The sequence below is a fragment of the Battus philenor genome, unplaced genomic scaffold (genome assembly GCF_028537555.1).
Source record: "Battus philenor isolate CCGP_79_NKW_IND1 unplaced genomic scaffold, ilBatPhil1.0.hap1 SCAF_26, whole genome shotgun sequence".
Lineage (NCBI taxonomy): Eukaryota > Metazoa > Arthropoda > Insecta > Lepidoptera > Papilionidae > Battus > Battus philenor.
Window position 1 is genome coordinate 4242884 of NW_027181689.1, and position 54579 is coordinate 4297462.

General features: G+C 32.9%; 1 protein-coding gene across 1 annotated transcript; it reads left to right on the top strand.

The window, feature by feature from the left end:
* Window positions 1–15803: 15803 nt before the first annotated feature.
* Ank (Ankyrin) lies at window positions 15804–49158 on the top strand. Its single transcript, XM_068768515.1, has 24 exons — window positions 15804–15902; window positions 23037–23216; window positions 24967–25083; window positions 26248–26403; window positions 27389–27554; window positions 30773–30933; window positions 32913–33082; window positions 33930–34036; window positions 34755–34915; window positions 35605–35808; window positions 36776–36874; window positions 37289–37426; window positions 38515–38661; window positions 39239–39382; window positions 39517–39638; window positions 40118–40211; window positions 40984–41155; window positions 42002–42154; window positions 43096–43216; window positions 45466–45585; window positions 46196–46300; window positions 47217–47377; window positions 48224–48349; window positions 48968–49158. The coding sequence occupies exons 3-24, from the start codon at window positions 25006–25008 to the stop codon at window positions 49156–49158; spliced, it is 3096 nt and encodes a 1031-aa protein (XP_068624616.1). The 5' UTR covers window positions 15804–15902; window positions 23037–23216; window positions 24967–25005.
* The last annotated feature ends 5421 nt before the right edge of the window (window positions 49159–54579 follow it).

Sequence of the window (54579 nt, forward strand, 5' to 3'; positions counted from 1 at the left end):
ATACTTAACTTATCTCTTCACTGCTTAAATGGTAAATTGATAGAGAATACCTTCGGCGTTAAGTTCGCCGTTATACATGAATTGTATAGGAAAATAAATAAATAAAAAAAGTCAATCAAAATTTGGTCGTTAAGATAACTCGTTCGTTCTTCTGTGTACAAAGAAATTGTAGAGGGGTAAGTTTTTAGGTCGTTGCACTTGCTAGGTGGTGTTTTGTCGAATTGCCTTTGTCACGATAAGGGTAGCGAAGTGTGACGAGAGGTTTTCAACGAACGGTGAAGTGGTCAATACTACGCTTAGGCTTAATATCATTACAAATATTCATATAACATAATATTTCTGAGTAATGCTGTTTAAGTTTTGGAATGTAGAAGATTTTTGGGTTTGATGTATCAGATTGCTACTGTCATTTAGTTTAGATCTCTTAACACGTTCACTGCGGGCCCAATTTTGAAGAACTTTCAGCTGGTGCGGCTGAGGTCGAATCAGCCTCAAGCTGAACTTCCTAGTAGTGCGGTTGAGGCCTTTTCTGCCTCATGTTCATCAATATTTTTTTACAATATTGAGTCATTGCTTCGCAGACATAAAGAAAGATTGAAAGAAGAAATTGTCATACCTTATACGGTTGAGTGTAAACAGCCGCCGCACCAGAAAGAAAACACGAGTTTTACGCGCCGCACCAGTGCAAAGTCTACCACGAGGCTGAATCGACCTCAAGCCGCAGTGAACGTGTTAACAGTAGCTGACGAATCAGTTTAGCCCCAGTAAAGATGTTAGATAGCGAAGACAAATGCTTCATGAAGTGACTAGGCCAATGACCCTCGGAAAAGGATTATAGCTGCAACTCTGTCATCATAATTTCTGTAGTAAGAAGTCAACTGGTTCTCAAAAACCATCTCGTATCTTTTGACAACCTTAACAAGATCGTCTCTCCACCTTGTCATATGACATGCGTTAAGAATTTCTGTTCGTAGATATTCTGGAAGACCAAACATATTTAAGACAATTTACTATTATCGCAGTATAATATTGAAACGATTATGATATCCTTTTATATCTAATATCCCCGCAGTGCCTTTGGAGAAAGATCTAAGACCAATGTGTGTTAACAGTGATGACACAGCAATAAAACGTGGTCTCTCATTTCGAGACTCATAGGCAGCTCATCGTCATTCGATTGAGTAGATGAGGCCTAAGGATCTCATCATCCTTGATACAATTCTTCGTATCGGAATACATAAATATACATAAATAAATATACAAACGCCCATATTTAAATGATATATAAAAATGTTATTTGTTTCTATAATAAAAGCAATGTTTTAGTATATTACGCTGCTTATTTATTAATGAACCCAAAATATTAAAGCCGTCCTAGCGACAAAAAGGTTCTGATAATAAATCACATGTCTATTTATAGTCGATGAAAGCCTTGACTTTTGAGGAATCGATTCGAATTTAAGGGCTTTAATGCCGTGACGTATTGACCAGCCAAAAATATCTTCAGTAAAGTTTCTATTTAGCAACGATAAATATAAAGACTATTTTCAAAAAGATATGATATAAAATGAAATTAACAATATCAATGACGCCAGAATCCATAAATAATGTATTGCGTAAAAAGTGTTTTCAAAAATCATATTACCGTATATTAAAACTAATTATCGTTTACTATCTATCACTGCAGACTGTGTAGTACCAGAAGTTATTGGCCTGTCGCATTCCTATAGAGAAAATAAATCAATGAAACATATTTCAGATTGATCACTTTATATAGAATGATTAGCAATAGGTTCAAAAGCTTTTAAGCTTTTTACTGACAAACGCACATACCCTCCATTAAAGATTTTATATTTTATTTAGTTTTGTACTTAATAGGTAGATATAACATATAAAAGCTACAACACAGTAAAAGTACAATATTTATAATATTTGTACAAAAAAGTTTCATTGCAAAACCTATGTGTAATTGGCATCAGCGTTTACCACTGGAGATACACCTCCTCCATGGATTTAAAATGGGATCGACAGTAAGCGATGACGACCTTAACAAGATCCTCTATCCATCTCAACGTCCGACGCTGCGCTAGTTAGTCCGAGACTTCTACTTCAGAACTTTAGAGAGCCATCGGCATGCCTACTGCCCCTTGAAATAGTCATTTTCAATTCAGCCTATAGGCGGTCACTGTAAGGTATAGGCCTCTCCCAAAGATATCTATGTGGGATAATACCATAATCGCTAAGCTTTGCAGGTGAGTCAACGATAGCAGTGTGGACGCTGCTGAACTGGAAATTTGTTCGTGAACAGTGCCAATCCTTTATAATTAGTGCATAGTGCGAATTATAAAAATTTTATCCCGAGAATCGAACTCGTGACTTAGGCTCACACGAAATTGCCTAATTTTTAACTAGTCTTTCGAAGGATCAAAATATTTATAATGTTGTTTTTATTGCACCGTTAAAATATTGTACTCTGTAATAATTTTTCATACGACTACAAAGTAGACGGATTTTGCTAAAGGACGTAACAACACTTTACATTCGTATTTTCGTGAAGAAAAAACAAATTTTTAATTATAAAAAAGTGTTCACTCTTTTCAAAGAATATTTGTCTAAAAAGCGTGTTTTATTCAAACAAAAGGAACATAAACATTCGCTCGGAGCATCGAGTTTCAGAGAGGCGAAGTTTTGTGAGTTTCGCTCGGTTTTGTTGTTCCTTTTTAATTTGTGCTTTTTCCATTTGCTTTTTATATAGCAGTCAGTTGCGACTAATCTTGTGAACAGTTCTGGTTCCTAACTTTTAAATTAACGTACACTTTCCTTTTTGAGTTCCAATCGATTTCATTCGTTGGCTGGTAATTTCTGAATTTATTCCACTCCTAGGAGAGTTTAAAGTTTTTAAATATTTGATCCATAGAGTTCATTTATCGTCCATTTCGTAGCATGTTTTTTCTTTTCCAATGTGTCTTTTTCCTTTTAATTGGATTATTTAATAATAAATAAAACATAGAAGCTTGTACCGACCATGCTTGATTACGAGCGAAGTGCTCTACTACTCTGTCTAGAGCAGGGGTGAGCAACCTTTTTAATTATCGGGCCAATGTAAGTTCAAAATTATTTTTTTTTTAGTCTAGTTACTAATTTCCAGCTGGCATTTATAACTTCATTAAAATTCAGAAAATTGTATTATAATATATTATATTATATTATATTATATTATATTATATTATATTATATTATATTATATTATATTATATTATATTATATTATATTATATTATATTATATTATATTATATTATATTATATTATATTATATTATATTATATTATATTATATTATATTATATTATATTATATTATACTATAATACATGTACTCCAGTCTTTATCAATAAAACACTTAAAGGCCATCTGCATCTATCGACCTGTTTTTTTACGGAAAGTAATACAGATTTATGGATTTCTAATAGATCATCGCTGTTTCTAGAGATGATCATAAAAGCTATAAAAGTTTTGCAGACGTTAATATAAGCGATTCGATAATAATGCAATGATTCTTAGTGGTTGACTCTTTAACAATTATGTGAATTGGAACCTGTCCATATTTTTACGACCTTAAATATTAATATGTTTTCATATATCACATATAAAGATATATATTTATTTTGGACATGTTTCGTAACACATGTGTAAACTTACGTCGTTTACATATGTATCCTGCTAAGAGATATTCCAAAGAAGCATAAAAAATATATTTTATACAGAGTTATTGGTTACAGATTAAATAGCTATAAAGAGATGAATGTATAGTTCATTTACTGTAATTAACGAATGGTGCACACTATTTGAAATCGATGCTTTTGCAAATAATAAATAACGAATGTATAGTCAGAATATGCGTTATAATAACTTGGTTTAATAAATATTAAGATGAAATATTGTTTACAGTCTGTCCCTGCAGACTTTGTACCAACAGAAGTTATTAATCTGTAGCATTTCAATAAAAAATCAATTTATATAACCTATTTTAGAGTGAACACATTATACACAATAATTGGAAACGGTTGTAAAAGATTTTTGCCAACAAATGAATTTTACATTCCCCTTTTAAAGATTTTACACTTATAACCAATCAGTCTGTCTTATATAAAATTCTTCAATTTTCTTTAGAATTTCTCTTGGCAGCGTACATGTGTAAACGGCAGCAGTTGCCTACATAATGAAACCATTGAGAACATCATTATCAAACGATAATAGCCTCAATAACTTAAACAATAGAACGCCTTTTAGCTTGCAAGCGCCCGGGGGATCGTATGAAAAGGCTTGTGTTGCACAAAGGGCAGTAGACGGAAGGCGTGTTGTTTGCCGTTCGTTTCTCCTTGTCAATGTTCTTATGTTCTGCGTACCACAAGATTGTTTACATTTGCTTGCATTTTTTTAGTAAGCGATGCGCAGAGAGTTGAGGCGAAAAAACTAATCATTATGATTATTTTAGACGTCCACGTCTGGACATAGAACCTCCCTCATAGATTTCCAATATGACCTTTTGTGAGCGGCCTGCATTTAAGTCGTCGTGAAATTTTCGTTATCCGATTTTAGTTGAGGTCTCGATCAGCAACAAATTCACGATAGCTATTGGTTAGCTTTTGGAATTAATAATTATTTTATCAAATACACTATACCGCGTCATGGGAAAGTATCGAGTCCGAGGAAGAACGCGCATGAGCGCTGCCGCTACGGGCGTAGGTTACTGACGAAAAAGAACGGCCAATATTACTCCCGTCTTGTAGCACGGTAATCTAAGGAGGCAAACTCTATTGTATAATTTGTATTGACTGTTAAAGCCTTATTTATACGTTGAGAAAAAAAATTATAAAAAAAAAGATTTTCGATATGTACGCAATGACATTAATATCATTTTTATAGTATTAAAAAACTATTGTTTAGTTTCATTATGTATGTTTTGTTTCATTATAATAAATATTTTTAGTGTTGCGATGTTAAAAACAGGTTTTTTTGCTATACTTAGAGACTATAGTTTTATAGAAAATTTGCTATATTACCATTGTTTCTATTATTCTGTCAGCTATATCGGTAAAACTTAAACGGCCCCTCTAGAATCTTTCTTCTAAATATATATGTGATTTAATAAGTTGACGTTAACTTAAAAATTACGTTTTATCAATATGAATTTAACACAAAAATCTTTATTATCACAAATTTTCGCTGCGTAAAATATATTATAGTGTAAAAATAGTAATACAATTTAATTAAAGGTTAGTCAAACAATTATATGAACTATTTGCTTTGGTCGGTTTTTCCGCATGTACAAATATTTAAATCGATAGCCGCCAATCATTGAACACCGGCCATGCGCATTGCCACCCCAAATGACGTCACAAGGATGACGTTGTCAATCGATGCGACAATTGGGGTGACTTATCAATGCCAATATCATTTGCACCCTCGTGATATCGGTCGTTTAAAAGTTTTAGGGTACATTTTCTATGACAAAATGTTATAACATAATTTTGTACTTATACGAACTATTACAGAATATGTTAATATACGATGTTACTTAATTAAATATGGTTTAAAAAACATAATAGCAAAGTAAAAATAATTAATATATAAATTTGTTAAGAAATCTTTACTCATCTTTTGCATTCAAATTGTATCAATATTTATGTGTATTTATACACGGTGATTAGCTATAGGTATTATTAAAGAGGTGAATATATAAGATAATTTAATGGCAGTTAATATTTAGGACGCCCAACACAAAAATCATTAGTTTCAGAAATTATAAATGACGTCACAAAAATATAGCGGGAAAAAAAAGTTTTCGAAATTCAAATTGCATCTTATTCAAATTATTTATTTTCTGCAGACTGTATACTTTATACTGATATAAATTATAGTCCTTTTGCATATCAAGAAAAAATAATGTAACATGCTTCACAGTGATCACTTTATACAGGTCGATTGGAAATAGCTGCCAATGATTTTACGCTCTTTGCTGACAAATAACATTGACTCTACGCATTGACTCTGAAAAGGTTTTACAACAATCACACTTTATATGTTTTTACTATGACTTATATGTACTTTTCTTATTTGTTTGATGTTTCCTTATATGATGACAGATGGGTTTTTTTTTAAAACTGTCTTAGTAACTGATCTCAGTTTATATATCTTTCTTTTTGTTCATTTATATGTACTTGTATGGGTGTGTAAAAAAAGATACAGTAGATTTTTTTTAAATTATTCATTTCGTTATATTGATCAGTACTATTCTTCATTTAGAACTTTGTTTTAAGAAGTCTTCCGATTTTATTAAATAAGTAACGGATGAGAATAATTAATTATTAACGTTGAAATGTACGTTTAAAATGTACATGTAAATGTTCATTTTCATAATAGTCTTCGCCGACTCAACTATGTGACATTTGTAACGAATGTTGCTTTGCTACGACGCTACGAAAATGTCTTTCACCGGAAAAACATCACGTAGCCGTATATCTGTGTGTATCTTGTATCTGTGTGGTGAAGCTTGCCGGGTTCGCCCTAGAATGAAAGATTAGTAAATTTGGATAGCTGCCAGAAAAGGGTTCTCCCCCAAATCCTATATGGGATTATTTACACGATAAACCTAAAGTTGGTCGTTGGTTGGTTTTTTTTTATTGAACAATGGATAAATATATATAGGCACTTCCGGGAACTATAAGGTAACACATTTACAAATTTGTCAAAATAGCGACCAATCAAAAGGCATTTAAGAAGGTCCGGAGGGTTAGTAAAGGACTGCTTTTCTGAAGAAAGGTTTTCTAAAACTAAAATTTGAAATATGTATCATCAATAATATTTAAAATTATTGCGATCACTTTAACTAGGTATAATGTAAATGTGCAACTATTATATTACCTTTTTTATTATTAAAACAGCCCGCAAACGGTTTGTGAGGGCTATGTCTTGCAGTGGGCTTGAATCATCTGATAAAATAATGATGATCATAGCCCTTGATTTCTTATAACTTCGAAGGACAATTATCCGCGTAATTTTTATATTTACTGCAATGTGTAACTTAGTATCTGATGACAACATTTGGTTTTGTCACATAATAATATAAAAAATAGTATTTTAATGTAATATTCATTTAAATTGAATTGTATTACAGTAGTTCTGTTATTTATACAAATCTCCACCGAATTCACTGCGACCCTTACATAAATATTCACCCAACTAAGTTTACGAGTATAATGTACGAGGGGTGCACTCACTCTATACGAGGGGTGTGAAGTAATTATTTGCGTGCCCTGCACTGGCTCTTTGTGACTATGCATACTTCATAGCACTGTATCTGGCGCCTAAAAATATTTTTGCTAATAAATCAAATATTTTTTTTTATTAAAACGATAACTTAATTCAAAAATTCGTAATTACATAAGTTGAATTAAAATAAAACTTTTATTTATTGCTCAGTATATGTATTTTTTTTTACTAATTATTTATAATTTAATTATACCTTTACAAATCTGTTGATTTCCCATAGCTGGACGAAGGCTTTTTTCAGAGATATGATAAGTTCGTATGGAAGTGGCCTGCATCCAGTGTCTTACGATTTTAACAAGATTTATTTAAAACATTGTGTGTTTGCCGGTAGTCTCCACTTCTGAACTTTAAGATCTCAGCGGTCATCTGTTCTACATACTTAGTAGCTTTTCATCTGCCACTTCAACCTTTTAATTCGCTGGCCTATATCAGTTACTTCCGTTCATGGTTCTCCTCATTCTTGATTAGATTCTTGATTTCGTAGATAATTAACTCATCACAATTTTTGCTTTTCATAAAAATATTTAATCAAACTCTACGGAACGATTTTAAAAAAATCTTGTAACAAATACATATTGACTAGCACCAACGTAGTAGCGATTTCAAGTACAAAGAATCCATGGTTACGCCGAAAGATTTAGAGATACAATGATACTTGTACAAATATTATATAATTTTTAGGCTTCTAACATTACATTATGGAGTTACCTATAGTTTTGTAAAAGAGAATCCTGCAGAGTAATGCGATTGGTTCTCGTAGATTTATTTACAAAACTACTAATGTAGAAGTATTAACCAACTTTCAATAAATGTTGTGTTTGATAAATGTAATTTGAAAATAGGGTAATAATTCCGACAAAACTTCAGTATATTTAATATTATAATTAAATAACAAAGTCTCATAATAGTACTGATTACTCAGGTAATGAGATGTACCATCTTTTTTTACGAGTACACGTGTATTTTTGCGCACGATTTTTTAACACTATACAAATTCATTTAATTTCATAAAAAATTGTTTAAAAAAATAAATTGTAAAACGCAAATCGTAGGTAGACGACTTGTTCATTTATCGATCACGATGATGTGTAAGTTGTACTTGAAACTCCCTTTCGGCTAATGAGGACACCTCCATTGTTACACCGGAACCCTACAACGAGAGGACTGTTGAAAATCATCGAAAATGTTCTTATGTTTTGAACTTTTGTATGTAGGGGTGAACAATGACATCAAAACTGAATGTCCAATGACGGTATAAGTGCGACGAGTTGAAATTATTATCCCATTGCAACCATGTTACGTATCACTATGCAATATACCTTGAACCACTTTTCTCTGAGATATGATATCAATATAGAAAGGGTTACTGATAGCTGATTCGCAGCGTGAAGCGATGGAGTCAAAATGCAATAAATTTCATAATTAAATTAATATAACATATTTCACTGTGATCACTTTATATAGGATGTTTGAGAGTAAGTGTAAAAGCTTTGATGTAAAAGCCTTGAAAGGTTTCATACCTGTAACCCGTCATCCTGTACGAATAATAGAACAAAAGGTAAATTGTAATATAGATTTAAATTGCTAATATCTTGATAAATAGCTTGTAGAGATTTTATGTTTTGTTACCTTGTTTTTAAATTAATTTTAAATTATTTACCCAGCATTTAGTTAAATAATTATCATTTCAATTAATTTTTGTAATCAATACTTTAATTAAACCGGTTTCAGCTTCTTCTGCTTCTTCGTTCGTTTATTTTTATTGCTGGAGTTCCTTCCTGCAGAGCCTTGGTCAAGGAGTCGACGAGTTTCCTCTCTATATCATGCTTTTCTGAGTGTTATCACAGAGTTGGCCAATCGGGTTGGTGATCGCCCTCTATATTCATGTACATTTTCTATTAAAGCCAGCTTATCGAGACTCTCTGGCTGCCTTCGGGCTTGTCGAGATTAATGTTGTTTTATGATTAACATTGTGAACTACAATCAAACAACATAACCTTTCTTTAGGTATCGGAGAAGTAATCTTCACGATGGTCAAAAGATGGGCAGGGTATCTTCTGGGGTATTATCTACCTGAGACAAGAACAGGGTTATATAGGATTCCTATCTCTCAGTGGTCTTCTTCGGTATGTTTGGAGTGACTGCCAGATCTCATGTGAAACTCGTTGTTGCCCCCTCAGTTCTGTGCTAAGGCATATTTCGGGAGAAAGCTTTGTCTTCCCCGCGATCTTCGCTATACTGCAGGAATACAAGACCACTCGGCATTTCGACCCTTCTCTGGTTCGCATTGAGTGGGCGATGAAGGCCCCGTCTCTTACGATAGGTAGGGAATACCTTAGTCCTGTACTAGTGAACCCGGGCTAGGGGTTGCGAATAATATAACTTAGTCTATATCCTAACAAGTTATATATATAAGTAATTAAAAAATACAAATATACATCTGTGTATGCATATGCATGTATTTTACTCATAAATAAAAAAATGTTAATGTGTATGGGAAAAGAAAAGGTTGCGAAGCACTGCGTTAAAAGATTTAAAACTAGGCTGGCGTCATAGGCTCGTTGTCTAGTATCTAGGCCACGTGTCGATGGCTAAAGTCGAGCGTGACACGTATGCAGGATATAAATACCTAAAGTTCTTTCGTAGCTTGCATTTCATTGGCTTTTGTCGCGCGAATGTCTACTGCAGTACCAACATGCGGATTGCGGTCAAACTACCTGAGGACCTCTTTATTTAATCACGTAATATAATCAAATCGTATTTGCCCGTACTGACTGATTTATAAACTGTTTTATGTTCACTTGAATGTTTGAGTTTAAATGACACACATTTTTTAGATAGTTAAATTCTTTTCTGGCAGCCTTTGTTTGCTAATGAAATAACTTTGCTGTGCATAATTTGCATTAAATTAACTTGAAATTAAGAAGCTTGGAGTAATTAATTCTATCCATAATGTTTCATATTAAAGTAACTTAAGTGTAACTAGCTTATATATACATATATATTAAAAATATAATTATATATGTACACACATATATATATACTTATATATATATATACAAATATAAATATATATATATATACATATATATATAAATATATTTATGTTTGCTAGATGTAAATATCGCCAATAAACAACCAAACTTTTTTTTTATTTCGGAGAGAGAATCTTCGAGTTATTCAAGATACTCCGCTTATGGAGGGGGAAGGATTATGTGGGAATCCTACCTAATAAAACGCCCTCAGGATGTTGATCAATCGCTCCAGACTCGCTTAAGCTAGGTGTTAAACCTACAAAAAGGCCTGTTCGCCAATAAGCAACTAACCTAACTTAATCTTTGTTTTCGGTTCGCAAGCGGATGTTTAAGATAGCTTTGCCCTCTTGACTGAGGTATGTGGAGTTCTTACCCACTAAAACCCCGTTGATGGTATTTCTCTGGGAGCAAATCCTCTGAGTGTTCGAGAACCAAATCTATTTTCTCTAAACTTGTTTGATGTAATTATTTATCGAAATTAATTCAACGATCTTTCGTTTTCGCCCGGTTAACGTAAATGTTCCCAAAGTTAAGACTTCTTTTTATTGTATTGTTCACTTCTAGAATTTCTTATTTTAAGTTCGAGTTCTAATATTAACTTTTCTTTATTTATATGATCGGCTGGCTCAGTAAAGCAAGCAATAAAAAGGTACTATCATTGTAGTCTTTTGTATCGCGTGAATGCCATTTGACTTCTAACACCGTAAAATCATTTTGTTTCTTTATGTGTTTTCTTTTGCGAGCGGGAATAAACCATATTTTATATTGCATATAATAGGTCCAAGTCACAAAGGCAGTTGCGGCGACAGAGTAATTTCCGGCCTCTCGTATGTAGCACACGACATTTCAATACAGTTTACGTTAGTGTATTTTATATTAGCTAGACTAGCGCTCTTTATTAACAAAATTTAGTTCAATTTACATTTGTTTTGATCGAAAGCTAAAAATCTTATATGCCGTAAATAAATATGGCATAGTGTTTATTAAGCCAATGTGTATTGGCGGTGATGTCTTACGTATAATAAGTCATCGCGAAATAAATAGTAATACAATCAATTCGAGTCTCATTAGCAAGCTCATAGTCGCTCAACGAGCAATGGAAAAGGCTATCCTGAAGATTATTCTATGAATAATGATAGTAATTCTTTAATATAAAAGCAAATGACGGATGTCGATATGGAGCAGGGATGAGGAAGTGGTCACACGAAACGTAATCTTAAGTTTTTAAAAACTGGTGATTGTTAGGGCGTTGTTAAGATAGACCAAGATCGTGAACCAAATGATATGCAAAATCGTGAACTAAAAAAAAATCGTAAATAATGGACGTAAATGTAAAACAAAGGCACTGAGTTTAATGTCCGTGGAATCGGCCCATATGACGTAATCCGAACATTCGTTAACACGTAAATTAATAAAATAACTCGTCATCCAACTTCCTAAGGCTGTTTATTACTTAATTTGCTTTTATTAAATTTAATTAACATAATTAAAATTTATGCAGTTTTTAATTCTAAAACTTTTAAACTTTTAGATTTTTTATAACTAAACTCTAGTGATTTGAATAGATTGCATTTAATTTTAGAGACCTATTTCGTTTTATTTGGGAAAAAAAACACTAAAAGCTTCACTATTTAAGTACTAAAATTAGCTCGTTATTAAAATATTCCACATTTATAACTACTTAGAAAAGTTATATTTTTAGAATTTAAATGGCAAAATGAGAGATTCAGTGTATATCCGAGTTTCTACTGATTTTACGTACAAACATATGTCGAAACAACCTACCCTGAGTTTAATAATATGTAAGTGTTATATACAGATTATGGAAAAAAATTACAAGGGTCCAAGTGCCAATAAAAAGACAGGCCAAACTACCGATACTTCAGTAATTTGAATAATTTTTTTTAAATTTCGCTACGAGATCGAATAAGAAATGAGGAGATCCGTAGATGATAGAAAGTAGCAGAGAATAGACCAGTGATAGAGAGATAGGGCACAGAAGCCTTAGCGTCTGCTTGCGGTTAGGCCTTATGGTTCTGAAATAGAAACTACGTGCCAGCACAGCGTGGCACCCAAAATGTGAACTCCAATAACTAACGCAAATATTTGATTATTCTATCTTTGGTTTTATACTTTAGTGGTATAATAAATAAATAGATAAATAAATTACCTTTTAAAATTTACCAAAAAAATATATTATTATATTTAATCAAAGCCAACAATATCAAGATCGTACGTTTTATACATAATTTCTATGAAACTTGAAATTTTAGTAAAGTTTTATGAATACAATGTTTCTCGAATTTGTTTCAACCTTCTAGAATACATCCCCTGTCTTCAGGTTTTACTCTCAGTTCACTATTAGACCTTGTGTTTCAAGCACCTCTTACCAACTGTGTCATGGAAATTCAATAGCTTCTTGAAATATGATGAGATATCTTTACAAAGAGTCTGACGATTTTGTAGGAGGGCCAACAAAAAGTATATTCAATTTATTTATATATTTTTTTAATTTAATATTTACATTATGCTGTATTTCAAAATTTGAGTAGCACAATAATATTGTAGGCAAGCGACAACATAGCTTTTTTTCAGAAAATAAATAAATTAAAATGCGAATCAATTACAGTGAGTTGTATGCGCCAAGAGAAAAATTCCAGAAAAATCCAATTTTACAGTATATTTTCCAATATAAAATTAAGAGAGCTTCTTATTAACATTTTTTTATGTAAATTACTTTCTATTTTATCATTTTTAACGTGTCCTGATCTGTGAAGAAGAACTCACATAAAACTCTGTTTTTTTTGTTTGTCGTCGATCTACTACACACATCTTTTTATCTTCTCATTTCCTGCCGATAGACGTCTACTTCTTATATAGGCCTCCCCACAGATCGCTACAATGACTACTCGCGCTGCCTGTATTCAACGACTTACCGCGACCTGGATTACTTAGTCGGTTCATCCAATGGGGTGCCAACTCACGCCATGTCTTCCAGCTGATAGTCGCAACTTGGTAACCCAATGGCTCCAACGGCGGTCGGTTGTGTGATAGATATGACCAGCCACTACTAATACATACGAATATATATTATATATATCTCTCGATTCGAACTCGTAGCTAAACTCCGAGCATTGTTCTCTGGGTGAACTTGTGCCTTCTTGTAATGTCCACAGTAAGCGACCACGTATCGGATCCGTAAGTCTTCACCGAACCGAACACATATCTATATAACTCTGATATGTGGTAAACAGAGAACAATGCCAAGAAATAGTACGAAACTAGTAGTGCTGTTTTAAATACCATTGTAATTTGTAAAAACTTGGTAGAGTTGTATCGTCTGTTTTAAGTTTACCAGAGAAAATGTAATTATTTACAAGATTTTATTTAAAAAAAGACTGCATGATTTACTTATACAGCTCATTGTACATTTAAAGTGAATAAACCAATTTAAAATAGAACCAATACAACAACATCAGAAAAGTAATTTATGTTATATTACATCGCAATTTCTTACAGACTTTGATATGAATTGGAAAAAAATTGAAATCTAATAAGGTCATGTCGACAAATACAAAAAAAGAATTTTCACAAACTTAATCAACGCTTTCTATACTACCATCGTGAGTAGAATTTCATAAAGTCAGCTCTTACGTAATATCTACTTCGAGAAAGGAACATTTCATCCAAATATCAAGTTACTAAAGATAAGAGCTAAAATATAAAATTCATTTATTCAACATTGGACCTTTTAATACAACTGTTATTGATGATCAAAATTTTTTAAACTTTTTTATTTTTGACTCTACTTTGGAAGGTTTTGTTGTTGTAGAGAAGGTGGAGGAATAAACTCAAAAATTTATACACATACACTTTATTAGATATAGCCTATATAAAATCAAAATAACCATCGAAGTCATTGCCAGGGATTTTAGTTATTTAAATATTCGCTTATTGAACAATAAGTCTATTTTAGGTAGGTAGTCCAATAATGTTTTATACTTATTTTATGGAGACTAGAGAATAGGAATGTAAAAAGTTTATAAAATAATCTGAATTTATACCTTGTCCTTTTGTTTTCTATTGCAATTACTTTCACAAAGGCGTAGGCGACGTAGAGCTAAGCAATTCCAAGGCACACAACCTATTCGGTAGCTACGGCGTAGACGGTATGTAATTTATCGCGCTCGTGCCGCAGACAGTACTTGGGTCATAAAGCCTACGCTCAAGTTGGAACGGGCTTACGTAAGCTCTGTCTACAGCTTAGGCACGCTCGATTTGATCGTTCAAATAAATGTCTGTCGTTACTGACTTGTGGTAATGGGATTTTAAGATTATGGTTATTTAAAATAACGGCTGTTACTAATCTTTTTTATCTTTGCTTGTAAAAAGGACAACGATAAAGATATATTACAATCGTTTATTTAAACTTTTTATACACTGGTCTTAACTTTTTATACTTTAAGGCCGTAAAAAGAAATCGAATGAAGGCCGCTTCTAACAGCTCCTATTGTATTTCCTAAAGTAGTGGTGTATGTCCTGGTGTAGGCATCCTGCGTCTTGAATATTGAATAAAAAAATTATTGACATTTGTACATTTTATCGATCTTTACAAGCATTATACACGTATAAAAACACACAATCAACTATAATTATTACGTTTTCATATAAACAGTATCACGCCATTATTAATTAACCATTTTGGCCTTGTATTTTTACCTCTACCGATGCAGCAGTATATAAAAGGATTCTCTAAAGTGTGGTTACATTTTTATTTATTTTTTTCAATTCTTTATAGATTGATTCTTAACTAATTATTGTTTTTTAAATATACTATTCAAATACTATTAATTATACTATTCTGTTGACTTATTCTCTACTTTCTTATATATAAAAATATATTTAAAAATCGGTTTATGGTATAATGCGAGTACATGAATTTTAAAATTAATATTTCCGAAGAAAAAGCCAGTTACGAACATATTTTTTAAACAAAAATGCATTCAAGAAGTAAACAATGTGATTTATTGAAACAAAAAATTAATTAAGGTTAATATGCGTGTCTTTAATACAGTTGCTATAACTGTGAAGTGTACCAAAGAGTCAGTTCTTTTAGACTTTAAACGCAGATAGTTAAGTTACCAAAACGTCGATTATAATTAAAAAAATTACATAAAATCTAATAAAATGAGACAAAAACTTTAAAATACATGGATCAATTTTATTTCTACGCTTAAAACAAGCAAGAATAAATGAAAAACATTTACAATACGGAATTAAAACATCGTTCTTAGATTTTACGACCAAAGTTAAGGCAACGATGTCATAAGAAAAATTCGTAAAACAGTTAAAGAAAAATGTTATATTAATTGCTAAAGAAGAATTATGTTTAAGTTAAAACAACTTTGTGTTAATATAAGTATTGTTTTTACAGGCGGACGCCAGCACCGCGTTCCTGCGGGCTGCGCGCGCCGGCCAGATCGAGAAGATTATCAGCCTCCTGGAACAAGGAGTCGACATCAACGTTAGCAATGCTGTAAGTTGGTTAAATATTTATTCTTGTCTATATATTTATATATATGTGTGTGTGCGTATGTGCGTGAAATATTAGTGTATATATAGATAACATTAGCTGTCACTATTGCGAGTGGAATTTCATTAAATCGTTTTAACCTCTACTTAATAAAAAGAATATTCTAACCAATCAAGTCTCTGGGTCTTATGGTTTCAGAGATATCATGATGAGTCAGTATATAGGTGATAAAATAGGTATATAGGTAACAGTTTAAAACAGCTTAATAAAAGTATGCCAAACATGAGATTAAAATTCGTTTAATAAAGATATTTGTACACAAAATAATTATAAAGTAATGCTACCCCGAAAAGTCTTGAACATTATAATATTGACGATTTTATTGGAAACGAGGATCCCCCCTGTTCAAGCCCAGAATTAAATATTTAAAAAGAAATTTTAAAACTTGGTAGGTTTTAAAGGCTAAAATTTGTGCTAGACCTGATGAAAATCTGAAGAGCTTGAAACCATGCTTAAAACCACCTTGAGAAAAGCAGTTACTGAAATAGATTTGGATATAATATTTTTATTTAATTCGTACAGTTAAGTAGAGACAGTTATTTTGAAAAAAAATTGACTTTGGAATCTTACGGTTATATTAATTCTAGTAACATAAATGTATTTCAAAAAACCATGTCTTCGTTTTATACGTTATTGTACTTGAGATAGTATTTAAAAACCGAGTATGTATTATACATCTATTTCCACCATCAATCTACTCATGACCACTTGCAATGTTTTTTCTTATTCACCAAAGGCATCTAATTGTTGTCTGGTAGAAATCGCCATTTGCGATAAGGCCGCCCATTGCACTTCATTTTTTACCTTTTTCATCTGATTTCCTTTTAAAATCTTTTGACGTACAAAAAAGTGTAAATTAACGAATAAGTTTTCTTTAAATAAATCGAATTTAGAAACAAAATGGTTGTATAAAATACGAAATATTTTAGACATATTTAAATACCATACCAGAACCTCTTAATATCACTCAATATCAACAATTTTAGTTTGCCAGTAGGCTTATAAAGTACTGTTTAAACAGTATTTAATTCAACCAACTGATTTCAGTTTACCCTGAAGCAAATTCAGTGACAATCTTACATATCGATGCTAAACGTTGTCATATTATGACCATCAATTTTTCCAGTCATAGGACGCGTTTCAGGCAAAAGCCTCTCCCATACTTTTCCAGTGAGACTGGAAATTCCAACGACCTTAACATAGTCGGCCCACCTTGTGGGTGAACATTACACTTACGGGTCCATATTCTCCAGAAACTTAAGGCCCCAGAAGACATCTGTCTTGCTTGACAACTTGCCAGCCCGCTGGGCTATCTCAGTTACTTGTCAACTGAAAAAAATATATAGGCATATTTTTAGTAATACATGTTCTTTTTATTATACATAACAAGAATGTAATTCTATGAATGGAGTTTTAATATATCCTGTTGGCAATTGAACTGTAATAAAGAATGCTACAATTTCCTTCTTCTTACAAAGTAATATCCGTTTTTCTTGATGGAATATTCTCTTTGCTACATAAAAACGTAGAATGGAAATGAGGTTGAACATATTTCTCTGAAGTCGATAAGCCAGTCCATAGCGTTGTAGGAAGAGGAGTCTGGTACAGTGCTTGGGACGACGACTCTTGGTTCAATGATAGGTCATTATGATACATTGACGATCACCTTCAACGACCAGACAGCTCTCGCTGCCTAAACAAACTTGAATTGATACAATTAATACTGCTAGAAACCAGTTCCAGAAATGAGCTTTTCTTTGTTCTTTGCAGAATTCTATATTCTTAGTAGATTATAAAAAGATTTTTATGAATAAATGACATGTATATTTATAAACATTTGTATACACACACACTCACACACACACTCACACGCGTGCGCATACTTACACACATTTATGTGTCAGTATGTGTGTATATATATACAAATGTTATATATATATATACATTATATAATACATAATATTAACAAACATGTATTATCACTACGTTATTTATTATTTCTGTAAACATTGATTTTTGAATAGAGCGCATCACACATTAATTGACGTCAAATGAGCTATATATACGTTCACCCCTTTATACTATTTTACACCTGTAGCCGCAGAAATTTTTGTGCAACGAAATGTAGAACAAACAACCTTTGTAGTATCGTCAAAGTAATTTCAAGTTTTCGAACGAGATTGTTTGAAGAGAATGTTCGAGAAATTTAATACGTATCCAACTTTAGGCCTTTGCGGCAGACCCGTAAGTACTTGGGGTATTGCGTGAAGGTCTACAGGGAGCCATATAAAGCGAAACGTGCAAAGCTCCCCTCTCTCCCCGAGTCCCCGACATAAAGAAAATGTGTTTGTTTAGTAGTCACCGTAGTCGTTGGGTTTAGTACTGTACTTGTTTACTGAAAATGTTCACTTGTCGGTGATGTATATTTATTTTTGTAGGGGTGGAATGTATGAGAATGTGTGAGTTGGGTAGTGATGTGACGGACATGGTTTTATAGTCCGCATTTTATGGGTGATAGATTTCTTTTTAAAACCGTCTATGAAGCAATGAATTTTAAAACATTTTCATGTTTTTTAAAGCTGTCATAGCTGATTCTGACTTCTTATTTATGTGTATATATATATATATATATATATATATATATATATATGAGAAGTTCTTACAGTTTACGTTGAGAGACACGTAAATTATATATAGTTTATAATACGGCGAAAAAAAGAAAATATTGTATTTAGGAATATAAATACTTTGCGAAATCCTTTGTATTATATGGTATATTTACGTGTTTATATAATTAAAACATTACATTAAACGAACGCCAATAAAATTGTTTTGTATTATTAATAAAAAATCTATTACAATATCTGTTTTATTTGACATTTACAATAGGCAAAATTGTTAATGTCAAAAAAAAAACAACCTCAGTCGTCGTCATTAAGAAGCTAACCAGGTTATGTAATAAGGTAATTATAAAAAATTTATGTTATAGTTCAATTTGACTAAATAGTAATGACAGAAATCGAGTACGATTATGTTAATCATAAAACTTGTGGAACATCACTAGGGTGAGCGTGTTTTTTTTCTTCCTCAAGAACAAGGGTTTTTGTGAAGAGTACTTGTGGTGTCGTGTGAAAGTGCACGTTATCTCTCACGGTTTTCCTCCTACATATGAACATCACAAAAAGAAAACCATAAAAGTTTACTTCCTGTGATCTCTACATTGCGTGTTTCTGTGGAAAAAATTTAATAATATATCAATAAAAGCAGCAATAAATCGTAAGTTAATTATTCCGCCAGTTCCATAGGTACTCACAACAAAAATAATTATTGTTTAAAAAAAGAATGATTAAAACTCGCTTTGGTTATATTTTACGTCATATATTTCTTTTTTGTAGTGTACATTTCATACTATGCACAACTATAGCAAAATTACTAATCAAATACATATTTCACGCAATCAATATAAACAAACACTCTCAAAATACCTTATACTCTGTTGCATTTTAATCTTTCTTTTAAATTTACTATCGTAATTCGTTTAATTGATAATAATGTGTCAAAGTACGCGTTCTTTTTTTGGCGTTTTGTATCTATAGATGCTCACATTCAGTTATTTGTGTAAAGCCAGTCATGAAGTTGATGAAGAATAATTAAGTATATTATGAAGGAATTCGAATTTTTAAAAAAGCTTTTTCTTACTACACCACTTAGGTCTTTTATAATTTCTGTAACCATTGATTTTTTGTTAGGGTAGGCCATTACTGAACTTTTTGCACTTGTATCCTCCCTTTGTGAGTATATTGTACTCGAACTAAAATGAACGCGCCAGAATTGCTTAGGAAATACACTTAGTGTAAAAACAAAACAAAAATTTGGGAAAATTTAAAAACATAGCTTAATGTTAATTGACAGCAAAGGGCATACAGGTGACTGTATGCCCTTTGCTGTATGCCCTTTTGAACTTTAAAGTTTTAACACCTGTAATGAATGACTCTGTATAATGCGTATAAAAAGCATAAGCGAGTGTAAATATTATTAATTAATTTATATTCTATTATATACATGTAATAAATCATTCTTGATGCTATTTTTTATGTTACTACTGTCGTGTTTTTAATAATTTTAATAATAATAATAATGATGGAATATGTAGGAAAAACGCTTTAATACAATTTAACCTAAAAAGCAGAGATTGTTTATTTTATTTAATAAAACTAACGTTATCTGTAGCAAATGAGGGACAGCATGTATGTAATAACTTATAAAGCTGTTGTTTTTATGGCTACATTTTACGTGAAAATATACCATTTTGTAAAGCAAGGTAAAAAGAACTATAAACTTTTCGCAGTAAAGCACATTTTAGCTCGGAGTCTATAACGTTTTAGGTTTATACTGTAAATTATTGCTTACCACGCGACAACAGTCACGACATTGTACTGCAGTTATATCTGCATTCGCGTATTAACGTTTTTGTTTCCAAAATCAAAAGAATGATTACATTTATTGTTTTCATGTTTTGGTTTATTTTAAAAAAATATTGTCTGTTTTTTCGAACATTGTTACATAGGGTTATTTCAAAAAAAGAATTTAATGGAAAAAAATACAATGAAGAACCTTGGTTTCTAAATCTGTCCAGTCTACTGTAATATTAATAATAATTTAAAATTAAAAAATAATGTTTCGTAACGACGTGTAGTCCGAAATAATGGTCTCACGAAATATATTATATTATATTAAATATTTAAATTATATATTAAATATTTAAAACTGTCTTTTACTAAAGAATCCTTTTTTGGTACGAGTGGAGGCAAATATAATAAAGTTCCACAAGCTATTTTAGACCTCCCATTTTGTAGTTTTAAATCTGAAGATATAGGTATATTATTAAATGAATGTTATCACAGCATTTTAAATTTATAAGTTGATCGAAATGTGCGCCTGTATATGTTTGAGTCCATTAAATGATCGATTTTATAATTTGTTCGTCAAACATTGTAAAATTTTATTCAAAAACAGCAACCGTTGAGAAACTTAAATACAATCTCAGGCCGGTTCCTCTTAGCAGATCAGCATTTCGAATCATTTTTGACGATTTAAAAATTGATTGTAATCGCCTGCTTCGATAAAAACATTTTTAATTTGGAAGATTTTTGTAATTTCGTACGTTTTAAAACGCCTTAATAGAATTGACGTCAAGCTGTTTCCATGCCATGTTATTTTTTCTATTCTAAGTGTAATAGCAAAAGGAAGTCTTGGTAAAGAGATTTGATTTCACTTGATAAGACCAACAGTTAGATAAACGACCATATAGTATTTTTACATCTAATATATCTACAACCAGTGGTTTTTCGAAGTTACTTGGTTGTCTGCGGGCATTGCGACCAAAATAACTTAAGAATCATTGGTTACGTATTGTGGTGATTTCAGTCTGATCATGAGCTTGTTGAGAGTTGAATAATTGATAGGCGATTTACTGCCCGTGATATGCGATTTTCTTTCCATCACTACATGTTTATGAATACTGTAATAATAAAATAAACATTGATAAAACTATAACTATGATTTCTTTTAATTCCTCCGTAAAACAATTCTCGTATCAACAACGGTGATTGATTAAATAGCTGGTAAGTTAAACGATTCTAAATGTAAAAATATCATCTTTCATATAAATGACGAAGATAGATGTGACGAAACGAAAAGTGTAACTATATGCTATTAGATACGGTTTACCTACAATTGTGGAGTTTTAACACCGGGGTTAACAGTAACACTGTTAAATAATTATTCGATAAGTGAGATAATTTAATATCCCAAAGTTTCATATTAAGTCATCACGTAACATTTTTGGACGAGAATTTAGTGCGTATATTGAAAGATACGGTTAGCGTGACAAAGGTCTTTCAACGCTGTAAGACGGTGGCAGAATTATGTTTTCATAATTGACTTTTAAGTTCATACACGCACTCCTGTCAAAGATATACAGGGTGATTGGTTATAGTTGTAAAACTTTTAAAGGATTGAATGTATAGCTATTTTTTTACGTCCAAAAACAAAATTCAAATGGTGTCAGAAATAATAAATATTGTAAAGAAAATACTGTAAGAAAGAATGCTTTCTAATTTCGGGTTACTACATATTTAAATTGTTTTTTGTTTTATATACTTGGTACTGCCAAGAGTTGTCGGTCTGTGATTTTTGTTTTATCTTTTAGTTGTCAAATAAAGAGGTTACAAAATAAATAATTACAAGTTACCGTTGAAGAAGCAGTACCAAAAATTCGTATCTTAAGTCGAAAGCAACACATATATTAATTAAAAAAAGATAAATAGCAAAAATAGAAAATAAATTTTTATGACATTTAAAATACAAAATTATTAATAAGCGAAGATTCGAGCTGTTGCTTGACAAGCTGACGATATCATCACGATCATTGGATTTTATCATTTATTATATTTATATAAATAGTGTAAGCAGATATTTAAATATATATATTGAGAAATATTTATGTAAAACTATATTAAGTAGTAGCCATTATTTATGTAAGATGTTTTTATGCGTGTGTGATTATACTTTTTTATTTTATTTTTCGTCTTTTATGATATTAATTTGTTTCACCTCGTTTGTTTATTAATTATCTCTGCACCGCCCAAGCGGTTAACTGGTAGAGAATGCCTTCGGCATTGAGTTAGCCATCATACATAAAATTTATAATTTTTAAAAAATTAAGTACTATAAATATAATCTTTTGGCACAAAGCAAAAAAAAAAACACATTTTGGACCCTCACTGCTGCCGGAACTTGCAGGTTTGAAGCGACAGGGGGCTGAGGGTGCCTAACCAAAGAACTATCTTAAAATAGCAGAGCTCGAGCGATCCCGGGGGTGCCTTGGCTCGGCCGCTTTATTACATTGCTTCGAGCAGTGGACCTCTTCTTGTACTGTCACTCGTCGATATAAGTAGTAGTAAAACAAACATTACTACATTTATGTCCCGATAGTTTTCATAATGAACTTACTTCATAATTCGAGATTAACATTTTCGTTTAAAAATAGTACTAAAGAATGAATTTTGTTCACAGAACGGCCTCAATGCAATTCACCTAGCTTCCAAAGACGGCCACGTAGAAGTAGTTCGTGAGTTGTTGCAACGCGGCGCCGCAATCGACGCTGCAACCAAGAAGGGCAACACTGCACTGCACATCGCTTCTCTTGCAGGACAGGAGGCGGTTGTAAAGCTGTTAGTGCAGAATGGAGCTCAGGTAGAAGCTTAGACCAGAAAAAATCTTTTTTATAAGATACCCTGTATACTATAAATATTTGTCTAGAATTTTTAGGATTTCATATATCTAAATTCGTGTATTACCTGTTTTCGATTATTGTTTCTTTTAATTACACAATTATAAATCAATTCCCTGTAAGGCGTAAGCCCTAAGCAGGGAAGTTATTTTAACTTTTACGCCAGATTTTATCCTGAATGCGTTTAAGAAGTGTGTAAATATTACAGTTAAAAACTTGTGGAACTCGGACAGCTCATATCATGCAATATAAAATTTGCTTTTTAATTTAAAATTCGGGAGCTCTGTATTCAAAAATGCTTCAAAATAAACTGTACCATAAGATTTTTATATTAAATATAATATAGTAATATAGCGTACAAAATGTTGATTTCGATCTATTAGTTTTATTGCTCTACAAATAAAAATGGATTTGTTCAAAATCATGGTTTTCTACTTTCTACTACTTTTACTTTCAACATGTTATTATTCATATTTTAATTTTTAATTAAAGTTTTAGGGCTTTCGGGTAATATAAACTTAGGGGATAAATCTTTGCCTCCTTGTGTTTTTTGAAGTTGGAATAGTAACTAATTTTGGTGATTTTTACGCATTGGTTAAAAAAACAAGTGAGGTACTTGAGTGGTAATAATTTTTTGGTTTTGAGTAAATGATGTCTTCTTGTCGGTATTATTTCATAAATTCCAAGAACATTAAAAATTTATTAAAACACCAGAAACACAAGGTATTACGTTTATAAAACAGCTACATAAATCGGACGAACTTAACGATCCATCAATTTAATGCGCAAAGCAAATTGCTTCCGAGAATAAAAATGGCGTCAAATCATTATTCATATCGACCGCCAATCGTCGTGCTGTTGACCTCTCTTTCAAAGTCTGCTAATGTACACTGTTACAAATATCTTTATAAAATAGAATAGTAACAATAACTCGCATATATTCTAAAATATAAAATGTTTGTCTATAATATTAAATATTTTATTTAAGAACCATCTACAAACGCAGCGCGTAAAATTAAAATAAACGTTTTTCGATAAGATGTTCTGTCTTGGACACGTTTAATTTTCACGTCTTCGTTAAAAATGCTTGCACTTTTTATTATTAAGATACTTTTAAAGAAATTGAAAAGGGCATTCGAATTTATTGAATGCGAACGTCAAAATACAGTATTTTTTTTAAGTTGCTGTGATTTTTAGTGTAATACACTTAATATAACACATTTATATATTAGATGATAAATCAAACCAGATTTTATTATTAAAAAATAAGTAAATACCGAACAGTATAGTAAACGGCATTTGATTTTGCCCATCGGGCAGAAAATTAATACTTATGATAAAGAGTGGGAAGATTCGGTTTTATAAAGCATTGTCTTTATGTAACACTCAAATACGATTATGACAATAAAAGATTCAAGTAGTCGATGAAAGAAATTTTTGACGTGCCAACTCAAGCGCCGTGTACTATATTGGTTTGACTGGTACGGAATGCCTATACGGCATTAAGTCCGCCATTAACAATGTATAAAAGGAGTAATTAAATAAATAAAAATAATGATTATTACACTATTATTAGATTATTATTATATAATTATTAATTGATAGAGAATCAAAGTCAACATGTGTGTGTTGGTTGATTCGTTCTGGTTATCATATTTCTGAAAACTTATCGCCTTCCATTGCGAAACATTTTAAGCAATTGTTGCATTTCAGGTCAACATTCAATCTCAAAATGGTTTCACACCGCTGTACATGGCCGCCCAGGAGAACCATGACGGTGTTGTTAAATTTTTACTCGCAAATGGCGCCAACCAGAGTCTCGCAACCGAGGTGAATATTTTTTATTAAAATTATTTTAATATTTATTTATATATATATATGGATATGGATATTTAACCGGATAGCTGTGAGAAACCCGTGCACGTATTTTGTATGGATTTGGAATGTGGTATGTATGTATAGAGAAACTAATTAGATTGTGACTTTAACCCAAACACAATGGTGGCGACTAACTTACTTATGGTGTACGAATACTCATAACCTCGCTCTCCTATGTGATAAACAACCTTTACAAAATGTTAGCAAATACAAATACAGAAGATCATAGTCTCAAAATTAAACGCCGTAAACAACAAGCCTGGAACGCTTTCTTTAGGCTTAGGTCACTGTGTCTGTGTAATAAAAAGCTGAAATTACGTTACGTTTTTTTTCCTTTTTTCCTGTACGGCATCGAAAGCAAACGACATGAGAAAGCAAAGGAGATCCCGGAGAGATAAAAAAATAGAAGTAGCATTAGAAAACGAATATCCTGGCTGGCAACTTGCGCCAGAGGTTTAGAAAGAGCACCCGTTCAATTTTCAGAGCCGCGGTGTTAAAAATTAAGATTGCCTCAATGTTCATCGAACTTCGTAAGAAGATGGCTCTTTAAAAAGAGAAGTTGAAACACTCTCTAGAATGAATATTTAGCACTAGCGTATATATAACTTTTACTGTACTTTCAGTTAAAGCCGCAAAGAATGTTTATATTACATATTAAAATATTTACCTCCTAATAACATTTTTCTGAATAATTGTCTATTCTAATAAAAACTAGCTGTCTTGATATTATACTGCCAAAACTTGTAAGCCACGGTATTCCAATAGGAAAAATACATGAATGCTGCATTTTAGAAAGTGATCACTTTATTTTTAATTAAAATTTCGACGAGTCATAGAGAAGGTAGGGTAGGAAGGGTCAGGATTTCTCTAAGAGATCGAATCATCCGTAGACAAACGAAAATAACCGGCATAGCCCAACGGATTGGCAGTGGATAGGCCACATAATATACAAAACAACAAGATGGCAGGTCTTTCATTGACAAGGAGACCTTGAAAAAGTTGCTTAAAGCAGGTCTTTTCCAGTCTTATCGGAAATTCTAGATGTCCTAACGCCGCAATGATGATGATAATGTTGATAGTCTTGATCTGTCAAAGTAACAAACACGTGTTTATCAGGACGGATTCACACCCCTGGCAGTGGCAATGCAGCAGGGTCACGAGAAGGTTGTCGCTGTGCTTTTGGAAGCCGACACACGCGGCAGAGTCCGTTTACCTGCCCTGCACATTGCTGCAAAGAAGGATGACGTCAAAGCTGCTAATCTACTACTAGAGGTATTCTATTCTTGCAAATTAAAAATGGTCTTTTTATTACCCACTAAATGCTGTAGTCTGATACCGATAGTATTTTTATTATAGAAAATTCCTAAAAGTAGCGCTTTATAATGAGTTTGTTATGTATCGATGTGAAAAGGAAACGATTAACAACCATAAAGCAGAGGTTTTAGTAAGAAGAATATTGTATACCCATTTGCGACATTATAAAGTTTAGTGTTAAGAAATAATATTAATTTGCGTCTTTGAGATTGTCACCTCGAATTATTGTCATGGCAATTTAACTGTAATGATTTTGTGTAATGTAAATATTTTATAAATAGTAGTAGCTTATTTTTATAAAAGTATTAACTTTGTACACTGTTTTAAACGTCCCGAATTATACGTTACATATCGAACAACATTCCTTGGTTTAGTTAGTAACAACATGCTTTTGACGGCACGGAGCGGATGCGTTTCCTTTTCGTTTCGTTGACGGTTTGTTTAACCTGGGATTTGTCGAAATTTTGGACTGGTTTTTATTTAACATGTTATTTGAATTGATATATGATGTGAAAATATAACCATAGTTATAACAAAAAAAACTAATGACGTAGATTATAGCATGGAAATAATGACAGAAAAAAATTATAAATGAAAGAATCCCAAAAACTGATGATGAATCATATTGCTAAATTTTTGGATTACATAAAAGACGCATCTTTTCATTCATATTTTCTTTATAGTTGACGCCTACTATAATCATTTCTACCTTTTACTTGCTTACCGCTTGAAAGAGCGCGATAATAATGCTATCTGGCACATATGATACTTAGGAAATATTTTATATGATAGGATGTGTTAACTTGCTTTCTTTTGCTCTTTTATATAAGATCTCAACTACATAAAACGTTGTATTAAATTCACAATAACGGAAATTGTGGAATAAAAAGGTTTCGAACGAAATAAATATTGTTCTAAAATTTATGTTATACTTTATGATTAGAATGAACACAACCCCGACGTGACCTCGAAGTCCGGCTTCACGCCGCTACATATAGCCGCCCACTACGGCAACGAGGCAGTGGCCCGGCTACTGCTGGCTAAAGGAGCAGACGTCAACTGCGCTGCGAAGCACAACATATGCCCACTGCACGTCGCCGCGAAATGGGGTCAGTTATATTTTTATATACCTTACTAATATCATATATCAGCTATATAGGGTACTTCATCAGATTCAGCCTTGCATACTCTTGCGGAATACCCAGCTTGGTAGTCGGAGCGTCGGATCTTGGTAAATGAGACCGGATAAAAGCTTTACGTGCCAGTGATGACACATGGATCATCGGTGTGAAGGATCATAGCCACATTCTGTAAGACTGTTATAGTTCAAAAGGAGGCAGCTGAACGGAATCGTCAAATAACAGTTCCCGTTTAGAGACGATGTCCCCAGCGCAGAGAAAATGGCGTTCTTTACCACAAACGAGGCATTCGTCGTTGCGGTTGTTAAGGGTCGGTTAAAAGGCTTAAATTCCCGCTAGGACTCTGAAGCGGACAATGAATTGACGTAGTCCCGAACCATACTGAAATCAGCATGGATAAAACAATCATACTTCCAAACGAGCTATCTACCTATTTAAAAAAGAATAACTTTTGAAAGATTGTGTGACATTTCGAATGGAGTTACTGGATCCCTTTGCCAATGCAGAAAACTATCACTAAGGAGTTTTAATAATAAATTATCATATCATATAACCATGTTCTCGGTGTAGAGCACAGGAGTATCTTGTGCAGTTTTAAGATTTTTTTTCTCTAACAAAAGGTATTTTAATGGTTAGGCTAGGCAGTTAGGATACACTGTGTGGTAGGGTCCCAGCGTGTTCTACATAAGGACCTGAGGGTTCCGGAAGTGTTTGTGGAACATCCACTGAAGGATTTTACTGGATAGGAATTCTGCATTACACTTTCTTTTAAATTACATTGTCAGAAGGTACGTATATTGCGCAGAAAAGTTTTCCCCTAAACGTAAAATAAGAAATTATAAAAATAGACGTCGTAAACAAATTCGTAATAAATTTTGTATAACATATCATCTCTATCATATAGACATTCCGAAGTACCCAACTTTATTTGTTCTTTCTAAAACCAAAGCGAGCGTGCATATATATTCCCACTGGTAAAATAAAAGTAAAAATGTATGCAAGCATTTCAGTTGCCTGTTACTATTTTTATGTAGAATTGACGATGGAAAATTGAAGCTTACAGGAACATTATTTAATACACGTCCAGTAGTGATTGTAATAAAAATGTTTCAAAAGATTATAAGATTCTAAACTTCGGAAAAGACAGTTTACAGACTCAAAACCTATATGTTATCTGAATTAAAATATAATATAGTTTACCGTATATGTACATTGCCCATTATATATTCAAAATTGCTTTAGTTATAATTAAAAGTATATTACTAAGTATTTATAATAAACTTCATATAATTTTCTACCACGTAAATATAAAAAAAATTAAGTTTGTTATACATTTCTCTAGACTTCATAAAATGCATTTACATCTTCAACCTAGAACCTTTTTGTGTTTACTGTGTACGGTATTGAAATACATTTTCGTCTCTAAATATATGATGTCATAAATTTAATATTTGTATTAAATAAAAACTCGTAAAAAATCTTATTGAAGTTTAACTGGGAGACTTTGAATCCAGAGTAAACAGACATCATCTAGGCAAGGATGTAGCATCGTAGATTTCATCATCGCTTGACGTCAGTCGAGGCAGAAGTAAATTTCTTTGCCTATAACCATTAAAAAAATTTAATGGTAGTAAAGCTTGAAAACTAATTGATTTAAACATATTATTAAGGATATTTGTGAAAGCGACCATTAATAAAAATCTGGCTGTGTTTGTTGTGGTCTATTTATAGATCAGGGCGCGTTTGGAGTCCTCGTAGCTGTATCTCAAATTGAAAGATGTCGTGCTAGGAGAGCTTTATGTGATTCTAGTTTCTCTCAAATAGGGGTTTTCATGATGTACGCAAGAGATTGCTCTAAATGATCCTAAATCGATAACTTGAATCAAGAAATAATAATATGAATTTAAAATAACATGATTTCGTTTTTTCAGCCTATAGACGCCTATGGTATGGCATAGGCCTGCCCCAAAAATGTCTATGGGAGATATACCCTAATCGCCACTCTTGGCAGGCGGGTTGATAATCGGAGTGTGGTATTAAGGCGTGCAAAGGACGCTACTGCCCATCTTTTTGAAACTTGTTTATGTATAACAGTAGCAATCTTATATAATTAACGCACAAAGTTTGAATTATGTAAGGTTATATCCCGGGAAACAAACCCGCGATCTAGGATCGCAAGTCTTGGTACCTTATCGCTGGGCTATCAATCATATAATTTACATATTTATTTTACGTCAAAGTTTAAAAATAATACAAGCTCAAACAACATCTATAGTTTCTCTTTACTTTTCTGTTTGCAACATATTCTACTTTGACGTAAGACGTGACTGTACGTAATATAGGCTACGGACTACCAACCTACTTATGCCTCATTTGTTCTAACCCTTTGTTCAGCTTTACGTCGTCCTAGAATAGAGTTGTACTAGTTTTTATATCACCGTTCTGACGTGAGTTTTATTCATGTCAAATATGCATGATTGATTGAACGTACCTATTTAAATTAAGTTTAATTTTACGAACACAAAAATACGTACTTAAGATCGTTAGGAAATGATCACTAAATCATTTTATTTTTTTTAAGTTAATGTATAACTGGTGGTGACATCTGAGACGTGGTCACTTACAGAGGACCTCATGAGAAGACGCAAGGTGGCTCAAAGAGCAATGGAGAGCGCTATGCTTAAACAGGGCGTATATAGAGGCCAATTGTTGCTGTAAATGTTTCTATGTTGATAATAATTTGTAGAAATGAATAAATAAATGAATAGGCCATTTCCTCACGATATTGTTATCCGTATCAAAGTAGTTATATTACAGTTCGAGTAATTTTGCTGCCTATCTGTAATTGAATCTATGACCTACGACCTGTCTGACGTCATAAAACTATATACCACAAAATGTATTATATTACGCAATTGTATAAGATTGGGATTGACTTTAGTGGACTGTATTTAATTAGAAGGCCTTAGTCCAGAGAATGACTTTATTTATTAAGAATTAATTTTACAAGGAAGGGAAAACACGTGTGCTCGGTGGCGGTAGGTAGCAGAGAGAGCACAGATAAAAACATATTTTACCGATTCGCCAAACCATAGATAAAATCTTAACTAAAACATTTTTTGTTGGTGCTATTGCCAACAGCAATGTTGGTGGAAAATGTAATAAACTAAACAACTTTTTAAAACCAGGCAAAGAAAACATGGTGGCTCTACTTTGCGATAATGGCGCGAACGTAGAAGCACGCACTAGGGATGGACTGACGCCGCTGCATTGCGCCGCTCGGTCCGGACACGAACGCGTGGTCGAGACTCTCCTCGACAGAGGTGCGCCCATCACTAGCAAGAGCAAGGTGAGTTGGTAAAAATTTACTTACAGGTTCTTTTACCGTTAAAAATATTAATAATTTCAGTCGCAGAACGTCCTCTGCTAGACATTTGCCACCCCTATGGATTTTCAATAACACCGGTTGGAAGTGGTCTACAGGCAGTTTCTTCCGATAGCTTTAATAAGTTTGTCTATCCATGTTGTAGGTGAAAATCTTTAATACTCTTGTCAATTCGATATGTAAAGTCGGTTCCTTTCGTTGTTCTTCGGATCTCGTCTTTTCTGCTTCGATTTCCTAAGGAAATCCCGAGAGAAATCTCCTAGAGAGATCCAGGTTCCATTGAGCTACTGTGAACTTATTAATGGGGCTCGATGTTTAGTAACTATAAATTTATAACATAAATCCTAAATATAAATTAAGGCAAAACAAAAAAAAATAATAATTTGTAAACACACAATAATAATAAAACTCAACATAGTTGCTATTAATGGTATTCCTCTGGTATGTAAGTGCTGAAACTGAACACAAAAAAAGTGATTTATACAAATTAATTTAAATGTAAGCAAAGATCGCAAGCCTCACAAAGTTTGAATTATTCAAAACTAGAACAAAGCGGTAATACAACCTAAAGGCGCAAAGTTTAACTTCCTTTCTAGTCTTTGCGATTCTGTCGTCATTCTTCTTTATATTTCAACGTTAGTTGTTTCATTTAAACATTTTGATGCAAATTTTAAAAATAGAACAAAGAAATTGCACGATCTGTTTATACCGTCTCCTCTTTATATTTCCTGAAGTTACACCGCACAACGGTTATCTCTTTGTTTAAGATATTTCTCGCAAACTAAATTATAATTTAAAAAAAAAAATACTGAAAATAGTTTTAAGCTTTTGATTGCGATACAATGGCCACATTCAACGAAAACCACGTGGTAAAAACTGCCTCCCAGAATTCACAAAAGGGAGAGGGCGTCCAAAAGCTACGTGGTGGTCTAATATCTGAAAGGAACTGGAAACCCTTCAACTTGATGCAGAGACAACCCAGGATAGAGTGGCCTGGCGCAAATTGATAAGGAGACCCGACCCCAAATAAAGGGAAAAGGGAAGGGAGAAGAAGAGTTTTAAGCTTTCATCTTCATGTGATCCGATAGACGTCTACTGCAAGGTGTTACTCCATAATCACCACGTTGGCCGGTTTTGCACTACCTATATCCAGCGACTTCCTGCAACCTTGAATATGTCGTCTGTTCTACCTACGCAGCGTCTACCGGCTCGTAGTGGCTACTCGAGAATCTTTCGACTCCAATTACCATCAGCTGCCCGTGCGATGTGCTCTAACTACTGCCACTTCAAACAGACAAGCACTTCTTCGAGCTAGTTCTATTTACAAGCTATAACTTCTCCATATTCCTTACTTATGCTTTCTTACTTACACCCTTACTTGCATTTCGTTGACACATACCATTAGACAAATCTACAATCTTCCAAATTTTAATTTATTACATTATCTTCTTCCAAATCAAAATTGCTTTACTATCCGAAAGGTACCATTTTGGAATAAACTCATTGAAATTAAAGAGTCAGCAAACCGTAGTGTTTTTAAAAAGTAGGTTTAAATCCCATTGAAGGAAGAATTGGCGTAACTTTGTTTTACTTAAGTGTATTTTATAATACATGTGTATGCAATTATATCGTCTTTTTTAAGTATGCGTTCCTTTGTAACAAACATTGGTAAAAACAAGTATTATTATTTTTTTGTATATTTCATGCTATCACTATATAATAATTGGTTAAATGCTAGGGAATGGCTAAAAGGCATTAATTCCGCCACTGAACAAAGCGTTAATACGCAATTAAATTTAATAATTATTTAAATAAGAAACAAGGCATATCGTATCACCTCTTAGCATCAATTGTAATACAATCCAGCAATTCTTAGCTTTGGTAATAAACAAGATTTAACTATAGGAAAGCACTATGCAATAACGAAACATTAAAATTATCAGAACGGGCTAGCTCCGCTGCACATGGCGGCTCAAGGTGATCATGCAGAGGCAGCCAGGGTGCTGTTGTCACGACGTGCGCCTGTTGATGACGTCACTGTGGACTACCTCACAGCTCTACACGTGGCCGCCCATTGCGGTCATGCCAAAGTAGCAAAGTTGCTCTTAGACAGGTTAGTGAAAAAAAAGAAAAGAACCTTAAGGAAGCTCATTTTCGCGTATTTTTTTAAATGAGTTCTGGTTTTTGCCCATCATACTCCTTCCATATGCGAAGTTCTATGTGACAGAAATGACAAATAAACATGAAGGTTTCTGTTTGTGATTTATTTTTGTTTCAGTGATATATGTACTTTAAAGGCCATGATCTTATTTAAGCTGACTTATTTCATCATCATCATCACGTCAGCCGATAAGCACACACTGCAAAGCTAAGGTCTCCTCCAAAGATCGCCACTATGACCGGTTTTGGGCTATTCGAATAGAGCGATTTTCCGCTACCTTAACTTTGTCGTTGGTTCAAGTTACTTAGTGACTTTGGTTCTTCTGCGTTGCGTCTCGCTCCGCTGTTCTCTGGAAGACTTTAAGCCTTCTTATAAGGCCCATTGCAAACAATCAAATGCAGACCTCGCTGCAGCATTAAGAATGATATTTTTTTATTCTTACTCCTTATTTTAATGTTTAACAAATTAATAAAAAAAAAAACAGACGCAACGGATGAAGTACAGGCATAGTTTTACGAAAATTAGAATGAGATCAATTAAATTTTTCAATATTCATAAACAAAACGAATCAGAAAAAAAAACAACGCAAAAATAATTGAATAACTAATTTCGATGCAAAATTAATAATGTGTTTTAATTTTAAATAAATTTGAATTTGGAAATCTAAAACCAACTGACGGTAAAATTTTAGAAATATTTTTGGCTATTTTTTATAATTCTTATAATTTTTTGAGATAGTTGTTAGTATTGAGAGTAATTTCAATGGTAACGTTTTATTCATTTATTCTTTAAATATTAGAAATGCTGACGCCAACGCGAGGGCACTGAATGGATTCACTCCCTTGCATATTGCTTGTAAGAAGAATAGAATCAAAGTCGTGGAACTTCTTCTCAAATACGGTGCAAGTAAGTTTATTCCTAATTATATTAACAGGCTTAAAATTCAATATTTATTGAAAACTGAGCCGGTATATGAAATCGATACCACATATTACTTATCTTAATAATTTGAATGTATTTTTATACCAATAAGTAAAGAAAAATGTTAACAGTGTACAATATTTTACATAGATGAACTGCTGCGATTTAAATGACAAAAAATAACAAATCTTGTTTCTATAATCTTGTTAAATAATATTATAAACTAGTATGTACTTTAATTTTTATAAACCAGTCTACATATGTTTTTTATCTATAATTCTAGGTTTTCTCTTTAGTAAGTTCACTTCCGAAAAGGTGGTGCTGACGACCCGCGTAGCAGTTTAAATAAGACCTTGCAATGCAGTAGCGTGCATCTTTACTAATTAGACACTATCTAAATAATACTCTCCTCTCTAACAAAACAAAACTCTCCCTATCTAAACAAATCATATGTTATCTTACCAATGCTGCTTTAAAATCCCTTTGCAAAAAGAAAGTTTACGTTCGTTCTTGACAAGCCTAAATCCAGCAACGATGAATTATAAGAGAGATTTCATTGTTATACTCCTCGCCTCTACTTCGACCGCATAAAAATTTACTAATTAATTCCCAATTAATTTATTAATTAGGTCGTGGTACATGTTTACCTCAGTTGTGTTGGTTTTAAATATACTCTTGTTTAACAAACGTGTTTTTAACATAGGTATTCAAGCGACTACAGAGTCAGGCCTGACTCCTCTTCATGTGGCGGCATTTATGGGTTGCATGAACATCGTGATATATCTACTGCAGCATGAGGCCAACCCTGACGTACCGACAGTTCGTGGGGAGACGCCTCTTCATTTGGCCGCAAGAGCTAATCAGGTATACGCATTTTTTGAGGATAACCTTTTTTTCCCTGTTAATAATATATCCAAATTTCAATCACACTTCTTATGTTTTTCTGACTATATCCTATATTGATTAAAAATTGCTTAAATGATATAAGAACAGTAATAATTAACAACAAAAGAGCTGCCCACTGCACAAATCTCATCACTGCCATAATAGAAACGTATTATCATCATAATTTCAACTATTCGACGTCCACGATTGGACGAAAGTTTTCCTCCTGGATTTACAATAAGATGTTTTCGATGCTTCAATCTTCATATTCCGACGAGCTTAACAGGATTACCGTCCATTCTGCCAGTGGACGACCGGCCCTTGTTGGTGGTTTCTACTCTAGAATCCTAAGGCGTCAACAGCTATCTGCTCTACGTGCTATGTGGCCTGTCCACTGCCACTTCCGCCACTTGTACCATATATTAAAAAACTGATAAATTAAAACTATAATCTATATATTATAAGATTTCTACCTATGTACTGATTCATTCACTCTAGACCTATAAGGTTTAAAAACTAAAAATTTGGTAGAAATAACTTTTTGCCAAGTAATAGTCAGTTAAGGGTTAGTTATGTCTTTCATTAAGTTCGCAAGCTAGAGGGACATCTAGTATAAAATATAATTGACATTAATAGCAAAGTGACATGGATCTTTTGTACCATATTAGACGGACATTATCCGCATCCTGCTTCGCAACGGCGCGGCGGTGGAAGCGAAGGCACGCGAGCGACAGACGCCGTTGCACATTGCTTCACGTCTGGGCAACGTGGACATTGCGGTGCTGCTACTGCAGCACGGTGCCGACGTACGAGCTCTAACCGCCGACCATTACAACGCACTGCACATCGCCGCCAAGCAACATAACCACGACGTTAGTAAAGATTTTTCAACAATAACTGTGTCAATCAAATGAAAATTACATTATAGAATTTATATAAAAATTAAATTTTTAATATATAGGAAAGAACATAACTTGGCTAAGATTACAATCTTAAATATTTTAGTTGTATAAATAGGAATTACATAACATTTATTCAGAGAAAAAAAGACAAATATTACTTAAATAACTAATGTCCCGAACGTTATGGTATATGTTTTGAACGTATCCCACTCAGGATCATTATTAACAGGCAAGCCTTAAATAATTACTTGAAAATCTAAGTTATACGTACTGCCATATATATGTATCAATACAAAATAAATAAAATAAAGAAAGGTACCATGATTATAATAATAATTAATTAGAAATAATAATAATGACATTAAAAACTTTCATGGTAAAAGAGAAATTAAATATATTCGCAATGCTTGCTTCCTAAGTCGAGTCTTTAAGCAAGAATTTCAATAAATATTGAGACAATAGTAGGTCCATTCCTTCAATGGTGTATCTATTGGTTCAAATGGCTTTGTGTCTATATCTTCAGTGAATTCCTCTTTGCATCGTATTCCTCGCTACTAAGGATCGTAGCCAAAGTTTGTCGCGCATTATCTTACGTAATCTATGCCAGTCTTCGGTGGTATATATTACTTCGGCTACTTAGGTATCGAACGTTGTACATGATCGAAACAGCGCACAGGATTAAAGCCTCATGGCGACCGCCTATCCACTTTTCCGGCGGACCAAAGTTTTTTCCGAGATGTTATCGCTTATCTGGCTACATGATCTAAAAACTCAAAAATCTCTTTTTGTCTAAATAGGAGAAAAACGATTGAACACTTTGACTTCCTACTACGTAAACCGACAATTATTATAGAAAAAATAATTTAACACTTGGTTTTGATTTGAATTATATTTTATAAATATAATAATAATCATCATTAAAATATTTCTATTATAGGTGGCCGCAGCTCTAATTGAACATAATGCACCGCTGACAGCGACCACAAAGAAAGGCTTTACCGCTTTGCACCTGGCTGCAAAGTATGGAAATTTGAAGGTAAACAACATTTATGTTATATTATTAGCTTTTTTAAGTTCTTACTAATGGAACAACAGTTTAGTTGGCAAAAAAAAATGACGTAATATTTACGCACACCCAGCCTAGAAAATAGATTTTTACTTCAACTGTTTTGATAATTAGGTAGTCGTCAACTAGATGGCGTCATATGAAGGCAACTTCGTTTAATAAAAAAAGATGAAATTCGGACTAGGCTAGACAGAATTGATCAATATGATCATCATTATCATAGCCGTAAGACGTCTACTCGACATAGGCCTCCCTCACAGATTTTCAAGAGGACAAGAAGAGAATATCAAGCAGCCTACATCAAACTCTTCCGACAATCTTTATGCTGTTAGTCTACCTAATATGCTTGCTTAACATAGCTAATATCTTACTTCGACACGGCAGGTTGCCAACTTACTGTTGGCTCACGGCGCATCTCCAGAACAGGCGGGTAAGAACGGCATGACTCCACTCCACGTGGCAGCTCAATATGACCAACAGGCGGTCGCCACCACACTCTTGGAAAAGGGGGCTGATGCTAAGGTCAGTGGTTATCGTCATCTCGCTCTATGCGTCCAATGTTTGCAATGTTGAACACAAGAATAAACTTTAGTCCGTTAACAATAACACTGTTTTTAAGCTGCTTAATGTTTTAACAACTCTGAAACGTGGATGATAAACGACAGAGAATGGAAACGCTTCCATGACTTACTCGTAAATGTAGCGCTGAAAGAAAACGTGGCGGATATCGTAAACATAGTATCGCAGTTCTTTTTTATTCTCCCGAAGGTAAAGGTCAGGCATCGTTTTTCGTCAATGGTTTATCTCATTTTCAGTCGAGACGATTGTCATGGAAAAATCGGCCTCGATCCGGTGCTTCATGTAATATAACTCCTTATGCTCTAGCTTAGTTAGTACAGAATAGTAAGTTAAACAAACACCCCGTGTGTACCGTCACAACCAAACCAGAGAAGTTGTATATTTCAACGAATGAACAGGGGCTATTCGCGAAAAAAATTGTAATTACGAGTATATGCATGTATGCAACATGGTTCAGTTTATATATTGAACATCCATCTGTCCGAATTTAAAAATAGTAAACTATTATAATTTAACGTAATTTATGTTATTGTTATTAAACTAAGAATACAATTTATTAGAAAAAAATATTTAAGCTCCTAAATTATTAAAATTAAAAATGATGTGAACGCATTTCTTGTGAGTTATTAAATAATGTACAAAATATTTTTTTCTTTAATTTTCAGTCGTTGGTTTGAAAATGATGGGATAAAACTTATATTTATTTCATATATAAATTAAATACTCTCAACTATGTTTATTTTTACTTTATAGCTTTTTTAATGTTTATGTCCATTTTTTATGATGATTTATAAATGTAAAATGAATATATATTTATGATACCAACAATGTAACTATGTATTACTATTTTAAATTTGTGAAAATGTTTAAACGGCCTTTTTATGTTTATGTTCTATTATTATTTTTAAACCTACCTATTAGTTTTCCAAAAAGTATAAATAAACATTCCTTAATTGAATATAATATTTTTGAATTTTATATGCAAGTTTTTGTTTACCCCATTTAAAACCACGGCGTTATGTTTGATGCAGGCGGTCGCTAAGAACGGCCACACGCCTCTGCATATCGCAGCCCGCAAGAACCAGATGGAGACAGCCGCCACTCTGCTGGAATACGGTGCACTTACCAACGCGGAGTCCAAGGCGGGATTCACTCCCCTACATCTTGCCGCACAACAGGCATGTACCTTTGTACATTCTTACATGTTCGTTCGTTTCAGTTTTAACACGTCCACTGAAAAACATAAACCTGGCTTTTTAAAATTTCCAGATTAAAAGCAATCTGAATCCAGGGTCTTCAAACTATCATAACAAAGTCTATCTTGTTGTGTGTGGACGTTTCTATGTATAGGCCTCTCCTATAAATTTGATATCAGACCAGAGGGAAGCGACCTGCGTCAAGCGTCTTTAAACAATCTTAACAAAGTCATTTGTCTACCTTATTAGTGAACGTTGTACGTTGCGTTTGCCTCTACAACAGAATCTTAAGACCGCAGCAGTCATCTGTGCTGTTTCTGGTGTGGCCTTCTCAACGCTCATTCAATTTGATAACGCTTGCGTACTTGCGTTCGGATCTGCTCATTCTTCGACCACGTTGAAAAATCTCAATGTCTCTTCATAACTTGTTGAACGACTGTGAATTTGCTAATGTTGTTCGAAGTGAAAGAACACGTTTTAATATCATAAGTCATCATTCTTAACACAATTTATTCGTATTGTAAGGTCGAGTTAATTTCAATAGTTATTCCATTCTCAGGGTCACGCGGAAATGTGCTCATTACTGCTCGAACATGGCGCCGAAGTAGACCATCAGGCCAAGAACGGCCTAGCAGCTATACATCTTGCAGCTCAGGAAGACAGAGTGCCTGTCGCTCAGTTGCTCGTCAAGAACGGAGGACAGGTTAGATTTTGAACCTTATGTTATCACAATAAAGTTTATTATCGATTTAGAGAAAGACCATTGACCTTTGGTATAAGACCATTCTCCTAGAACAATAATGCTTGAAATACTGTCATTTTTTGTACTATTTCTAGGTGGATATTTGTACCAAAGGCGGTTACACACCTCTTCATATCGCAAGTCACTACGGACAGGCCAATATGGTTCGCTATCTACTTGAGAATGATGCCTCTGTTAAAGCTCAAACAAATCATGGGTACGTGATTTTACAATTATATTTCTTCTTATATAGCTTTATGAAATATTATCCATAAATAATTTATATATAGAGTTAATATTAGTATCGTTTTAAAGACAATATATAATTTATTGTCTGCATATTTTGAAGCTAGATAGACGAAGTAACTTAATTAACTTTATAGTTCCTTCCAGCTTATTCTACACTGATCTCTCATGAACGTTAGAGAAAATCGTTGAACATGCGTATTGTCTGTCTTATAAATCATTTTACTTAAAATATAGTGACTCTCTGTGACTTTATTCAAATTCAAACTATGACATCCTTTATTGAATAAATTTCTTCGACGATATACTTATACTATAGATATAGTACATACGTGAACTTAATAGTGCTTTCAAATATATATACACGGTCTATTAACGACCAAAAAGATTAATATACTTTATTACTTTGCCCATTATTATACTTACCCAGAATTGTTTTTGGGTGCACAGATACACGGCATTACATCACGCAGCACAACAGGGCCATATCAACATTGTCAATATACTTCTAGAACACAAGGCCGATCCAAATGCAACCACAGTCGTAAGTACATACGCACCTAACAGTATATACGAGGTTTTTTAATAAGATATTTTTTCCAACAGATAATAAGCAAGGAACTTATAACACAGACACTTGAAGCAAAAGACTTGCCTTTATGTAAAACTTTCACTGAAATTTTTGATTTGTATCAATGTCTGTTTTACATCCTTTTGCTTAATTTATAGACTGCAGTTTCCATTAAAATAAATTTTTTAATGATTCTATTTTATATTTAGGTAGATTCCGCACTAAGTGGATTGACGATATAGTTAAGGTGGCGGAAAGTTTCTGGATATCGGTAACTCAATACCGGTCATTGTAGTAGTCTTTATATGGCGATCTATATCTTGCAGTGACAAAATAATAATAGTATACTTTTTTATGATTTTCAAAATGACGTTACAATTGTGAAACTTCTTATGTCTATGTCTTCTTAAATATTTAATGGAATCAGGCGTTACCTTGCGGAAGTCCATCCTAAGTAAGAAAAGGACCAATATTTACTCTGTGTTTGGCAGTAATCGGTGTAACATAACTCCTAAAAATGTCCCTTGGAGGGGTGAAACACGTGTTGAGTGGTTTAACGGTGGCAGTTATGTAATTCGCATTGTTTGCCGCATACGCATTTATCAGCGGGCTGACGGGCGGTGCACTTTGTTGCACGTCTACCACTGCATGTGCGGAAGTGGCTAAATATTGGTCCTTTTCTTACTTCTTATGTTCTTATCAACACCACAATAAACCTATAACAAGAGAAATGATATACCTACAGAACGGACAAACACCTCTTGATATTGCGTCCAAGTTGGGCTACGTGACAGTGATGGAGACGCTTAAAGAGGTGTCTGATCCCTCCGTGTCGGCAGCTTCACAGGAGAAGTACAAGGTGGTCGCGCCGGAAACAATGCTAGAAACTTTTATGTCCGATTCCGAGGAAGAAGGAGGTCAGTAATAATGTATAACTAGGTGCAGTGTTCAGATTACTTTGATAATCTATCGAAAAAGGCTTTTCATGTTTATAATGATGAAAATAATGACGATAATATCATATAATTAACCTTTATTGATTCCCAACTTTTTTTGTGCCATGCACCAAACTTAATCTTTCTAAAATTCTTTTGTTCCCTGTGTAAAATTCATAACTATTTAAGAATTAACTTTAGACATTAAATACTACAGACATTAAATACTTTAGACATAAAACACTTGTAATTTCTTTTCCACCTTGGGTCGACTGGTAAAGAATACCTGTAAGACCAGTTAAATCCGTAATTACACAAAATGTAACAAGATAAAATGAATAAATTAATAATTACTCACCTAAAATATAACAGTTATCGTCGTTTCACCCCATAGACGCCCATTACAAACTATAAGCTTCCCCTAAAAAATTTTTAAGGATGTACCATAATTGCCATGCTTGGCAGATGGATTAGCGATCACAGTGTGGTAGTGTGGTACTAGTAGAGAACGCAACTGCCCATCCTCTGAAAACTTGTTTGTGAACAATAGCAATTCTATATAATTAATGTGAAATAAATATGGAGATTGTATCTCGGGAATCAAACATACGACTTACGATTGCAAGTCGTCGTCTTTACCGCTGGGGCTACCACTGCTCCATAATAGTTACAGTGTAATCAAATACACGAAAAATTTCGTATTCAAACTACATTTCTCTTTCGATTTTTTGTGACAAGTTTGCACGTTATAGATAGGTACAGTATAAAGTTTAACATCAGTGTTTTTCCTGCTATTTATTAAAATATATGTCCACGTTAACTTTATAGGGGAGGACACTATTCTCAACGACCAGCCGTACCGTTATCTGACAGCCGACGATATGAAATCTCTTGGAGACGACTCTTTGCCCATTGACGTCACCAAGGATGAACGCACCGAATCTGCAATGAGCCACAAGAATATTATGGAGATATCTGCTGGTGGGTTTACATCCTATCTCATCACATATATATTTATTTTTTAAATGTTCATTTCCCAACGTTTACTTTTTCCAAGGCCCCCTTAACTTACTTTCTCACGAGTATAAAGTATTGTAATTTTCATACAATAAGTTAATCCTGTTATAGTGTAAAGGAATTTTTAGTCTTGATACAACTTGATTATCATTTCCCCTAGTTATAGTGTGTCTTTTTAAATGTGTACAACTTAGATCAGGTTGTAATTCTTCTGTTAAGGATGTATTTGGAACCTACGTAGCTTTTAACTAATGGATTACTTAATAAGAGTTACTAATAACTAATTGTTTTCGTAAATCGTAAATTAGAAACCCGTGTCCATATTGACCAGATGAATTAAATATATCTTTTGACGTACAAAATATTTGCTTACAAAATATTTGACATACAATCTATTTGCTTTAAAGTGAAAATAGTGATAATTTTGACAAAATGATCAATTTTATTATTAACTAAATTAAGTGATTTGTTTTTTTTTAAAACGAAATAAAAAAAACAAAGATTTTATAATTTTGCATACCAAGGGTCTCATTTGTGGACGTGAAACGTACTTTGACAATGACGCCTATGCTGAGAAATTAAAACTTTACTGTTATAAAAATTGTGATTTGTTTTGGAGATGCACATATTCTGCTATGAACGTCCTATGACTGAAATTAAGACGATGATGCTGATTATATTCACAATATTTATCGTAAAATGAAGTTCGAAACGGCTTGTTATTTCACAGATGAGATTGAAAATAAAGAGAACTTAAGCAAAATGACACTTATTTAAAAAAAATGAAAGGGTACAGAAAGGTTAGGAATTATTAAGGTTACGAATAGGAGTCAGGAGTCGGCCTAAAAGAAAGTGTAATGTAGAAAAGTTGTCTGTCATGAAGTAACGCTTTTTCTCTTCGAAAGGATCTGTGAATGGAATCCCATACCAGCCGCAACAGGAAGTGGTGGTAAAGAGTGTCAGCCGGTATAGCACCGCACAAGCACCGAAGGGATACTGCTACAACGTGGATCCCACACAGCCCAAGTCAGTAGCCAAATTATTTATTAATTTTAGGATCGTTAAAATAATATTTAAATTAGTAAATATTAAAACAAAATTTATTTTATAATCGTTTTAATATAAACATTGGCAACGTCATGCATGTACAGAATACAAAAATAATAAAATAAAACTAATATTATTTTCATAATAAGCATAAACAAAAATTTTTATGTTTAAACTATCGTAACAATTTTTTTATAAGCTATTAGCTGTCCATCGCCCGGGGCGTGTGACGCGCAGTGCACTTTTTAATAGCTTAATTTCATAAAATCAATTACTAGTAATTTTTAATGTTCAAAAATGTCTAACCTGCTAAGTTGACAAGGTATAAGTTAAAGTTAAGTTTGAAAGTATAGCTTTTTTAAAGGTCCTCCTCAAGTACTCTTGCAGGAAGATATTCGTAAAAACCGTTTTTAGCTGACCACTACTTGGTAAAAAAAATCTACTCAATATTTTATATAATTCTTTAAGCCTTATGATTTTAAAGATATCATGATGTGTAAGTACATAGATGGTAATCTGTTATGTAATCTAAGTGTATAGGGATCATAGTTTTAATTCTTTTTTAACAACAGTATTGTTATTAGCTTTGTCATGCCATATCATGTCATGCCAGGTGAGTATAGAACAAATTGGTGGATATTTTTAGATCGGTATTTATTTAACAGTTTAATTTAAAAAAAAAAACATTCAAAATTATTTAATAAAACAGTGATAGTCACATTTATTATATATAGATGGGGTTTAATGCAACGTATAAAAATAAACTGATTTTGTAACCAACCGTTATCATAAAAAGTTAAATAAATCTTTTATGGCACAAAGTATACGTGTATACAATAAAATTACAAAAACTATTTTAGATTTGCCACTAAATAAATTGAAAAAAACATATAATTGAAAAAAGTACATTATTCTATCAAAGAATATTTTACTGATGTTAATGAGTGGAATTAAATGTTATTAATGCTCACTCAGGAAGCTAATTATTGTCATGGAATTATTGTAAAACTATAGTTGTAAAGAGCAACTATTTTGAGTTTCTGGCTTGCTCTTCTCAGCAGGACTACCTTTCGAGCGGGTGGTAGCTTTCACTAGGACTGATAACACCTATATTTTTTGTTGATTGCCGATTCGAAATTGATTGTAACAGCCCATTTGTATAAAGAATGTTTTGATACTAATAATTTTATTACGAGTACTTTGAAATTAATCTACTATAAACATGCAATATTTTGATGTAAAACATCTTTTATTAAATATTTATTGTGCATATCTTTAAATTATATAAAAATGTAAAATAATTCTCGTCATATTATTTCAGAAAGCTATTTTATACTAATTGACATAAATCGTGCGCATGCTATCTGGATTATGTCATAACACAGGAAGAAGCTTCAGTGGAAGAAGTAAGTCAATGTATATTTTTTACATTCAGCATAATTTCTGAGTTTACATAATATTACTATATATAAAACATTGATTAAGTTTCATTCATAGTTAAGCCACATTTGTATCCAACAAGGTATCTACCCATGAGAATTCAAGTTATATTGCCTGTTTCTGTTGATCACCAGTGCTAAAGCCAAATTTATTCTATACAGACCTAAGAGATGCTACAACATATTCTTGCAATATTAGCGTATATCACTTCATTTTTCATGGCGGCTAGAGAAAAGTCGCATTTTCAGGATAGATATTGTTATTAGAATACTTTTAGCAGATCTCGGGATTTCGCTTATTGTAATTAAAAATTCATTCTCCTATTAACAAAATCAATTATTCTCTTCTGTAAACAACTCATTTCTTGACAGCATAATTTCTAAATCTTCGGCAAGACATTTGCAATATCTCTGTTCTGTCCAAAAAGCCCAAACAGTAACATTATTTAATTATAATCCAAAAATAATTTGAAAAGTATTAAACAAAATTATCAATTTTTCGGTAATTCTTCTATCGTTTCTTCGTTTGTGAACCTACAAAAAGTACAGCGGTTTCGGTAGCACTAAAGTGCGTGTTTTTGCTTCTTTTATATATTTGGTGTCTGTATTTGGTGTATGGCTCATTTTTTATTAATCTTTTATAGTAATTTCACTTTAAACTGTAAAAGCATTACAGAACGTTTCATGAACAATATTATATTCTTCCTTTACATATTTACTTGCATATATAAATATATTACTAATTACATGACATAATACATCGATATATAATCTAGCACATGTTTGCAGTTTCTTAGTGTCGTTCCTCGTGGACGCCCGTGGAGGTGCAATGCGGGGCTGTCGCGGCGGTGGAGTGCGCGTCATAGTGCCTCCGCTCTCAGCGCAACAACCTACAAGAATCACTTGCAGGTAGGCTATATAGTCATGTAGCTACACAGGATCGGTAGGCGCTTTCAGCCTTTGGTTACCTTATGCGAAAAACAGACGACGTTAGAAGACTTATCCAAGGTAGAATGGTACATAATTCAGTCGCCCAGCTTTGCGTATGGCTGTCATACTAAATCTACATACAGTCTAGCTTAAATTTATCCTTAGCACTCTTAACAACTTTGTGGACTCGAAAGTCTTATCCATAAGTCTTCGGCTGCTGAAATCTATGACACCCTACTTATCACTTTAATTTCAACATTAGGACGTAAATAGCTAGAGATGGGACTCTCCCCATAATTTCCAACAGGATCACCTATTAGTAGCGGCCAACATCCAACATGTTCCGACCAGTTTCACGAAGTCGCCTGTCGTTTTTGTGGTTGAACGCCCTATATCTTGTCCTGCTCCGCTTATAAGTCCCTGGTCTCTCTACTACTACTCTAGAACCTTTAGACCTCATTAGCTATCTGTTCTGTACGTTATGTGACCTGCCCAGTAGAACTTCAACTTATTAATAAGGCTAAATAATATAATGCCTATTTACATAATTTTTAAAGGTCATTAAATTAATTTAAATTATTTTCCACAGATATTTAAAACCGTCTCGCATCAACCACATGCCGCCTCTGATGGAGGGAGAGGCGCTTGCTGCGAGGGTTTTGGAGATGGGCCCCGTCGCCGCAAAGTTCTTGGGGTAAAATTAAACATATTATGTTCATAATTCATACATTTTATCAAAATTTCATTAGTATACTTACATAATATATTTAATAACAATTAATTAATCATCGCTGGAGTAATATTAAACATATTTTAACTATATCGGTCTAAAGAAATATTTTGTACAAGACTTGATATAAAGTAGACTTGGGATAGCATATAGTTGGCGACACCTAAAAAGAAGCCAGAAGAGGTCGAAGTCAGCTGAACTTCCTCCAAACCGTTTTTGGGCCCATAATCGTACAGCATGAATGTTTAGTAGAAGGTTGTATTCCTACATACAATTTGATTGATCTCCAGGGTATTTTAATTAGTAGGAATCCCTATCAATATCTGTTTTACACAATTCACAAAGCGAAGAAGCCCCGACGCAAAAAACAATAAATATTCGGTACGTTGCTATAAAAGAGGTGCTTATTAGTTTTTGCTATTTTTATATCTAATTATTTTTTGCTTGTTAGTTTTTGTCCTGATAAAATGATTCAGATCTAATTAACTACTATAAGAGATTATCAATTTCTCTATCTTCAAAGGAATTAAGGGAGAAAAGAAAAAATGAAATAGCTCAAATTATGGAAATGATAATAGAGTAATACCAACGGGATAAAGTGCCAGTGTGGTATTAATGCTATAATAAGTTTTTCCGTCTCAAAAGAGATAGGGGGGAAAGCAGAGAAGGAAATATTTTGGATAGCAAAAAAGTATAGCACTATTAATTACTGTTTTTAAAAGCATTACGATAAAATGGAATATTTCTGATTGTAAAAATAATAATAGAACAATAGAAATACACGAATAAACAACTACAGTATTGACTTGTCCGTCAATGAACGGGGACGGGTGAATATATATATTATAAATATATATGTATATGTTCCCCTGTTGCATAGACCGGTGATAGTGGAAGTGCCTCAGTACGCATCGCTACGCGGAAAGGAGCGGGAGATCGTCATTCTGCGGTCTGACAACGGCAGCAGCTGGCGTGAACACAACGCAGACGCAACAGACGACGTGGTGCAAGACATCCTACATGAGACCCTTGAGATTGAAGGTGTGTAATATTTAGGAATTCTTGCTTCATGAGAGATTATACTTAATCTTCCACGAAGGTGGTGGAAAATTTAATCATATTGCTACATTAGGATACAATCACGAGAGATTGCTTGCTATAATTTAGTACATGAGCCTAGTGAAGACTAGTGAACGTAACGCATTTCATATTTAGTAAGAAAAGCCCGCTGATAAATGACGCATGCGCATTTATCAGCGGGCTGGCGGGCGGTGCACTTTATTGCACGACTAATATTGCATTGGCGGAATTAGCGATATATTGGTACTTTTCTTACTTAGGATGGACTTCCGCAAAATAACGCCTGAATTCATTAGGCGTTTCATATTTGATGAGTACTATACCTAATATATAAGACGGAACGTTGTAATTTCGAACAGTGTTGATAGATGGCGCTGATAAAGCATTCCCTCGCGCTGTCGTTTGCAATTAAGAATCAAAAAATATTAAACATTTTAATCTAGGATGATTTAATATATTTACCTCTTAACACTATTAGATTTATTTTTCAATTGATGTATAAATTTACGTCTTAAAACCATTACTATGTGAAAAAATGAGCAGCGGTACTTTAAGGATTAGGTAATTTCGAAAATATTTTGAGTTTTTGAGACCGTTTCCCTTACGTTTTCTTTCTTGTTTCGTAAGCAATGGCAATTTGATACAATTCAAAGATTTTCCCGCTTGATTTTAGTATGTTATTACGTTTTGATTAAGTCTTGTATAGTTGCACAAATCAAAAACTTGCTTGTTGCTTTTTAACCAACCTTTTCGTTATCTATGAGTTACGTATACATATACTATAATTAACACTACTTGTTTGTTCAGAAACGAACGAAGAGGATAAGAATTGGGATGCCCCGCGCGTCACACGTATCCTGACACATGACTTCCCGCAGTACTTCGCCGTCATATCGCGTATCCGACAAGAGGTACACGCGATTGGACCTGAAGGTAAATAGAGTTTTCAGTAAGAACTGTACTTTACAACAGACAAGAATATAACTAAGATTGATTTTGGACAGGACCGTGCTACATATCACACATCTAAAAAATTGATGGTACAATTTTACAAAATCCAGCTGTTAATTTTCCAACCTGATAATGACATTTTTCTCGTATTTTTTTTTAAGATAACAAAATTTTCGATCGCTTCACAAAATTTGACCTTTAAATGACCGATCACGTATTTAGGGTTGAACACAGATAATTGTTTTTAGCTTATGTTGATAATTTGTTTATTAGTGTGACACAAAAAAGAAATGATCGCTTGACCGCGTTGTAAAATCTTATTGAAAATTTCTGTGTACAAACTATCCATTTTCCTAACGGACATAGGCCAGCGCCTAGTTATCATTCTTAGATACGAAGCCTGTTCGGGCGGGCAGACATTTAATGCATACACATACACACATCGAAAAACTATGTTGCCACAGCCACACACGAGTTTGATTGGCGTTCCACGTAAAGGCTCATGCTCTTAAATAATGTTTAATCTTTTAAATACTGAACTTACATAGATTCTTATTAGAAATTTTATTAGTAACTAACATTATCGCTCGTGTATTTCAGGCGGTATGGTTTCCAGCTCCGTAGTGCCTCAAGTCCAGGCTGTCTTCCCACAAGGCGCTCTGACCAAGAAGATTAAAGTCGGCCTCCAGGTAAACTTATTCAAACCACGCAAAGGAGTTAAAGATATGAATTTAAAAAAGATTACCGTCAACAATGTCTCCAAGAAGAAGAGGTTCTCTTTAATTTGGTAGTATAAGCTATGTAACGTGTGTAATTCATTATTCTACACAATTAGGTGATATTATTGTTAAGGTGGAAATGGATATTGCAAACTTATTTTTGATTATTTGACCCGCATAATTATTACGTAATTGTTTATATAGAAATTGAAAATTTTGTGTGCCTGTAGGTATTCACCAGATATATGCTGGCAGAAAGTAAATAAGGGAAACGTTCGAAGTATATCGCATTACCGTGTTGTAAAACCACTTGATTGTTAAAGAATGGGTATCAATAACGATACGCTGACGGCAAGAAAAGCGTTCGAATTTCTTAAGATACAATCACACCGTTAGTCGAATAAAAGGTTATCCAAAATTGTATTACGTAATTGATTTGTTGTATTCACCAAAATATTGTTAAAGATGTCGGCAAAGCTGTCATCATTACTTTGAAAAACTTTTAATGTTGCTGAGGTTATTTCTTCAACAAATATTATTAATTGCTCCCACGCCCTTAAAAATTAAAATTCATGTTATGATCTACAAAATTGATCTCCCATTTTGCCAAAATGTGAAAATTAACCAATTTAATAAAGTTTTTGTGAGTGATTCTTTTGAGTACAGTTTTACGGATGTAAATATTTTTAACATCCAACAAATTACTTGATAAATACGAAAAATGCCAAAAATTGTTTCATAATTGTAAAAAAAAAAATTAAAAACTAACATAAAATGTATAAAAAATTCAAAGGATACATGAGTAGTATTTTTATTACAAAGTACTGTAGACATTTTTGATATTAGACATTGAACAGTACCCCAGTGGGAGATGACTGAGACATGCGAAAGTAGATTCCAAGTGCGAATCTCCGGATACAATTTTGTATAATTACACTTTGTGCATTAATTATATAGCATTGCTACTGCTGACAAACAAGTTTTCTGAAGATGGGCAGCACCGTCCTCTGCGTAGCATAATACCACACAGCGATCGCGATCTCGCTTGCCAAGCGTGGCGATTATAATACATACTCGTCTTTGAGGAAGGCCTGTGCTTTGTTGTGAAAGTCTACGGGCTGAAAAGACAACGATATACAAAGTTCTATGTTAGTATTACATATTATATTTGCCTTCTAACTCTTTGAGGAAGAGTTGGTTTTTTCTTCAAGTACTAATATCATAGCTGGATGCAGGCCGCTTACGACCAGTCCTGTTAGAAATCTATGAAAGCCTCTATATAGCAGTGGAAAACATACGGCTGAATTGACAGTAATGACGTAAAATTTGATTAGGATAGATGTCATTCTTAACAAACTTTAGCAAAGTTTTTTCTATTGTTAAGGCATAAGAGACCAACTTTGCTCAAAGTTAGATCTCCTTATAACCTTGCTGTCATTTTTAAGAGAATTAGTATGTTTTACGTTGTCATCTTACGTTATATTACTTTCCTCATTTAGTATCGAATATCGTTACTGTATCTTCAGACACATACATATATATTACGATAGTTAGTAACCGAAATAAATAATAATGTTCCGTTCGGAACTAACATACTATATGCTGTGCACTTAGTTCTGTTTTATCTGAAACAAAACGCAAAGGTCATGGCTTTGTCTTAGTATCCTTCTCTTTCTCGCTTCGTTTTCCTCGGTACTGAGTATGTGACCCTTTTTGAAATGATTCTCGTTCAATATGTTACTAGTACCATTCTTTAGCGGTTTGTATCGCTTGGTATATTTGGTCAATGTTAAACACACAATTGGTCCAATTATAAATCTATGAGGATCTTTTATTCGTGCGTTTAAACGTTGCATGTAAACGCCTTCTCAACTCGTTTGCTTATTTTGATATTACGTCCAGAAAAATCAATATCATAACTTTTAATGTTTATTTTATTGTAATTTACTACTAACGCTTTCGCTTCTAAAATAAAATTTAAAGGTTTTATGATTTATACATAACAATTTCGCCACAAAATTTGACTGAAATTTTAATATTTAACAATTTTTTTTCATAACGTTTAAACCAATTTAATTAGGAAATTTGTAAATAAAACGATCCATCTAGTTATATTATGTATTTGTCCAAGAAATTGCTTTAATAGTGTTTTTTAAAATGCTTTGCCGATATCGCAAATATAATATTTGTGACAATGACTTATTTCTATAATACTACACGGCTTCGAGGGTTTTTTGCATAATAGAATTTTCGCGTATGGAGCATTTTGAAAATTATATTTGGAACCATGTCCACTTTTTGTAACAAAATCACAGCGATTTCCGGCGACGTTAACTATCTCGTCAGTCTACCTAGTGGAAGTTCTACCCACACCACGTTTAAGTTTTCAGCACCAATTGCCATCGGTTGCACGAGGGATATGCCCCACCCATTGCTACTATAGATGAACATTTCTTTGAGCTACGTATTTACTTTACAACAATCAATTTTCAATATAATCTAATTCAAAAAATATTGAATTTTATTTTCGTTAGTGTCTATTTCCACCTTAGCAAGGATTGCCTTTGAATTAACATCCTAACATATATAATTTTAATTAAAAATTAAGCCTTATATTATCTAAGCATGATAATTAAAGGCTAGTCAAAGCCATATACCTTAGTGGCATGTACATACCACTAAGGTATGTGGTTTATTCTGTAACTATTTCCGAGTCTTATTAATAAACTATCGTGTATAAGAATAATATTAATATTGTGCTTTCATTATCACAATTGTTAGTTTATCTATACAAAATATATTGAAAAAAATTCAGATTGTTTTTGTGGCTTAATTGGTAATTGATATTTAAAATTAATAATCAATATAATATCTCCATATATAATTATTGGAGACTTACAAAATAAAGCCTACAAGGAAAGGTTTTAATTTAAATATACCTATTGTATTTGTAACGGTAGAGGTTTGTATTCTTAAATTTTAATTGTATTAACAGCTTAGCTCGTTTAGAATAATAAATTTGTAGTATACCACCAATAAATTTCAACAGCCGCTTTTTTATAAAAGCAAGAATGCTGCCATAGGTAGACCCTAAAATCGCCTATTTGTAATTGTTACAAACTTGAATTATAATGTTAATGTGTTCATTTATGATATAAGTTTAGATTATTTGACAACAGTACAAACAAAGATGCCAAATTTTCTTTTACATAATTTTTTGTAAACATGTACAAATTGAATTTTTGACCGAATTTGAAGCCACTAATATTATATTTTCATTAATGTGTTAATTTATGCGATTGTTTTACAAAGAACAATAGATATAGAAGTAACAAGTTAAATATTACTTCAAAGGTAAAATAACCTGAAACCTAAATTGAATATCAAATAAGTAACACATCGGTAATTGATGCTTTTATCTTAATACGATAAGTTAAAATCTATACGGCGAATTGCTCCGATTATAATGCTATAATCTATTTAGTAAATTACTTATACATATTATGCGTCTGCTGGCATCGATACCTTAAACCTGTTTAGTATAGTGCTTAACTTGTTTAGTAACTGGTTCGGTTTACCATAAGATTGTCAATCTATTAATTATGAATGTCTGTTTTAAAAACAATATGTGTTTTAGACATTTGTAGCTAAGTGTAGGAATTAGTATCTAATAAAAAGATACTGTGTCTTTAATTAGGCTCGGATAAATATCTTTTTGTTAAATAAAACGATTTTATCTGAGGTTGTCTTTACACCATTTAATAATATAAAGTAATATCTAATAACAATTTGTGTTACATGTATATCTAGAAAGTATATGGCATAGATATTGCTAAAAAACGATCTACTCGCGATAAGAAAATAATGAATCATCGTTGTTCTTCAGCTTATTAAAGCCCTTTGAATATTTTAATGAAAAATCCGTGGACACATACAACCGTTAAAGTAAAATCTTTAGAATACACATGTATCTCTAAAATGTATTATTATAGATGAAACATTTAAAAATATCGGTTGTTTGATCTGTCACTTCGGGTCTCATTCGGAATCTCACTGTCGATCAACGTGCAAAGGAGAGAAATCAAATCAAGAATGTAGAGATCCGTTGACGATCCAAAGTGGCAGTGGGCAGGCTATATGGCGCGCAGATTCGGAGGCTGCTAGGGCTTTTAGGTTTTATGGTACATACAAGAAGAATGGCAAGCATAGCGGAAGATGTTCACTAAAGTACACATGATCTTACTAAGGTTTGTGAAAAAGACAGATGAACAGTGAACACTCTACAGCTGAAATGATGATGACGAATAGGTTTTTCATTATTTTCTTAACGCGTATAGACTAAGATAGATGTTTGAAATGTAGTTACCAGTGTTCTAATTTAAAATAATATAACTAACATGTATACTTTTTAATGCGCCTTAAGGCACACTCCGTCAAAAGATCCGATCCATTGTTTTTAAAATTTCAATAGAAAGATCGAAATTAATTACGATGAACTTCGCTAAAGCTATGTTCTATATGTAATTATTATTTTTCGTCTGAAGTTATTGGCCAACTTACAATGTAACACTTTGATGGCGGCATCTACGACGTCATTATTTTAATTAAAAGCCTTTGTAGTAAAAAATTCGTTACCATCTCAAGAATTGTAGACCGATCTCAAGAATTAAATAGAAATTTAATGTCAAGCTACCATCGATGTTTTTCTCGTGTAACGACATTTGCTCACAGATGGATCGGAACGATTGATAATAGTGATATATACACAGTATTATTAACTATAAGTGTATTTAAATAAATGCGTTACTCCTATAGGGATGATGTTATACCCAATAAATTTAGAGTTGTCTTAAAAGTACTTAGCTCATGTGAAACTTAATTAAAACAATATTAAATGTAAATTTGTTTTTATCAGAGCGAATTTGAAATGTATGAAATCACTTGAGACTTTCTCACACAGCGTTTTGAGGCGCACTATTGTGTTTTGTATTTGAATATAGAAACAACATATTTTCTCTAGTTGGTCTTTAGGTTAATATCCAGCATGTATAGAATGATGTAAACTATAAGCTTTATATACAAAATTGTACCTTAATCGTGTAGCATTAAGTTTTAAATTTGTGTTTTTGTGAAAGCAACTTTGGAGTGACGTATCTTTAAGTATAATATGTATTTTTAAGATTGCTAAATTTATTGGGTAATTAAGATTTGTGCTTTGTTTTGACAATAATGAATGTTTGTTATTCGAAAATGAACTTTATTCCTAAAGACCAAACGCGAGAGTTGCATGACATAATTTTTGTTTTGCTAATTTTTGTGTGTTTCAAGCTTTTTTGATTTTCTTTTTTAAAGCGCATGTGTGAGAAATATGAAGCAAGACTGAGTTTCAGATGGATGGTGTTTAAAATATTCCTTTTTAAATGCTTTTCCCGTGATTTCATATGTTCATATTTGCTTTGCACAACCCATTTATTTTGAACCTAATGAGTCGTA

What these genes read in the sequence shown, in the direction of transcription:
- Ank (XM_068768515.1), top strand. Translation starts at nt 25,006, where the DNA reads ATGGCCGCCCAGGAGAACCATGACGGTGTTGTTAAATTTTTACTCGCA. An exon ending in CTGCTAATCTACTACTAGAG is followed by an intron (nt 26,404 to 27,388) that starts GTATTCTATTCT and finishes CTTTATGATTAG; the next exon opens with AATGAACACAACCCCGACGT. An exon ending in GTGGATCCCACACAGCCCAA is followed by an intron (nt 43,217 to 45,465) that starts GTCAGTAGCCAA and finishes ACATGTTTGCAG; the next exon opens with TTTCTTAGTGTCGTTCCTCG.